The sequence below is a fragment of the Cryptomeria japonica genome, chromosome 1, assembly GCF_030272615.1.
Source record: "Cryptomeria japonica chromosome 1, Sugi_1.0, whole genome shotgun sequence".
Taxonomy (NCBI): Eukaryota; Viridiplantae; Streptophyta; class Pinopsida; order Cupressales; family Cupressaceae; genus Cryptomeria; species Cryptomeria japonica.
Window position 1 is genome coordinate 173,110,413 of NC_081405.1, and position 72,089 is coordinate 173,182,501.

At 37.1% G+C, this 72,089-nt stretch overlaps 1 protein-coding gene across 6 annotated transcripts; it reads right to left on the reverse strand.

Annotated features, from left to right (window-relative positions):
- Nucleotides 1-5,686: 5,686 nt before the first annotated feature.
- On the reverse strand, nucleotides 5,687-19,236 carry LOC131036081 (probable LRR receptor-like serine/threonine-protein kinase At1g67720). 6 transcript variants are annotated; one of them, XM_057967875.2, is made up of 15 exons: nucleotides 18,699-19,234; nucleotides 18,092-18,620; nucleotides 17,538-18,001; nucleotides 17,319-17,445; nucleotides 17,135-17,206; nucleotides 8,435-8,503; nucleotides 7,994-8,065; nucleotides 7,799-7,870; nucleotides 7,506-7,696; nucleotides 7,171-7,379; nucleotides 6,963-7,089; nucleotides 6,813-6,884; nucleotides 6,487-6,676; nucleotides 6,268-6,400; nucleotides 5,687-6,167 (listed from the first exon to the last, which is right to left on the reverse strand). In XM_057967875.2, exons 1-15 carry the CDS (start codon nucleotides 18,784-18,786, stop codon nucleotides 5,901-5,903), a joined length of 2,682 nt encoding a protein of 893 aa, XP_057823858.2. In that variant the 5' UTR covers nucleotides 18,787-19,234; the 3' UTR covers nucleotides 5,687-5,900. The 6 variants fall into 6 exon arrangements, with proteins under 6 accessions (XP_057823858.2, XP_057823859.2, XP_057823860.2 ...); XM_057967876.2 differs by having other exon boundaries at nucleotides 5,700-6,167; nucleotides 7,506-7,681; nucleotides 18,699-19,231; XM_057967877.2 differs by lacking the exon at nucleotides 7,994-8,065 and having other exon boundaries at nucleotides 5,700-6,167; nucleotides 18,699-19,236.
- Nucleotides 19,237-72,089: the final 52,853 nt, after the last annotated feature.

Genomic DNA, 72,089 nt, shown 5'->3' on the forward strand with positions numbered 1-72,089 from the left:
GTCCTCCCCTTCATCATCTCTGAGGAACAAAAAGGTTTTGTTCCTGGTAGGCAGATTTTGGACTCTATCATTCTTGTGCATGAGAATATTCACTCCCTCAATGCTACTAATAAAGAAGGATTTGTGATAAAGTTGGATTTGGCGAACGCTTATGATAGAGTGGATTGGCAAGCTCTTTTCAAAATTATGGAGGCTTTTGGATTTGATGAGAAGATAATCAAAATTATCAGAGAGGTGATCTCCACCCCTAGGTTTTCAATTCTCATAAATGGATCTCCTTCTAAATTCTTCAAATCGTCTAGGTGGCTGGGATGGATTCAACGGAAAAATTTAGGCCAATAAGTCTATGTAACTCCTTTTATAAGATCATATCTAAAGTTTTGACTTCCAGACTTTTGGCTGTCCTCCCCTTCATCATCTCTGAGGAACAAAAAGGTTTTGTTCCTGGCAGGCAGATTTTGGACTCTATCATTCTTGTGCATGAGAATATTCACTCCCTCAATGCTGCCAATAAAGAAGGATTTGTGATAAAGTTGGATCTGGCGAAAGCTTATGATAGAGTGGATTGGCAAGCTCTTTTCAGAATTATGGAGGCTTTTGGATTTGATGAGAAGATAATCAAAATTATCAAAGAGTTGATCTCCACCCCTAGGTTTTTAATTCTCATAAATGGATCTCCTTCTAAATTCTTCAAATTGTCCCTGATGATGTTGGCTCAGACAAGGAGATCCCATATATCCTATTCTTTTTACCATCTTGGCGGAGAGCATGAGCAGATTGATCCAAAAAATGAAAGTGAATAAAATTATCAAAGGTCTTCAACCTTCCTCTGCTATTGGTTTTTGTTCTCACCAACAGTTTGTTGATGATACTATATTAATGGGATACTCTTATGTTGGGGACGCTGTTGCCTTTAAAGGTGCTCTTAATTCTTATTCTTTGGCTACTAGCCAGCAAGTCAATTGGGACAAGTCGGCTATATACTTCATGAATACTCCTATCATAAGACAACAGAGAATTGCTAAAATTATTGGGCGCAAGGTGGAAATGCTCCCCTCCACTTATCTAGGTCTCCCATTGGGATTAGTTCCCCCAAACCCCTTTTAGAATATGTTAATTGACAAACTCAACAAAAAACTTGTTGGCTGGAAAGGATCCATTTTATATCAAGATGGAAAGTTGCAACTTCTTCAAACTACTCTCCAAAATCTCCCTGTATATGCTCTCGGTCTATTTGGCATCCCGACTAAATTTGTTGAAGCCTTAGAAAGGATTCAGAAGAGATTTCTTTGGTCAAGGGTTGAAGAAAAAAAGAGATTATCCTTGGTTGCTTGGGACAAAGTGTGTATGCCAAAGAGAAAAGGAGGTCTTGGTATTAAAGCTCTCAAAATTTTTAATAAAGCTCTCCTTGCTAAAAAAATATGGAGAGCTTATGACATTAAGAAAGATTGGAACCAGATTTGGTTTGACAAATATATTCAGGATCGGCCTCTCCAGGATCTCCTCAACTTTGAAGACATCCTTGTTGGGTCCTTCATTTGGAATCTCCTCAACTCTGAAGACATCCTTGTTGGGTCCTTCATTTGGAATAGTATTATCAAATCCATAAAAGTGGCCAAAGCTGGAGCTGGATGGGTTCTTGGAAAACGTGACAAAATTAGGTTCTGGGAGGATCCTTGGATGAAAAATGAACCTCTCTTTGATCAAGACTGCAATCAATTTATTGAGGAATGTAAAAGGAGGTTTGGGTCTATGGTGTGTGACTACTGGAAGGAGAACAGATGGGTTAGGCTTGATGTTATACATGCTGGGTTTTCCCTGCTCCAACAGGAGTTGCTATCCTTTTCTATTAACAAAGATTATGATGATGTTTTCCTTTGGAAGAGTAATCCAAGGGGTGACTTTATGGTTGCTTCTGCCTATAAAAACACTTTTACCTAGATTAGCAACCCTATATGGGGTAAAGTTTGGAATAGAATTCTTATTCCTAAAGTCAATATGTTCCTTTGGCTTGCTACTCACAATAGGATCCTTACTATTGATAACTTGGTCCGAAGAGGTTTTATGTTCCCTAACAGGTGTGAGCTATGCCAAAAAGAGGAAGAATCGGTTGATCATCGATTTATCCATTGCTCCTTCACTTGGGAAATCTGGAGTAAGTTTTGAGTGAATTGGAAAGTTGATTGGGTCATGCACAAGAGTCTCAAGGAAATTATTTGGCAATGGACCTTTCCCACCAAATTTCCTCTTATCAAGAACCTTTGGTCCCTGATCCTTCCCATGACTTGCTGGGGAATCTAGAAAGAGAGAAATAATAGAATATTAAGGGAAGCTAAGTGCACTTCTCAGGTGGTCTTTGAAAAAATTTGCAGGGCTATAAAAGAAAACATAAATATTCCTCATAGGAACAATAAACAATGGTTTTTTACTGATATGAATGAAATTTAAAAAGACATCCTTACTGAATGGAACTTAATCCACAAAGTTTGCAGATCTGACAATAAGACAAAGAGAGATAATATTGTTTGGTGATTTCCTGATCATGGATAGATAAAGGTGAATTTTGATGGGGCTGCTAAAGGTAGCCCTAGGAAGTTCGGTGGGGGGCGAGTCATTAGAAATGCTCAAGGTGTCTGTATTGCTGCTATTGCTTCTCCTTTTGGGGTCCAAAATAATTATGTGGCTGAAGCTTAGGCTATGCTGAAAAGCCTCTAGCTTGCTCAGGGATTCAAATTTTAAAAAAATTGGCTGGAAGGGGACTCCCTCAACATCATTCAGGCTCTTAAAGGTACTAGTTCTTCATCTTGGAATATTACTAATTTAATTGAAAGTGCTAAAAAGTTATTAAATGATTATGTTAGTATTCTCCTAACTCACACTCTAAGGGAAGGCAATAAGGTTGCGGACCTTTTAGCTAATGAAGGGGTCAATTTAGAGGTGGAGGTTAAATATATCGGAGAGGCCTATTGTAAAAGGGATGTTAGAGAGCAATTATTATTTGATCGCATCAATGGGTCAAGTTAAAATCATAATTACCTTTTGGGGTCCAGAAATCAAAGACAGTTTGGGGGAAAATGAACTGTCAGTTAATGATTGCTATTAGGCATCGGTTTCATGATCATATGTGTGATAGGGATTATAATAATAAGTGCTGGATTTGTGCAGCCATTATTATTATCTTTAAAACCACAGATGGGACTCTGTTCTGTTACTCTAGAATTTTTCTCAAGAACTTGTGGTTAAATCTAGGCCTGCAAATTGTGAGATACACCTTTGAGGACTTCGACTTGCTGTTCAATATGGGAGGTAACTTAAACCGGAATGAGCCCTCTGGTTGCGAAAATTGGAAGAGTGAGGGGAAAGTGTGGAGGAGGCTTCATAGATATGGATTCACCGACTATATGGAAAAGCTACATGGTAGTAGAAAATCAGTGTCTCAAGGCTTTACTAGGGGCTGGATCAACAACATAGTCAGTTTGTTTGGGGAGACCTGGAAGATTGATGAGGATCTGGTTGCGGAGGTCATGGGTCTTTAGAAGGAGGGCACAAAATTCTATAGAGACCGAAAGTTTGCTACTGAAGCGATTAAAAACTTCCCAAATTTTGAGGATGAGAAGGCGCGGCTTGCCAAGAAAGACAACGTCTCTTACTACCCACCCCAGCAAGTAAAGTCTTTTTTGGTAGAAAGTGTTAAGGGTTTTGATGGAATTCCTCACTATTGATGGTAGATTTACTAAAGTCTACAATTATCATTTTGCAATTCTAAATCATTTCCGCCATGGGGTTAAGATTTCTCTGCCCTTTTATTTAGATTCTTCTCTGAATGAGAGCTTGGCTGACCATGATAAAAAGCCCAATTCTTACCCCATAGCCCATCAGGGGCTTATTTTTCTCATTTACGAACACCTGAAGGAAAAAAGTAGGGCTAGCAAGGATGATTACCTGGTAACTAATGCACATGTTTCTGAGAGTTGTAATGATTCTGAGTCTGATGATGACCTGTCTAATGCCCCTACCCATAAAAAATGGAGAGTTGACATTGATAATGTGGACACGGAGGTGCATTATGATTTGGAGGAGGAAAAGGGGAAGGATATTGAAACAAAAATGGAGAGTGAGAAGGAAGAGAACGTTGGAGAAGAGGAGGAAAGGAAAAAAGATGCCAATTCTGAAAACCCCGATTCAAACCCTATGGGTTTAGATAGCAGGAATGTTGCCCCAAACTCAATGGAGGAAGACAACCCTAAATCCGTGAGCACTGAGCAGGGTAGGGATTCGACGAATACTATTTTGAATACTGTCCGAAATTGCACACTGGAGTCTTTCAATCTCCACAAGTGGATTATTGACAACATAACAAGCATTTAGAGAAAACAGAGGGACCTGGAAAATAAGATACACAATTTGATTAAGGAAACAAATTCGGGGAAAAAGAGTGGGGAGATGGAAACCAATGAAACTGAGGAGGAAATTGAGATGCAGGACTTGTCGGAAAAATATCTGCTAAAAGGGGATTTGAAACATCTGGAGGATGTTATTAGAATTGTAAAAGAAAATACTGAGGTGGATAATGATAACATCATCACTCGGGTTGCTCAAACTGAGAAGGCTTTGAAAAGATTCATGAACCACAGTCTTGAGGTCTTGAGAGTTTCTTCACAAAATATGAATGCCTTGGTGGATCACTTAGAGAGGAAAAATCAGGATAAGGACTTGGTAATCATTGAAGATATACCGACCTCCAGCTCCACTCATCAAATCTCCAGGTGAAGGACCAGGTAGACCACCACTGATATGGAGACAAAAGCGAAAGACACTCAGCTGAAATAGGAGAACAATGATCTGAGAGAAGCCGCTAAGGCCATGATGCTTTTGGTTCAGAATGCTGAGGAGTCTATAAAAGTTTTCATTTGAATTGTAATGCTGGGTTTTGGATACCAGTTTCTCGCTGGCTCTCTGTCCTTTTGTCCTAGCTACTAGTTTTTGTGCTGGTTTTTTGCAGCTGTTTTGTCTTGGTATTATCTTCTCTTGTTTCTTTATTGCTCATCTATTGTTATGTAATCGGGTTTCGGATCCCTTAAAACCCAATTTTCCTTAATCAAAAACATTATAAATATTCTTTTGTTTTCGCTAGTCACACATATTTTTCCAGCATATATATTTTCTCGCACTTTCACAAGAGGTATGAACTCTTTCCAAAGAATGATCCTTATTCAAAACAAATTCAACTTTATTTAATATCCTCTAAAATAAATCGAACCTCTTCATATGTATTGTTGCCTTAACCAAATGGGTTGACCTTGTAGAAGCTTGTTTATATTATTTGCATCGCTGCTTCTTATAGTGGCTATTAAAATAACCAATACCTTTTCATTAAGCGCTACCTCAAAAGAATTTGTTAATGCTTTTAATTTTAAATTCAAATCACCGCTTTTTCTTTGCCTTTAATCTAATATGAATAGTCCAAAATAGAGTATTACATCACCCTATAAAAGTTCATCACCCTACACCATTTAATCATCTAACATCTACGAGCCATCAATCGCTCATTGCTCAGAATAAATTCCTAATAGCATTGTGCCTCTTAAGCATCAGTCTTGCCTTTATTGTGACACCACATTGCCTTAAATAATTTGAGATTAAATATATTATATTCCTTACATTAACTAATATATATAATTTTGATCTTTAATATTTCAAATAAATTCCAAATAAATGAACATCCCATTAGGTTACAAATCAATATATTTACGTTACATATATACAGTTCGGGTTCCTACGCCCTCTAAGATTTTAAAAACCTGTAACTTCAAATTCGAAGAAATATACGGTTACAATTTTAACACCATAGTCAACTCAGGATACTTCTACACTATTACAGACTATCCCTTTTAAACCACTTACAGGGAACTGGAGAAACTGCTAGTGAGCGTGAGTGAGACTTGATCTGGAACATGACAATACTCTTCCTCAAATTTGACAGATTCTTTGATCTCCGCCACAACCTCACTAATGGTTGGTCTACCGGATGGTTCATTTGCAATGCATCTCCAGGCTAGATTTGTCAAATGAGCGATGGATTTCATATTGTAACGATTACCCAACCTTTTGTCAACCATTTCTTGAATGTTGGCGTCATCTTTATCTACTCCCGCATATGATGTAACCTGTTCAGTCAATCATAGAGCGACTACTTTAATTTTTTGCCATAAAAGTACGCCATTGGTACATTTTTCTTCTTTATGGGAAATTAGTGGGATCTCTTACCCATTCAGTCAATAATATTTTCTCGGCAGAAACTTTTGTGTCTATGGGTTTCCTGCCACATATAAGCTCAAACAAAACGACTCCAAAACTGTACACATCACTCTTGTCTGTCAACATGTGAGTTTTGTAATACCTGCCATTGTAAAAGCAATAAAGATTAGATTTTTCGAATAAATGGGTGAATGAGAATTAGGAAAACACCAAACATTTAATAATTACATTGGATCCAAATATCCAGGAGTTCCTTTTATAGTTGTATTTATCTGAGAAGTTTCATCATTCCCAGTCACTCTTGAAAGACCGAAGTCAGCCAGTTTGCCATTCAAATTACTGTCTAGAAGAATGTTGGAGGTCTTAACATCCCTGTGAATTATCTTTGGAGTACAACCTACGTGCAGATATTCCAGCCCTACAAATATTTTTTGTTTGAGAAAAAAAACCATTAATTCAAAATGGAAACTTTGCATGTAGCATTTTGAAAACAATGACTTAAATCAAGGAACTATTGAGTTGATGATGAAATAAGGAATTTCTTTTAAAAAAACCTTGTGCTGCATCCAAAGCTATTTGAAGCCTCGTTTTCCAATCTAACTGGGAGTATTTTGGTGGCTCTGCACCTGCAAACAGAAAGTACTACATGATTTGGCCATCTCTCACTTCCATTGTGGAAAGAAATATTTGAAGTTTAGAGTTACCGTAAAGGTTATCACTGAGGGAGCCTCCAGACATATACTCGTAGACAAGCATGAGGTCTCTGGATTCATTACAGTATCCAAGAAAGGACACCAGCTTCTTATGATTGATTCTTGACAGAAGATCAACCTGCAAATAAAGTTGAAACCACTGAGATTTCTCAGATGAGTGCAGAAGGAAAATGATCTTCTATAGGAATCTAAGCGTTACCTCATTTGAGAATTGTTCAATTCCATGTTTGTTGAAAACGGAGAGTACTTTTACAGCTATTTGCTTCCCTTCCTGCAATTCGCCCAAGAAAACAGTTCCAAACGACCCGTGTCCAATTTTATGGGTAAAATTTTGTGTCGCCGTCCTCATTTCCTCGAGAGTAAAGGCGCGACATTTTGATGAATTTGCTACATTAACCATCAGATAATCTACATTTTGTTTGTTTGTAAGAGACGAGAAAGGTAAAGCCTAATATATAATTTCGTTCTTACGTTAAATTTCATTCATGATTATGGTGTATTGTATTGTATAGTACTATTACATTTGAAACGTACCAAGAGGGCTTGGTTGAGTACATGGACTTCTCAATTTGAATCGATAAATGATGATTCCCACTAAAATGGCGGTTACAATTACGATGCCTGCTACTCCAAGCGCAATCGCTACCACGGAGCGGGGGTGATTACGGCACTTGCGCTTTGTCGGGCAAAGGTGTTTGTTGCCACTGAAACTGCGCCAAATAAATCTTTTTTAAATGGTTAAGCTTCTTGTTATCTTTTCAATTAATTTTCTTTTTAAAATAGAAATTTATAATGCACAGAAGTAAAATATAGTAGATGTGAAATACTTGAATATATATTTTGTTTTGTTGAGAAGTTGTTGTGGGATGACACCTTTGAAATTATTGTTGGATATATCTCTGCTGTCACAATTCCAAAGCAATACACGTTTTAATAGTTATAATCAATTTTTTTATAAGACTAATTAAGTGCAATAAAAAATAGATTTCACTTACAACTCTTTGAGACAAGATTTGACTTACAACTCTGTGAGACAAGGGAGTTTAGATAACCAATCCGGAATTTTACCAAATAAATCATTGTTTTGAAGATGTCTGCACATTCATCAAACATAGCAATTATAAAATTATTTTAACTTTTAAGTATGTTATATTATTTAATGTATTATATTTATAAACAAAGCCTTATATTTATAGTGACATTTTTAAGAAATATTAATTATGTTTAAAATTATGTTATCAAATTCATAACTTTTATTTGCTTGGAGTATAATGTAGTATCTGTGATTGTATGCATTATTCACACATAAGGTAGGTCTATTTTGAGCACAACTTTTATGCACATTGTAAAAAAGTTTTGTATGCATTACAATGTAAATCTTATAAATCTGGTAGATTGAATAATTATGAAGATAAAAGTGACATAATTTAAGTAACTATTAATTGAAATTTTGATGTACTCACAATTTCTCTAGCTTGGAAAGGCTAGTCAAATTGGGAAAAATTCCATTGAACTCGTTGTTGTTGAGTGACCTAATAAACAGTCATATGCAAATATAAAGTATATTAATGTCAGATATTGGTAATTTTCTAAGAAACATATGGTAAGCATGTTTATAATTTAGTCATGGTAGACATCACAACTAAAAGTGGGTATTTGTAACATGTATAATAGTAAGAAGTTGTCAATAAAAAAATTCTAAAAATTTAATTGTAGTTGAGCCATATCAATTCAATAATATTAAACCTATTGAAGTCACCAATCAAGATAAAAAATTTCAAAATCAAATAACCTTCCACACTGAATAGAGAACAAAAAAAAAACTCTATTATACCAAACAAGGATGTAAGATCCAATTTTCAAGCATCAATACATGCTCAAGATGCATAACATATAAGCGAACCCTTTTTAATAAAGGCAAGATGGTCTAGGAAAGCATAAAGTGTCATAATCATATGATATAAGATAAAAAGAGATCTTATATGTACCCTAAAAGTGGCCTATGTAATCTTAAGAACTAGATGTGAATAGGTCCTAGAAGGAAATGAATTAAGGAATAAACCTTTTCAAACCAACAAAACCAACTAATTTTGTTGCCTACATAATTCTAAAAAGTTGCAATAAAGGATTGGATAAAGATTGCAATAAAGTATGGATGAAGGCTACAATAAGGATGGGATAAACATACAAAACTTTGAGAAGAGGAAATTGAGATAACCGGTATAGAATTTCAGGATATAAATAATTGTTTTCAATATGACTACACATTCATAAAACTTAGTAATTATAAATTTGTTTCAACTTTTAAATATCTTATATTATTTAATACATTATAGCTATAAACAAAATCATGTGTTTATTGTGGAATTTATAAGAAATTTAAGATTTTATGAGAAAATTATCCTAATCAAATTCGTAAATTTTGTCCACTTCAAGAAATAGGGTACCTTGTAGCTTCTATAATTACATACATTATTCATGCACATGATAAGATCATATTTGTGTACATTACGAAATTCACTTTATAAATCTCATGAATGGGATTATTTTAAAGATAAAAGTTTTAAAATTGAGAGTTTTATTAATTTAAGGTTTGATATTCTCGTAATGTCTCTAATTTGGAGATATTTGTCAAATTTGACAACATTCCACTAAAGTTGTTGTTATTGAGTGATTTGATAAGATTGCATATACAAATATAAGTATATTAATGCTACACAGAAGCAATTTTTTATAAAGCATACGTTGAGGATGTTCATAAGGTTCAGGTAACGGGAAATATGAAAATTAAAAAAATATATTGGTAACAAATATAGTACATTGAATCAATAACAAAATTGATAACTTTCATTTTGGTCAAGCCACATCTATCTAATGATCTCAAACCAAATATTTTGTATTGCCTATATTAATATAATTAATTTAACCATCTAGAACTTCCTTGGAAAAATTAAATGGACATCTCATTTGTGGAATTTAAAAAGGAAAAGATGTTAATATGTATGTTTATCTTATCTAAGTCTAATTTCAATAGACTTCCATATAAACATATTATAAGAATATCCTTTTTTTTTTTAATTCATAAATGATAGAATATATTAGGGCACTCTCCCATGTACAATAGTATTAAAGTCCATACAATCTAGAGGTTAGAAATTCAACTTTCTAAAGAATCAAAAAAATTTAATCAATGTAAGTGTTAGTGTAAATAGAATCATTATTATACTAGTTTTCAAGTCACGTTTCTAGGATTGACTAGGTATTCACACTTAGCTAGAGTTTATTTAGGCTATTTTATGCTTTTGTCTCACTTCATATGGTTGAAACATGCATCCTCATCATTTGAGACACCTATTGCATGCATACATGCCACTTGCTTACACACTTGTCAAGTAAGCTCGCAAGTGTTGTACCTTCGGAAGGGTATTTAGTTTTTCACTCCCACATTCTTACCTAATCTACCTTGCCTATAAATGGAAGGCCTCTATGTATATCTTACACAATTTCTTCACATTATATTATATATAGCATATTTTGTTTAGTGTTTTACTAGTGGAAGGTAGTTTTTATACTTTTAGATTCTTGCCTTACTCTAACAATAAGAACTAATTTAAAAAATGCTTATAACAAATTTGTCAAAATCCTTGTAAGAACTATAATATTCTAATGCAAAATTCAAAAATAATTGATAATAGTTCAATAGAGAAATGAAATCATTATAGGAGAGAAGAGTCTCCATACTCCATAAAGAAGCATCACCAATTGTGTTTAAAGCTTACTCTTTTTTCCGCTACATTTTCTAGGTGATCTAATATAGGCCTCAATCTTCTTGGATTTGTTTTGCTATAAAAGAATTTTTTTCTAAACCAAATTATCTATATAACCCTTTAGAGGTGATTCAACTTTCAAGTTCTTAAAATCTCTAAAATTTTGATGTGCTATAAAATTGGTGTCCTTCAAACCATCTTCTTCATTTTTAATTGAAAGTGAGTCCTCAATCTTATATATGTTTCTACATTTCCCACTAAGGGGATATGATGCATAGTGTAATAATTTTAAAAAAACAAAATCTTGACATATGTATTTTGACACCTTTTTTAGAATCCATTTCTAAGATTTAAAAAATATAATAGCCTAATTGTAGCTTCATAATATATTCCATCACTTTATACTATATTTATTTACATTAAAAATTGTGGCATCATAAATTGTAATCCCTTACAACTTTACACTTCTTTATGTGCCCTTACCTTTGTGAGATTTCTCCCAGCTCTCTTCCAAGTGTAATTATGGCCTTTGTACTAGAAAAATGAAGTCACATGTTTGTATGGTGATTTGGACCTTTTTCATAGAACTGAGTGAACTTAATTCACACCTTATTCACCCTTCTTTGGGTAGACAAGGGCATTTGGGCATCCTTGTCCCTCAATTTTGGGCCCAAGTTTGAATGTGTTAGTAACTGATCTTGTTAGTTAATTCTAGATATTGATACTTCAATATGATCATTGGCCTATTAGCCTAATTTAAAAAAGACCTTATTAACCCTATATAAGAGCATCATTTCAATTTATTTTCATATCCATTCATCCATTTATCCACTAATATCCATCATACACACACATACATCCACAAGCATCCACATCTCACAAGTATCTATCAAGCAACATTTCATAAATATACATAAGTGATTTTAATATGCAAAATAAATTCAAAGTCTTGCCCATAAGCACATAATTATAGATAATAGAAGTAATTTTCATACACAAGAAAATATACCTTGGCGTATGCCTCAACATTGGTGCAGGAACACCTCCTATGACATGGAGGCACATGAAGCCATTTTGGTACAGAACATGGAATCAAGGGTCTAAAGGACCTAGAAATGATGTAATAAAGCCTATTAAGGCATTTTAATCTAGTAGGAAGAATGAAATAAGTTTTGAGTGCAAATGGACCTAATAGGGGTCAATAAGTTTAAATATGTAAAAATGGAAAAAAGGATGCCTAATGAGTTTAATTAGGTTGAGTTGAGTCATTTTGATGTAATAAGGCTCAAATAAAGCCTTTGGTGTTGATAAATTAGGTTTAAGAGTATTATTTCTAGTATTTGTCAAATTCAGATTTGAAACCCAACAGTTAGTTAGCCAAACAAGAAGTTTAGGTGTTTGTTAAGGATAAACGTAGTTATGGTCAGTTTGGGAAGGTTTGTATTAATTTATACCTCATGTTACATGACCGGGAAAAGCAAAGTTGAAGTTTGGGAAAAGAATCACAATTGCATTGTACGGATTGCTCTTATTGAATACAAAATCTGAAATTACTTGCTATATTTGGTTTGTTTTCTTTCATTTTTGGATTTTCAATGGATTATAGGTGATTCCTTTGGGTGTTAATGAGCATTTGAATCCATTTTGAAGGTTTAATATCTATTTTTGAATCATTTATTTTGACTGTTCCAAAGAACCCCATTGTAGGTGCACATTTTGTGTTAGTTTGGAGTCAAAATCAGAAGTTAGAGCTCATTCCTCTTTATGTCATTAACATTCCTTGACGAATGAGACCCTATCAATTTATTTTTAACTAACCCAATAAAAATACTACAAGGAAAAGAGATTGAATAGGTGAACACCAAGAAAAGTGATTGTTTGTGAGGAAAAAAGGCATGAAAATGGAGGCATGAGTATAGCAGCAGAAGAAGTAGCTTAACAAGGTGATTTTTTTATGCTGGAAGATGTTTGTGGGGGTTCAATAAAAGGTGAAATGACCATTTTTTGAGTTTGAAAGTGAATGGAGGAGTGGTTTTGAGAAATCCCTAGGTTAGAAGGCCTAAAAAGGAGGGTTTGATATCTAACCTATCAAAAGAGTGTTTCTTGCCTTGAAAGTTGGAAAATATACTGTTTTGGAAAAAAATTCAAGACTTTTTTTTGGTTTGGTGTTGTGGTTGTACCATTTGTTGGCACTTGCTTTGAAAAAGAGGGCTAATTGGGCCTAGTCAGTGTGTAGCAGGTTACTGTTCAGGGTATTTTATCAAAAGGAACCATAGTTGATTTTCATGTATGTCATACAAATTCCAAAAGGGTATCTGGAAGTCCAATTTATTTTTCAATTTTTTTGGGAAGAAGTTGAACTAAGTGGGAAAAACCGGTCTGGCAGGGCTACTATGATTAAGCCTAGGTTACACCCGGGTAAGAGGGTTTTGTGTAAACCAAGCAAATGGGTATGTGTTGATTATTAATACAATATGGTTGGGGCATGTGAAGATCATAGGTGGTATTAGATTGGTTTTTTGAGTTGGTAACACAGTTTGAGTTCATTGGTGAAGGGGGGAGACTTGAGAACCTTGTAGGTTCCAAAGGTCAATTTGACAAAACAACAAATATTTCCTAATGGGGTTCTTGTAGACCAGTATCCTCTACATCATAGTGGTATCAAAGCCACTAGTAGGTTCTTGAGTGAAGTAAGGATGAGGGAGAAGTTGTGCACTAAAGACACTTAGGGAGTGTTTTCAGTTGGTTATAAGGGTTGAAGAAAAGGTAAAGAGGAAGAAAGAGAGACAAGAAGGACATGGAAGAGGTAATACAAATAGAGGAAGGGGAAGCATGCCTAACAATGAAGGACAAGTACAAGACAACAATAATAAGGGTAAGGATTCATTTTATGATCTGAGAGGTGGATATAGAGGTGGAGGCAGATTTGGATTAGGTAGAGGGACATGAGTCTTCATGGGAAGGTGCTTCACATGCAATGAAGTTGGGCATACTTCCTTCAAGTGTCCAATGAATGGACAAGGTGGCAAGAAGACTAAGAAAAGAGTTCATTTATCCCAAGGGGAAGAACAACTAGCAGAAGAGAAAGTTGGTATTGCTGCTCTAGAACTTGAAGGTGACTTTCTGATGTTTGGAAATGGTCAAAAGTTGCAGCAGGTACAACCCCAGGTATCCATTTTTAGAACTCAATGCTTGAGCCATGGTAAAGTATGTAGGATGATCATTGATTCCAGTTATTTTGATAACTTGGTTTCTCAAGAGATGGTTGACAAGTTGAATTTAGTAAGAATACCACATAATAGACCCTACAAAGCCACTTGGGTAACAAATGAACAAAATCTAGTAGTCCAAGGGAAAGCATATGTAGAGTTTACCATTGGTGATTATCATGATAGGGTATTGTGTGACATTGTTCCTATGACATGTTGTCATGTACTCTTGGGAAGGCCTTGGCAATATCAGAGAAGGACATTGCATGATGGGTTCTTGAACACATATGTTGTTCACAAAGATGGTAAGAGATTTACATTAACTCCTTTAAAGAATAATCAGATCTTTGAATCCATTGTAATATGCTTTGGTAGGAAGGCGTATGTGAGTATGTAGGTTCCTAAGGTGAAGGGAACACAAGGTAGTGATCATGGGTGTGGAAAGAAGTCAGAAGGGAAGCAACATTTTGTTGATGACAGCAAAAGGAAGGTGCAGACTAGTGCAATGGTAGGGACTATTGAGTTCCCTCTAGGTGTGCAGACCAAGGACACTGATGGTCCTTCAAAGGTGAATGGATTTGGGGGTCTTTTGGACCTCACAAAGGCAAGTAAAATGGTGCAGCAGTAGTCCATACGTGACTGTCTAAACCAAAGATCTAATGATCTATTTTTATCTGATCATGAGTTTTCTGTAGGTAATAGGTGGAAGACCAACTCATTTCATGAGTTGTTATTGGTACAAAAGTTTGCAAGAGGCCAAAGTTTCAGGTGGCCTTCTAGAAGGATGCATGGAGTATAGACAAGACCCCTATTCTCTTGGGACAAGAGATTTTTCATAGGGGGGAAGTATGGTGCAGGAGCACCTCCTGTGACATGGAGGCACATGAAGCCATTTTGGTACAGAACATGGATTCAAAGGTCTAAAGGACCAAGAAATGATTTAATAAGTCCTATTAAGGCATTTGAATCTAGTAGGTAGAATGAAATGAGTTTTGAGTGCAAATGGACCTAATAGGGATCAATAAGTCTAAATATGTAAAAATGTCACAAAGGATGCCTAATGAGTTTAATTAGGTTGAGTTGAGTCATTTTGATGTAATAAGGCTCAAATAAAGCCTTTAGTGTTGATAAATTGGGTTTAAGAGTATTGTTTCTAGTATTTGTCAAATTCCAATTTGAAACCCAATGGTTAGTTAGCCAAACAAGAGGTTTAGGTGTTTGTTAAGGAGAAAGGTAGTTATGGTTAGTTTGGGAAGGTTTGTATTGATTTATACCTCTTGTTTGGCTAACTAACTGTTGGGTTTCAAATTTGAATTTGACAAATACTAGAAATAATATTCTTAAACTCAATTTATCAACACTATATGCTTTATAATGTTACATATCCTGGAAAAGAAAGGTTGAAGTTTGGGAAAGAATCACAATTGCATTGTATGGACTACTCTTATTGAATACAAAATCAGAAATTACTTGCTATATTTGGTTTGTTTTCTTTCATTTTCGGATTGTCAATGGATTGCAGGTGATTCCTTTGGGTGTTAACGATCATTTGAATCCATTTTGAAGGTTTAATATCTGTTTTTGAATCATTTATTTTGACTGTTCCAAAGAACCCTGTTGTAGGTGCACATTTTGTGTTAGTTTGGAGTCAAAATGAGAAGTTAGGGCTCATTGCTCTTTATGTCATTACTGTTCCTTGAGGAATGAGACCCTATCAATGTATTTTTAACTAACCCAATGACAAGAATGTAGGGAAAAGAGATTGAATAGGTCATCACCAAGAAAAGTGATTGTTTGTGAGGAAAAAAATGCATGAAAATGGAGGCATGAGTATAGCAGCAGAAGAAATAGCTTAACAAGGTGGTATTTTTATGCTAGAATATGTTTTTTGGGGTTGAATACAAGCTGAAATAACCCTTGTTTGAGTCTGGAAGTAATGGAGGACTGGTTTTGAGAAAGCCCTAGGTTAGAAGGCCTAAAAAAGAGGGTTTGATATCTAACGTATCAAGTGAGTGTCTCTTGCCTTGAAAGTTGCAAAATTTACTATTTTGGAACATTTGTCAAGAATTTTTTTTGGTTTGGTGTTGTGGTTGTACCATTTGTTGGTACTTTCTTTGAAAAAGAGGGCTAATTAGGCCTAGTCAGTGTGTAGCAAGGTACTGGTCAGGGTATTTTGTCCAAAGGAACTATAGTTGAGTTTCATATATTTCATACAACTTCCAAAAGGGTATCTAGAAGTACAATTTATTTTGCAATTTTTTGGGGAAGAAGTTGAACTAAGTGGGAAAAACCGGTTTGGCAGGGCTACTAGGATTAAGCCTAGGTTACACTCGGGTAAGAGGGTTTTGTGTAAACCAAGAAAATGGGTATGTGTTGATTGTTGAGACAATATGGCTGGGACATGTGAAGACCCTAGGTGGTATTAGATTGGTTGTTTGAGTTGGTAACATAGTTTGAGTTCATTGGTAAAGAGGGAAGACTTGAGAACCTTGTAGGTTTCAAAGGTCAATTTGACAAAACAACAAATATTGCCTAATGGAGTGCTTGTAGACTAGTATCCTCTGCATCAAACATAGAGTATGGTAGTAATATATAGGCCTATAATGTAGCTAATACTACCTTCATGTTTATTCCTACTGCCTCATATCAATTTTTGCGCTCAAATGTAGTTCAACAAGGATATTATCTAGTATACATATGAAATGCATCTCTGAAAAAGGGTAAGAAACTTTAATATACACGCTCATGCCATACAGTAGGAAGAAGATGATCTATCTTCTCAAAGCTCAACTACTTAGAATTATGAGGCATGCATTTCACTTGCAACAAAAGATGATTCCTTGAAGACTTTTTTTTGCAAGTAAATGGGAACCTACAACTAGCTCAAGGGAAAAATTATAGGTACAAGTCCTATTTCCCTTTTCCATGAACATACATTATTCCAAGAAAAGTGACACCTATATGTATAAAATTGGAACATAGATCTTGGTAAGGAAAAATAGAAATATTGTAAATTCCTCAAATATGAAAGAAAAATCCATAGACGAAAATAAATTATTAAGCTTAAGGAAGAGATACAATGCTATCTAAGCATCGTATTAACAATAGTATTTCATAATATTCTTTACCACGAGGCGTGAGCAGTAATTACTAGATTTCCTACTTAACTTGAAAACTTCAGACTTACATTGAAACGAGTTCGGTTAGCTGTCCTAAACTTGAAGGTATGGGTCCTTGCAGATTCCTTCCCGACAAATTTCTGTATGAATTATAATACAGCCTATTAGACAAATACCTAAAACCATATTCATAATTCCTTCGAATGAAAGATATAAATGGAAAACAAGAAAACATTGTAAACCCAAACTTACATTTGGGAAATCCTTACAGTGTTATTGATATTACTACAGATGATTCCTTCCCAGGGTAAACCAAAGCAAGGATCCGAAGTCCAGCTATTCAGGGAAAACGCTTTTCCTAGCTCTCTAAGAGCTTTAACTGCAGCTTCGCCGGTTAAGAATATCGAATAAGAGTTGTGTTCTAAATGTAAATTAAAATAAATAAATAAAAGAAAGAAATTGGAGTCTGACCGTCATCCGAAGAGGTTCGAGGATGGGTGTAAAAGAGAGCGTGGATCTCCAAGGCATTGATTATAGGACTCACACCGGGGATCTTAGACTGTAAATTTACTATTGCTTCTGTTGTTCCATCATATTGGAAGGGTAGCCCCAAGGCAGGGACATTTCCGGCCAGATCAATTTCTTTAGTTAGAATGACGTTATTTATCCCAACGGAGAACGATCTTTTCCCCGTCGAGTTAAGCTCTGCGAAATACAATACCGCTAGGGCATTTTTCGACCTGGATTGTCCGAGGGAGAAATACATGTTGTTAGAGCCGCTTGTGTTGCTGACGACGGCCGTTTGCATTACCTTAGATGGAGGAAAGTTTCTAGTGCCGCTTACTGAAATAGATTTGGGAACATTGATGCTCTTTGTTCCCGTAACTAAAGACTTGCAAGGCTCCCACATGCGGTCGAATTGGTCTTGAGGATACCTGAACAATTCAAAAAGTAAAAAGAAAATTATCAAGTCGTATGGAATTTCAAGCTGAACATTAACCCTAGCCAAATCTAGCAAGGTTTACCTGGTCACATCTTCAGCCCCCATATCACATCTTTTATCGGTATGCAACATAATTCCCGGTTTAGCCGTATCATACATGCCTGGCTTAAGACGTCTTAACTCGATAGCAGAAATAGATGGGTCAGCGCAGTCCGAGGTTCGGATCAAGCAAATATGTAACACACTATCTGCACTCAACAAAGTGTTCCCACTGCGGCATACCAGGCAATTGTCAAATACCACTGTTTCCATGTAGAGCAAATCTTGGGTCTCGACAGAGTAATTGAAATCTCGATATCCAGTGGAATTAGCACTGACAAACGATAGTCTCAAAATGTGGGGCACATTCGGGGCAAGCGGCAATACATAGCAAGCCTTATTAATAGGCTTGGGAAACACTCGGAGGCGTCTGAAATAAAACTTAACCATGTACGAGTAGTATGAATCTGCTTTCTCACCCACGTTGTGTATGAAGTCGTCATCGCTAACCCATGTAATATGGGTTTCCGGATCAATACGATTTCCTCCACCACAGTCTATACTCAAAAATCCTATCATAGCAAACACATATAAATCATTAAAGCCCGCAACAAAGAACCAAAATAACAACATTTGAAAGAATATTGTACCTGTTTGAGCATTAGCAAAAAGTGCGCATGACCACAAGAGGAAGAGGAAGACGACGCCAACGTATTTACCGCAACCAAAAACTTCCATAGTTTGCTTATTTTACTTGCAATACAGAATCATTCGTAGAAGCCAATAAAATATATACCACTCAAATTGCACATTTTTTTTTAAGCCGAAGGCGTCTCCTACTATGAAATGCACCGAGCTTATTTTGTCTATCAACGGTGGACATGCTAAGTGAAGGCCTCATTCATGCAGGCGTATTATGTTAAGGTAGGTGGGTAGATAGGCGGTGCTACTACTACTTTACGGAGACTGCTCCTGCTTTTTGAGTTGAATGTCTTGTCACATCACTGTCAGTGATGACAATGCAGCTACATGAAAATAATAAATCAAATATTGAATAACCCGAACAAATCCTCCCTCTGCTGTATCGTTTTTCCTTCAAGCAGTAAATGCAATCCGCACACGTATTAACACATGTGACAGACGGGGCTTCCAATGTGTTTTTGGAAGAGTCAAAATTAATTTAATAACATAAATTATAATTTTATCAGAAAAACGGCTGTGCATGTACCTGCTTAATTTAAATAATATAATATTGTATTCTTCCTACGAAAAGATCAAAGGAATACCCATATCATGCATGCCCTACAGAAGCTGAATGGGATGGGAAACCACTTAGATATGCTTGAATACTATTCAAGAGAAAGGCAGCCTGTATATAATGCACAACTTTCTACTATCCCAACACTTTGTATGTTAATTCCCATAATGAAACCTAGTATTCATTTGTGGCAATGGAATCCATATACACAGAGGCAAAGATTTCTAACCATATCAAAGATCAGTCCTTGCTGTTTAATTACCCGAAGGCGTCTCTTTATATGAGATGCACTATCTGATATTGAAAATCAATGGTTGACAACTGTTTAGAAGCCTGCAAGACCGTTGAAACGTCTCACACGCACCGCTTGTTTTCTTTATACTGTTCACTCATGATTGTCTCATGATTGTCACATGATTGTCACAGTAAAAAAATATTTGAACGGTTCATAACATTTTAAATGGACAGATATATTGACGCTTTTTACCCGTGGTTGCATTGAAATAAGCAAACCCTAAATAATAACGCGACCTTCATCCATCATCCTATTTCTATGGAGTCAAATTAGGTGTCCGTAATTAGAAACTTGTTTCAAAAAAGAACGAGATATTTTGCACTGGGTAATGCTGGCAAATGCAATCACTACATTTTTTATATTACAATTAGAATTATAATTAATGAGTGATATATTTTTTATTTGCGATAGGTATATAATTTAAGTTTATTAATTTTATTAATATTTTTAATTTTATATGTGATTTGATTTTTAAAATTTAAATTCAATGTTTAGTTTAATTATGTTAATAAATATTTATATAAAAAAATAGTAAAATTAAATATATTATTGTAACAGATTTATAATCATTCATATAAAATAATAATGCAAGATTTAAATTGTTTTTAAAATAAAATATATTTATTTTTTATTTTTTTACTTATTTTCAAAGATCTAATTGGTAAGATTTTAAGACATTTTTAAATAGAATTTATTTGTATATTTACGTGTTCTTTTAAAAAAATTAATTTGAGAAATTTTTTATACAAGTTTTTAATATGTTATATAAAATTATCAATTTTATATTTTCTTTGTTTAATATAAATTATTTTGACTGTTTGTTTAAGAATAATATAAAATAGATTTTATACAAATAATGTTTAAGTAATAAATTCTTATTTATTTAAAAAGAAAAGTGTTCAACTTATGATATTACCAAGAGAAGAAGAATTAGAAGATTTTAAAAATCACTAGTTAAAATCAAATGGATCCATATTTATATGGGTTTTTAAGTATACTAGAAGAAATCATATTTCAAAACATTAAGGTTTTAATATATTTTATTTTCAAATAATATGTTTAGAAATTAATTAGATAAGAAAATTTTGATAATTTGGTTAGATCATTTTTATATGATATGTTTTTTAAATATTATTATAATTTATAATTAATTATAAATTAAAATATATTTAATATAATTATATTTATTTTTTAATATAATATTTCATTTAATAGAAACTATATTATTATTTATTGTATTATAATATGGTTAATATACATTAAAAAATTATATAGTATAAATTAAATTGTACTATTATATATTATATTTTATGTAATATAAATTATTTAATTTAATTTTAAAATAATATTATAAATTTTTTATTTTGATTGATTCAATGTAATTCTTTTTTAGACTATTGGATTTCGTGTGATGATTTTCAAGTCAAGTTTTTTCATTAGTTACATTTAGACATAACAGGCCTTGTACTAACAATATTATAAAACTATATGTATTAATATATATTAAATTTATAAAAAAATTTATTATATATAAATATAATATAATATATAATAATTTTTAAATATAGTACAAATTAAATTAAATTTTCTCAAGGACCTCCTCTCTCTCTCTCTCTCTCTCTCTCTCTCTCTCTCACTCACTCACTCACTCACACACACACACACACACACACACACACACACACACACACACACACACACACATCCCTATCTCTATATTTATCTTTTTCCCACTTTAGCTCTCTCTATACCTCTCTATTACTAGTCTATGTCACCTTTGTTTATCTCTCCCTCTCCCTATCCCTCTCTATATATTGGGTTATCTCTTCCCCCTCTTCTTCTTTATGAAGTCCTCTCTACTTATCTCTCTGTCCATCTCCCCCTCTTATCTCTCCCTCCTCTACCCATCTCTCTCCCTTTCTTTACCACCTCTCTCTATCTTCTCCCTCTATCTCTTCCCATCTCTCCCTCCCTTTCTCACTCTCTATCCCCTCTATTGATCTCTTTATCTCCATCTTTCTCTCCCTTTTCTCTTCTCATATGCCTTTATCTATCTCTTTATCTTCCCACACATCTTTGTCTCTTCCTCTTCCTCTCTCCCTCTCTTTATCTCCCTCAATTTATCTCTCCATATCTATTCATCCACCTTTATTCTTTGTCTCTCTATCTCTTCACTCTCACTGCCTTCCTCAACATCTTCTTATGCCTTCTTATATCTTATCTCTCTCTATATCCCCCTTTTCTTCTCCCTCTATATCGTTGTCTTCCTCTTTATCTCTCCCTTTCTATCTCCCCATCTATTCCTATCTTTATCTCTCATGCTACCTCTCTCTATCTCTCTATCTATTTCTCTCTCACTTCCTATCTCCCTCTATCTTTATCTCAGCCATATCTTCATCTCTTCTCATGTATCTCACACGACTCTCTCTCTCTCTCTAGACCTCTATACCTATATCTCTTTGCCTCTCTATCTCTATCTATCCATATTCCTTCTTCCATTTATTACTCTCTCTCTCTCTCTCATAACATGAGCCTTTTAGCAATGGAGTCTAATTCTCTTCTTGATTAAGAGGTTTAGCAATTGAGTCTAATTCTCTTCTTGATTAAGAGGTTTTGTTTGAATAATGTTTGGATTCTTGTAAGTGGATGCATAGTCTACTTCAATCTATCTATTCTCTGTTAAACCCTTTGTTGCACAACCACCATCATTATCTAAATAGCCTACCAATTGAACTCATCTATCGCACAAATCTATGCAATTAATAGGCCAAAAAAAAAATCTAATTGACCTTCCAAATCAGTCAATACCAAATCATCTTTCATTAACAAATATGGGAGTACGATTACCTAGCTTTCACATGTTCCAAATCAAATCAACATCCTTTCACAAGTATTTATGTCTTGGCTTCAATTTTATTTGCTGTCAACGAGCATTAAAAATAGATTTATATTATCTCTGAAATAGTATATAATACTAATTCTTTTAGTGGATTGTATTGTAGATTAATATAACATGGCCTTTACCTCCGCGCTAGGAAATGTAAATAAGTGGAATATAGGTAAGGCATGAAGTCATACAAGACTATTCTCAGCAACAAAGCATTTCCAACTTTTTTGACAGCCAATCTATTGTTATTAATTCCCCAAACAGAATTTGAAAGCATTGGAAATAAATTCAAATAAATTCTTGATGTAAGGTACCAAATATCAATTGGCAGATGACTAAAAGAAATCTACATGATATACTTTTATTAGGGAATTATCAAGAAGAATCTCCTTGACTGCACTTTTTCAAGTGGCAAAATCATAAGAGATCAAGAGTGGTAAATGTTTAAGTGAGCAACAATTTAAAGAGTGGAAATAAGGACGATCACGGATCCTTAGCTAATCTAGATAAAATAAAACACAAATAAATGCATAAATAAGATATTTAAACAATTAAACTAATTAAAAACTCCCTTAGTTGCATCATGGCTTCCATTGTTCTTCTCCAAATTGCTGGTGTAGGTGGCTCTCAGGTATTGCACTGGGATTTCCTACATAAAGATGAAAATATTTTGAAGAGTGTGATCTGATTCTCTCATTCTAGATTCTAGGATAATTGATGTGAAATGGGGTTGAATTTATATATTTTCATGAGAGATGGGGAGGGATTTTGAACTCAAGTCTTGATTGGGAGTGAACTGATTTAGATTGATTAGTTAACAAAGTTGATTGATTTGTTAACTCGAATTGATTGACTAGTCAACTAAATAGATTGGATAGTGAACTGAATAGATTGAGTAGACAATTAGATTGATTGAATAGTGAACTGAATAGATTAGCCAATTGACTAAGTTGATTGATTAGATGACTGAATGGATTGGAGAGATAAGTGGATTGATTGATCAGTCAGAAAAGGTGATTTGAAGTAAAAAGGGGAGATTGAAGAGTTAACCAAGTTAACTAATTTGATCAGTCAGTTAAGATTTCAACATGTGCTGTGGGATTTTGAAGTTGAATTTGATTTTCATTTTCAATTTGAATTTGAATTTGGATTTTCGAATGCTGAAATGCACATGAAATTAACTAAAATTTATTGAGATTAGCATTTGGTGAAATGTTAATTTGAAGATTTGGAATTAGATGAAATTAAATTAAATTCACATTTGGGGGATTGTGAATTTGGGAGAAATGAAATTCGATGTAATTTTTTGAAATTAACATTTGGGGAATTGGAGGAATTAATTAATTAATTAAATAATTCAAATGAAATTATTTAATCATTAGAAATATAATTAATTAAATAATAAAGATTATTTAATTAAGGAAATTAATTGCAATTAATTAAATAATGAATATTTAATTAATATTTGAAAAGGGGGATTAATTGATTAATTAATTAAGAAGTGGAAATTGAATAATTAGAAATGTTGAATGTAATGATTGAGTCAATTCAAAAGAATAATTAGCTTAATTAAATAATTAAAGAATTACTTAATTAATTTAGATGAATAATTAGTGTGATTGATGAGACATTTTTAGGTGTCTACAATCTCCTCTTAAGTTGTCTCTAAGAGTTTTATCTCATTGTGTTAATCGGCCTCGTGCTTAGGCTTTTGCTATTTTATCGGTTGGTATATTTTTTCCTTAGTCTTCACATGCATGTCTTTATTTACCTAAGTCATGTGTTAGTGCTCGTAAGTACCCACATATGTCCTAGTAAATTCATATTTAATACACGTGCCTGAAGTCACTCTTAAGTGATGGTCCCACCTGGGAGTCATTGGGATGTTGTTGAAGTCTATATCACATTCAACCGATCCACCAAGCTGACGTGGAAGTCCGTGATATAGTCTATCTAGCACCCAAACTATACCATTGACACACCATTGATCGTGCTTAATAATTAATTGATAAACAAAAACTTGTTATATTTGAATTTTTAGTTAATTAAAAATCACGGTCAATACTGCATAGGCAATTCGTAATAGAAGCAGCTCTTCGATGATGCCCTTCTTGAAGCTTCAATAACGCAATGGTGTCCATGTGTCCATCCATATGTCCACATGTCAGTGTAATTTTGTCCTTGGAAAAGTTAAAATTCATCTTGCCTACTCACTGATGCACATGTGTATGGACACATCAGAGTGAATGACCATCGACATATTTTTTTTCAATCAATCAATCATTGTAGACAATTTTTCCATTACTTTAGCATTCCTATAGTCTCTTATTTTTTAAACGTTTAAATAATTTTAATAAAATTGATGTCATCAACAATAATTGAAGGGTTGAATTATTGAAGTAAAAAAAAAAGCATTCACAATCTCTATAATTTTTCACTTGTTTTTTATGGAAAAGATATATACATTACTAATTATTTAAAAGTATTACAAAATTTGTAAGGATTATGGAAAGACCTCATGAATCCAAACTAGCATGTCAAAAATAGTGATTTAGTATAATCAATGTAAACCCATATACATTCTTCATATTATAAAACAAAAGCAAAACTAAAAAAGTCTCTTACAAAATATGTGCAAAATATAGCCTTGAAGCTTATACATTGTTCAGATTATAAAACAAAAATTCAAATATTAAATTTTTTGGAGCAATGATATGCAAGAAGAAGAAACGAAGGGGCAAAGAAATCCTTGGTCCTCGAATGGATTGGTCTTGTAATGTCTGCCCCTACCACACCTGGAGTCTTGGTTCATCATTACAATTGAAAGTCCAAAATTCATCTTCAATAACCAGTCCATGATGCTTTCGTTCATAGTTTGTGCCAAACCCTTCCTCATTGATGTACTTCTTGAACCAATCCCTGCTTGAACTTCAAACCTAAAAGTTTTTGCACAAATCTCATATGCTTGAGAATTTATTTTGTTCTTTCTATAAACACATCCACCAATAGCCCAGAAAGAATAGGCATCCTGTGAACTTGCTGATTCCCACGATGAGTTGCATAATAGTCCTGTGGGAGTGGAATGGTGAAACAATCATCAATATTATCAACGAGTATTTCAATTTCTCCCCAAAAAGCATCATCAAAGAGCTTTTGACACAAGTGCATGGCCGTTACCTTTTCTTCTCTCTCCTTGATAATCAAAGCTAGGAATACTACAGGGATGTCTGTATTCACTTTGTATCTTTGAGAAGCCGTGATGAAATTCCCCCTCAAGATTTTCTTAACTGCATGAATGATGAGGGGGCTAGAATAATTCAAAACTCCTAAGAGGCCCCTATCTAAAATTTCCCCAATAAAAGTCATTTGTTGTCTGGTAGAAATTAATTGGATAAGAGAATCCATAGATGCAAAGATAAAAAAAAACAGCAAGGCAAATGGTGGGCAAATCACGGGCAAATGAAGGAACTGAAATGTCAGTCATTGAAATGGAATACAAAAAGCCACCAAAAAGAGAAGCTATGAAACAAACAAAAACCTAAATATATCTAGAAAACTAAATAATCAAGAGAGAGAGATCATAAATGTGGAATAAATGTGATATGAGTAAAGGCCCTGGAAATCCAAAAATATATCCATCGCAAAATCTTCTTAGTTGCGTCATACATCATTTGTCCATCGACATATGTGAGGGAAAGGTAAGAATGTAAGGAGTTAACAAAATATTAAATCACTATTAAATGAGGAAATATGAATTTTGAGGAGATACTTGAGTCGTCATATTTTCGGTTTAAGCCCAAAGACCTCCCTATAAACCTTAAAGTTACCCATGCAATCCTTGTCTCTTTTTGTTATAATCTTGTGGTGACTTAATATAGCCAGTTTTCAGTCTCGTAAGTTATAACTTAAGCCTTTTGCATCATTTTTGTGATTGGCTCCTTCTTGCTAGCCACTCAGTTGCACATGCTTTAAGTCACTCCTAAGTCATGGTCCCACTAGGAGATCATTAATCCTAGCGAATTGACAATACCAACGTGGACAAATCGGTGAGATCGTGCACTTAGGAGAGGCTTTGATTCTATCTTGTCGAATCGCTTATTCACATGTGGATGGACACGCAAAAAGAGAAATCTTGTTGGTGAGATTCTGCATCCTGGTGACATTTAAACATCATCTTTCCGACTCATCAATGCATACATGGATGTACACATCAGAAGAAATGACCATCAGAAAAATCTTCTTACACATCCCAATGAATCAATGATGCAGGAGGTTGCTAAACCATGACAAATATGTGGTGTCCACGTTATCAGATAGTGTAATCAACAGAACGATAATGGGAGGGAGATGATGACACATATGGGAAAGTTCAACATGGAACGAATTGGTTTTTGGTACAATCAAAACTCATCGGTGATGGCTTTAAAATATTTCAACTTCCCAATGATGTTAAGTGTTGTAAATGTGTTGCAAAGCCAACCATCGGTTAAAAAAATATGTGAAATTTTTTCAAATTGTTAGCGACCGTCGATCAAATCAAATCAACGTTGAAGTTTTAAAGTTGCCCAACTGCTCATTGCAAGGAATGAAAGCACCAATTCGAGAGAGTTTTCTCAATTTTGAGAAAAAACTTGATTGAAGGTAAAAGAAAACGCAAGCTCGACTCTAGAAATTGTGTTACTGAGAAGCTAAAGAAGAATTGCAGACAAGGGAATTTGTATAGTGAGTTGCCTTCTTTCCCATTTTCTTGTATTACTCTATAATTTGTGAAAGTTTAGAGGCTGAAAAAATTAGAAACCATAGCCATTGCAAGAAGAAAAATAGAAAACAATCTTTAAGGTTCCTCTGTAAAATTAAGAAACCAGAAAACATGTCAACCTCATCCAAAGCCTCTATTTTGTTTCACATCACTTCTTGTTTTAAATTCCTTTCAAATTTTTCCTACACAATTAGAGTCATTGAAATTTATACTATCTAATGTTAGTCTACAAATTTTAATTATAATTTGAGATATACTTGTGGGTTTTATAAAATTACACTCCAGATCTATCTACATGTTAGAAGGAAGAGTTGATACGAAGGCACAAGTAAAACACTGAACGGAGTCCGTCAGTAATTATGGGGCGCACTTTCCAGTAAAAAAATAATTATGGGGCGCACTTTCCAGGTCAAGTCTCAGCAAACTTTCTCATATTTTCCTCAACTTTCTTTTGTTTCCGTGTGGCAAACGAAATTGACAAAAGTTAAAATGGATAATGATGCACTGCCAATAAAGTTAAAATGGATATTATTGTAGCGTTCAGGAAACGTTGGTCCCATTTATCACGGCATTTTTTGGTCCTTTAATTGGTATATTTAGGAAGTCGGATAAAAGAAGACCCGTTTTTCAAGTCATACAAGGGAGAGACATTTTTATGACCAAACAAAGACATCCCAGACCGTCTGCACTGGTTTCGGTACTCAATTGTATGTTGGGTCATATACATTTATAACAGTACTGTTGGGACACTGAAACACCTGTTTCTACATTGAAGGGTTCTGCCAAAAATCTTGTACGCTAACTCCAAAAGTATAATAGTACTGCTGGCTAGTTGAAACTTTTCTTTCTACAATGAAGAATCTGTTCGCAGGTCACTTTATTGACAAAGTGCATCATTATAACTTTCGTCAATTTCGTTTTCCACAAAATATAAATGTCTATACACAGATTAATGGCTAATCATTGAGAGTGGAATAATGTGGTTTTATGCGGAAAAGTGCTAAAAATAGATTTAAAAAATTATTTTGTTGTTTCTGGTTTTGATTGTGTATCTTAGCCCATCCATGACTGGAACAATAAGTTAGTCATCAATCTTTCTAATACTGCCTTAAATCCTCCAGATTTCAAGTTTTTGAAGACAGGGTTGGGGTTTGCTTTGTCTCCTTGTGTCATTCCCCATGTTGATTTTCTCATTGAAATTGAGAACCTCATTCGTTCCCTTCCTATCAATATTGTTGAAGAGGTAAGGCAAGACTATGCAGTAGCTCTAAGGCATGCTAAACCTCTGAAGAGTAACATTCCTAAAATTGAACGTCTTGCCTTTAATGAGCTCATGAACAATAATGACATGATCATTACCAAAGTTGACAAAGTTAATGTCATTGTCATCATGAACAAGCAAGACTACATTGCAACAATGTTGAAACTTCTCTCAGACGCGAGTAGGTACAAAATCTTGCCCAACAACTGTTGTGCTAAAGTCTTAAGAAAAGTCCACTTGGCAATCTCTAGCTCTTCTTTCAATGTTGACACGAAGAAGCATCTTTTGCCCTCCAAAGAAGTAACCCCCTGCATATACGGTGTCCCTAAAATTTACAAAACCAACATTCCTCTCAAACCCATATAGTTGACACAATTGGTTGTCCCACCTACAATTTGGTCTCCTTCCTTGCCAAACTAATTGTCCCTTTAATTGGGAAATCTGACTCTTTTATCAAGGACTCTTACCATTTCATCCAATTTGTCAAAGACAAAAAATTGGATAGCAATGACCTCTAGATAAGTTTTGATGTCGCTTCCCTTTTCACCAAGGTCCCTATCCCTGATTCAGTCAAGATTGTTAGACACAAATCCAATGATGAGATTTCGAACCTGGTAGAGTTATGCGCAAGATCTACTTTTTTCTCCTTTCAAGGCACTATCTATGAACAAGTTGATGTTGTGGCTATGGGCTCCTCCCTTTCTCCCATCATTGCAAATTTGTACATGGATAACTTTGAAGAGATTGCTCTACACTCCTTCCTGTGCAAGCCTAAATGATGGAAACATTAGGTATGATAACAATATCTATTGGCTCCATGGTCCATGCAAGTTGGAATAATTCCATGCTCATCTCAATAGCATAGCTCCTTGTATTTCTTTCACTAGGGAGCTTGAATTTGAAAACCAACTTCCCAAACTTGACATTTTGCTCATCAAAATACTTGATGGCTCCCTAGGTCATTGTGTGTATCACAAATCCACCCACATTGACCTTTACCTCCACTCCTCATCTCACCAAAACCTTAGTAAAAATATCGGCATCCTTAAAACTCTTACCATGAGAGCCTTTTGGATTTGTAACAAAGACAACCTAAACCATGAACTCGATCATCTTCGCAAGGTCTTTGTTTTCAATGGGTACTTTAACAAACAAATCTCTAAGGCCCTCAACCAAACAAAGCATCATTTCTTTTCCAAAGAAAACCCTTCCCATCCGCCTACTGACCCTATTGTCGCCATTCCCTTTATTCATGGTATTTTGCATAATTTTTTTTTAAGCTCCTTCATAAGAAAGGGTTGCATTGTTCTTTCAGACCCTTGTCCACTTTGAAGCTTCAATTCCCCTCCCTCAAATATCTTAAAGATGTATTACTTGACTCAGGTCTCTACAAAGTTGTTTTCTCTTGTGGTCAACCTTACATAAGTGAGATGGAGGTCTTTGAACACTAGAATCAAAGAGAAAAGTGCTAACATAAAGCATGACCATGTCTCGAAATTGGCCCTTGCCAAGCATTCTTCATCAACCAAGCACCACATTTTTTTAGAGAGAACACAAATCTCATCCAATGGAGATAACTATTTCAAGCATAAGCTTAAAAAGGCCATTGAAATCAACAACCACCTAAGCAACCACAGGGGCTTCACTTAATGAACCTAGGTTATATCACGTGCATTCATGGCATACTAAAGAATCTCTCTATTTTCAAAAAACGTTGCCCTTAACTCCTTTATTGTCAACCCCTCCCAATACATAGCCTAAATTAAAAAACTCCCTTATTTTCACTAGATATTTTATGTATCAATTTTTTCTTTAACATTTTCCATGCCCCTTTATATTTCTATCTTATGTTATGATAAAGAATTGGTTCAAATAACCTTAGGCAGGTTTTAATTTTAATTTTCAGTTGATCGGCTCAACTAGTAAGATCTTTGTTTCATGCTTGAAATCATGTAAATTATGCTAATTAGGAAATAAGGATGATCACAGATCCTTAACTAATCTAGATAAAGTCAAACACAAATCAATGAAATAAATACATAAATAAGAGATTTAAACAATTAAACTAATTAAAAACTCCCTTAGTTGCATCATGGCTTCCATTGTTCTTCTCCAAATTGCTGGTGTAGGTGGCTCTTAGGTATTGCACTGGGATTTCCTACATAAAGATGAAATTATTTTGAAGAGTGTGATCTGATTCTTTGATTCAAGATTCTAAGATAATTGATGTGAAATGGGGTTGAATTTATATATTTTCATGAGAGATGGGGAGGGATTTTGAACTCAAGTCCTGATTGGGAGCGAACTGATTTAGATTGATTAGTTAACAAAGTTGATTGATTTGTTAACTCGGATTGATTGACTATCAACTAAATAGATTGGATAGTGAACTAAATAGATTGAGTAGACAATTAGATTGATTGAATAGTGAACTGAATAGATTAGCTAGTTGACTGAGTTGATTGATTAGATGACTGAATGGATTGGAGAGATGAATGGATTGATTGATCAGTCAGAAAAGGTGATTTGGAGTAAAAAGGGGAGATTGAAGAGTTAACCGAGTTAACTAATTTGACCAATCAATTAAGATTTCAACATGTGTTGTGGGATTTTGAAGTTGAATTTGATTTTCATTTTCAATTTGAATTTGAATTTGGATTTTTGAATGCTGAAATGCACATGAAATTAGCTGAAATTTATTGAAATTAGCATTTGGTGAAATGTTAATTTGAAGATTTGGAATTAGATGAAATTAAATTAAATTCACATTTGGGGGATTGTGAATTTGGGAGAAATGAAATTGGATGTAACTATTTGAAATTAACATTTGGGGAATTGGAGGAATAAATTAATTAATTAAATAATTCAAATGAAATTATTTAATCATTAGAAATAGAATTAATTAAATAATAAATATTGTTTAATTAAGGAAATTAATTGCAATTTTTTTTTTGAATAAAAGGGGTAAAAACTTTATTGAAACACAGACACAAAAATTACAAGGAGGGCCAAAGCCCCGAGGCCCCAAAAAAGAGCCTTAGGCTCAGACCAAGATCAACCAACATCATTACTATCCATGTCCTCAGCAAAAATCTTCTGCAAGACCTCACAGTAATCCGGGGAAAGATGCTCCCAACCTTCAATTTTCTAATCACTGTCATGTTCCAAAGCCCACTTAGCCAACCAATCAGCTGCTCTATTCCATTCATGAGGAATGTGGATGAAAGACACCTGCTCCATTAAAGAACTAATTTGAAGAATCTGATGAACAATCCCTGCCAGCTGCCAATGAATCCCACTCACCTTCTTTTCAGTCAACAAATTAACAATAATTTGTGAATCCGATTCACAGGTAACCTTCCTTCTACCCAACTCCCAAGTCCGCTCCAGGGCATAGAGAATAGAAAGTCCCTCCATAAAATTATTAGATTGCCTCCCTTTATGCACCAAAAAGAAGAAAACCACCTCCCCCAAACAATTTCTACCAACACCGCCAACCCCTGCAGGGCCTGGGTTACCCCTGGAGGAGCCATTAGTGTTAATCTTGATAAACTCATCCTGGGGGGGTCTCCACCTTCCCACCCTTTGGACCTTCTTCATAGCACTCCTACCTCTTCTGACACAAGAGGAGGCGAGAGACAACTCCTGCCAATCAAACCTACTCACGATATCCACCTCATCTCTATCCAAAGGAAAATTCACCTCACATTTAGCTTCCACCGTCTCCCAAATCATAACCATGATTCTATTCCACACTTGTTGCACTAACAGTCGGGTCTCACAAAAGATCCTTTTGTTCCTCTCAAGCCAGATCTGCCAGAGAATGAAAATGGGCCCAATATACCAGACCGTCTGGAGGAAGGGGGACAAGATAGGAGGTATGCCCAAACTGCTCCAAAACTCCACCAAAGAATCTGTGTGAACACAAGGACACTTCCACACCCCCCACCACTAATGCCAAATAAGCACAGAGAAGGGGCATCTGAAGAACAGATGCGAGAAGTCTTCCTCCCCATTACCACACAAAGTACAAATCGAAGGCCCCAAGAATCCCCGCTTGCAAATATTATCCCAAGTTAGGCATCTATTCAAGGCCAGAGTCCAAGTGAAGCAATTGCACTTTGGCCAAGAAGAATTATTCCAAACCTGTTTCCACTAGTGCACCTCTCTTCCCTCCCATCTTCGGTTCAACAGTTCCCTATATCCACTAGCTATAGTAAAGACGCCCTTAGGATTTGGGGACCAAGCAAGTCCATCCCTACCCTTGATGCCACTACAGTGTCTACTCACAGAATCCTATGTAACTCAACATAGTCCTCCTCTATCCTAGCAACTAGCCACTCATGAGGATCCTTCCACCGCTCCATATCCAGCCACCCAAACCTGTAAACAGTCTTGAAGTCACTCACCCTTGACCACCCTACCTCCAAAAACCTTTGGCTAAGGTTCCCAAGATTAGGAAACTGATCAAGGATGGGGCGGTACCCATCCCAAGAGTCATTCCAGAAAAGGACCTCTTCCCCCCTCCTACAGATCCAAAAGAGTCCTTCCTTGATGAGAGAGGCCCCCTTCTTGAGAGTAATCCAAATCATGGAGCCTTTAACCTCAAGTGGATATCTTGGAACCTCCTGTACAGGGATCCTCTGCATATATTTGTAGGCCAAAATCTTAGCCCAACCACAATCTTGCTCGACACACCACCTCCAGTAGAATTTAGCCACCAGAGCCTCCCCGAATAAAATAGCCTACCTTAAACCAAGCCCCCCTGATTGCTTTGGGCTACACACCAAGTCCCAATTGACAAGACTCCATTTGGAAGAGGATAGATTGTCTGCCCATAAGAATTGCCTTTCCAAAGAGTCCAAGCCCTTCAAGAACCACTTAAGAGCCACTTGAAGCATACATCGATAGATCGGAAGAGCCTAAACCACCGACTGAATCAGTTGAAACCTCCTAGCAAATGACAACCATCTATGAGTCCAATGTTCAACCTTCGAGCGAAATTTATCAAGGAGGATTACCAGGAGAAATAGGAATACACAAATAAGTCAAGGGCAAAGAGCCAACTTGGAATCTCAAGATAAGAACAATCCTCCTTTGAATAGTTCCAGGGGTATTGAAGAAAATGATAAAAGATTTATCTTCATTGATCAACTGGCCCGAGGCCACGAGATAAACATCCAAAACCTTACGCAGATTCATAGCTTCTCTGATCCGAGCAAGTCCCATAAAGGTCGTGTCATCAACAAATTGTAAATGGGACTGTGGCTGCAAGTCATTACCCCAGCTCCAACCCTGAATACTGCCCAGACCCACATTATGCTTGATCAGCCTCCCCAGTCCCTCAGCCATGAGAATGAATAAGTAAGGGGAGAGGGGGTCCCCCTGACGGAGGCCCCTAGACACACCAAACAACTCAGTATGATCCCCATTGATTAGCACTGAGAAAGAGGTGGATGTAACTCCACTCATAACCCATTGAATCCATTCCTCGACAAAGCCAAAAGCCGTAAGGATCTTCTGGAGGAATGACCAACGAACTCTATTGTACACCTTAGCCATGTCCAACTTGATAAACATAGATTTTTCCTTGGAGGTTTCCATAGAATGAATGGTCTCTATAGCAATGACCACACCATCCAGAATTTGATGCCCTTCCACAAACTCGCTTTGATCCTCAGAGATAACACCCCCCAGACACTTCTTCAGCCTCTCTGCAATCAGCTTAGAGATGATCTTATAAATCACATTGCAGAGAGATATAGGGTGGAACTGGCCTAACCTGTCACCCCCCTCACACTTAGGGATAAGTGTAATGAAAGTTGCATTCAAGGCGTGAAGCATTTGTTTATTCCTCTAGGACTCTTGGACTACTTCCAGTAAGTCCAGTTTGATGATATCTTGGAACTCTTTAAAGAATTCAACCAAGAACCCATCTGGTCCAGGGGATTTTCTTTTCCTCATGTGAAAAACAATCCTCTCAAGTTCTTCCAACAAAATAGGGGCCATAAGCTGCTCATTCATCTCCATAGTAACAAGAGGAGGAATGGAAGAAAGAACCTGGTTCTCCTCCACCAATTCCTCCTGAGAATCCTCACTGAAGAGGGATCAGAAATATTTTAAAGCCTCCCTAGATATCTCCTACAAGGATAATAACACCTCACCTCTATCATTGACCAGAGAAGGAATGGATTTTCCATGACGTCTTACTTTCACAGAGTTGAAAAAGAAAGTCGTGTTCTTATTGCTCGCTTAAAGCCAATCAATATGGGCTCTGTGTTTCCTATAAATTTCTTCCCTGAGCTCCCATTCCTCTAAAGCCTTGACAACCCTCTCCTCCTCCCTAAGCAAAGCTTCAAACCAGCCATGCTCTCTAATTACATTGGTGATGCCATTTAACATTGTTTGGGTAGCTTTCTTAGGGTGAAAAATATTCTTGAAACCCTATCGATTCCACTATTTAAGCTGAAACTTAACAAATTGTAGTTGCTTGGCAAAAGTGTACATAGCAGTGCCAAAGGCCAGCCTTCCCTTCCCCCACCACTACTCAACAAGAGCTAGCAAAGCAGTATCCTAAAGCCACATAAGTTGGAATTTGAATGAAGGAGAGCAAGCAACCCGGGTAGAAGAAGAAACCAGCTTGATAGGCTAGTGGTCTGATCCTCTCTAGTCAAGAATCTCAGAACTTGTGGACCACCCCCCACCAACCCAAAAACTAGAAACCAGAAATCGGTCCAGCCTCTCTATAATCCAACACTCCCCCACTCTCCTATTGTTCCAAGTGAATAAACCATTACTAGGCTTAATGAGATGTAGCGATGAAATACTATCCCGAAAAAGGAAAGAAGAGGGCTCCAGCCGCATGAGTCCTCTTCCCCCCTTCTACAGATCCAAAAGAGTCCTTCCTTGATGAGAGAGTCCCCCTTCTTGAGAGTAAACCAAATCATGGAGCCTTCAGCCTCAAGTGGATATCTTGGAACATCCTATACAGGGATCCTCTGCATATATTTGTAGGCCAAAATCTTAGCCTAGCCACTATCCTACTCGACACACCACCTCCAGTATAATTTAGCCGCCAAAGCCTCCCCGAATAAAATAGCCTTCCTTAAACCAAGCCCCACCCTGATTTCTTCAGGCTACACACCAAATCCCAATTGATAAGAATCCATTTGGAAGAGGATAGATTAGTTGCCCATAAGAATTGCCTTGCCAAAGAGTCCAAGCCCTTCAAGAACCACTTAGGAGCCACTTGAAGCATAAATCGATAGATCCAAAGAGCCTGAACCACCAACTGAATTAGTTGAACCCTCCGAGCAAATGACAACCATCTATGAGTCCAATGTTCAGCCTTCGAGCAAAATTTATCGAGGAGGGTTACCAAGAGAAATAGGAATACCTAAATAAGTCAAGGGCAAAGAGCCAACTTGGAATCTCAAGATAAGAGCAATCCTCCTTTGAATAGTTCCAGGGTTGTTGAAGAAAATGATAAAATATTTATCTTCATTGATCAACTAGCCCAAGGCCGCAAGATAAACATCCAAAACCTTACGCAGATTCATAGCTTCTTTGATCCGAGCAAGTCCCATCAAGGCTATGTCATCAACAAACTGCAAATGAGACTGCGGCTCCAAGTCATTACCCTAGCTCCAACCCTGAATACTGCCCAGACCCACATTATGCTTGATCAGCCTCCCCAGTCCCTCGGCCATGAGAATGAATAAGGGGAGAGGGGGACCCCCTGACGAAGGCCCCTAGACACACCAAACAACTCAGTATGATCCCCATTGATTAGCACTGAGAAAGAGGTGGATGTAACTCCACTCATAACCCATGGAATCCATTCCTCGACAAAGCCAAAAGCCTTAAGGATCTTTTGGAGGAATGACCAATGAGCTCTATCATACACCTTAGCCATGTCCAACTTGATAAACATAGATTTTTCCTAGGAGGTTGCCATAGAATGCATGGTCTCCATAGCAATGACCACACCATATAGAATTTGATGCCCTTCCACAAACCCACTTCGTTCCTCAGAGATAATACCCCCCAGACACTTCTTCAGCCTCTCTGCAATCAGCTTAGAGATGATTTTATAAATCACATTGTAGAGAGATATAGGGCAGAACTGGCCTAACCTGTTAGCCCCCTGACACTTAGGGATAAGCACAATGAAAGTTGCATTCAAGGCCCAAAGCATCTGTTTATTCCTCTTGGACTCTTGGACTACTTCTAGTAAGTCCAGTTTGATGATATCCCAGAACTCTTGAAAGAATTCAACCAGAAACCTATCCGGTCCAGGGGATTTTCTTTTCCTCATGTGAAAAACAATCCTCTCGAGTTCATCCAGCAAAATAGGGCCTGTAAGCTGCTCATTCATCTCCCTAGTAACCAAAGGAGGAATGCAAGCAAGAACCTAGTTCTCCTTGACCAATTCTCCCTGAGAATCTTCATTGAAGAGGGATTGAAAATACTGTAAAGCCTCCCTAGATATCTCCTGCAAGGATAATAACACCTCATCTCTATCATTGACCAGAGAAGGAATGGAGTTTCCATGACGTCTTGCTTTCACAGAGTTGAAAAAGAAATTCGTGTTCTTATCGCCCGCTTGAAGCCAATCAATATGGGCTCTCTATTTCCAATAAATTTCTTCCCTAAGCTCCCATTCCTCTAAAGTCTTGACAACCCTCTCCTCCTTCCTAAGCAAAGTTTTAGACAAACCATGCTCTCTGATTTCACTGGTGATGCCATTTAACACTGTTTGGGCATCTTTCTTAGGGTGAAAAATGTTCTTGAAACCCTATCAATTCCATTGTTTAATTTGAAACTTAACAAACTACGGTTTCTTGGCAAAAGTGTACATAGCAGTGCCAAAGGCCCGCCTCTGCTTCCTCCACCACTGCTCAACAAGAGCTGGCAAAGCAAGATCCTAAAGCCACATAAGTTGGAATTTGAATGAAGGAGAGCGAGCAACTCGGGCAAAAGAAGAAACCAGCTTGATAGGCCAGTGGTCCGACCCTCTCTAGTCAAGAATCTTAGAACTTGTGGACCACCCCCCACCAACCCAAAAAATGGAAACCAGAAATCGGTCTAGCCTCTATGCAATCCAACACTCCCCCACTGTTCTATTGTTCCAGGTGATCAAACCATTATCAGGCTTAATGTCAACAAGATGCAACAATGAAATACTATCCTGAAAAAGGAAAGAAGAGGGCTCCAACTACATGAGTCCTCTTTCCCCCTCCTACAGATCCAAAAGAGTCCTTCCTTGATGAGAGAGGCCCCCTTCTTGAGAGTAAACCAAATCGTTGAGCCTTTACCCTCAAGTGGATATCTTGGAACCTCCTGTATAGGAATCCTCTACATATATTTGTAGGCCAAAAGCTTAGCCCAACCACAATCCTGCTCGACACACCACCTCCAGTATAATTTAGCTGCCAGAGCCTCCCCGAATAAAATAGCCTACTTTAAACCAAGCCCCCCCCAATTGCTTTGGGCTACACACCAAGTCCCAATTGACAAGACTCCATTTGGAAGAGGATAGATTGCGTGCGCATAAGAATTTCCTTGCCAAAGATTCTGAGCCCTTCAAGAAACACTTAGGAGCCACTTGAAGCATACATTGATAGATCGAAAGAGCCTGAACCACCAACTGAATCAGTTGAACCCTCCCAGCAAATGACAACCATCTATGAGTCGAATATTCAATCTTTGAGCAAAATTTATCGAGGAGGGTTACCAGGAGAAATAGGAATACCCAAATAAGTCAAGGGAAAAGAGCCAACTTGGAATCTCAAGATAAGAGCAATCCTCCTTTGAATAGTTTCATTGGTGTTGAAGAAAATAATAAAAGATTTATCTTCATTGATCAACTAGCCCGAGGCCACCAAATAAACATGCAAAACCTTATGCAGATTTGTAGCTTCTCTGATCCGAGCAAGTCCCATCAAGGCCGTGTCATCAACAAACTGCAAATAAGATTGCGGCTGCAAGTCATTACCCCAGCTCCAACCCTGAATACTGCCCAAACCCACATTATGCTTGATTAGCCACCCCAGTCCCTCATCCATGAGAATGAATAAGTAAGGGGAGAGGGGGTCCCCCTGACGGAGGCCCCTAGACACACCAAATAGCTTAGTATGATCCCCATTGATTAGCACTAAGAAAGAGGTGGACGTAACTCCACTCATAACCCATTGAATCCATTCCTCGGCAAAGCCAAAAGCCCTAAGGATCTTCTGGAGGAATGACCAATGAACTCTATCATACACCTTAGCCATGTCCAACTTGATAAACATAGCTTTTTCCTTGGAGGTTGCCATAGAATGAATGGTCTCCGTAGCAATGACCACACCATCTAGAATTTATCGCCCTTCCACAAACCCGCTCTGTTCCTCAGAGATAACACCCCCCAGACACTTGTTCAACCTCTCTGCAATCAGCTTAGAGATGATCTTATAAATCACATTGCAGAGAGATATAGGGCGGAACTGGCCTAACCTGTCCTGCCCCCACACACTTAGGGATAAGCACAATGAAAGTCGCATTCAAGGCTTGAAGCATCTGTTTATTCCTCTGGGACTCTTGGACTACTTCTAGTAAGTCCAGTTTGATGATATCCCAAAACTCTTGAAAGAATTCAATGGGGAACCCATCCGGTCCAGGGGCTTTTATTTTCCTCATGTGAAAAACAATCCTCTCGAGTTCTTCCAGCAAAATAGGGCCCATAAGCTGCTCATTCATCTCCCCAATAATAAGAGGAGGAATGCAAGCAAGAACCTGGTTCTCCTCCACCAATTCCCCCTGAGAATCCTCACTGAAGAGGGATCAGAAATACTATAAAGCCTCCCTAGATATCTCCTACAAGGATAATAACACCTCACCTCTATCATTGACTAGAGAAGGAATGGAGTTTCCATGACGTCTTGCTTTCATAGAGTTGAAAAAGAAAGTCGTGTTCTTATCGCCCACTTGAAGCCAATCAATGTTTCCAGTAAATTTCTTCCCTGAGCTCTCATTCCTCTAAATCCTTGACAACCCTCTCCTCCTCCCTAACCAAAGCTTTAGACAAACCATGCTCTCTGATTTCACTGGTGATGCCATTTAACACTGTTTGGGCACCTTTCTTAGGGTGAAAAATGTTCCCAAAACCCTGTTGATTCCATTGTTTAAGTTGAAACTTAACAAACTACAATTGCTTGGCAAAAGTGTACATAGTAGTGCCAAAGGCCAGCCTCCCCTTTCTCCACCACTGCTCAACAAGACCCAGCAAAGTAGGATCCTGAAGCCACATAAGTTGGAATTTGAATGAAGGAGAGTGAGCAACTCGGGCAAAAGAAGAAACTAGCTTGATAGGCCAGTGGTCTGACCTTCTCTAGTCAAGAATCTCAGAACTTGTAGACCACCCCCCACCAACCCAAAAAATGGAAACTAGAAATTGGTCCAGCCTCTCTGCAATCCAACACTCCCCCACTCTCCTATTGTTCCAAGTGAACAAACCATTACCAAGATTAATGTCAACAAGATGGAACGATGAAATACTATCCCGAAAAAGGAAAGAAGAGGGCTCCAACTGCATGAGTCCTCTTCCCCCCTCATATAGATCCAAAAGAGTCCTTCCTTTATGAGAGAGGCCCCCTTCTTGAGAGTAAACCAAATTGTGGAGCCTTTACCCTGAAGTGGATATCTTGGAACCTCCTGTACACAGATCCTCTGCATATATTTGAAGGCCAAAATCTTAGCCCAACCACGATGCTGCTCGACACACCACTTCTAGTATAATTTAGCCACCAGAGCCTCGAATAAAATAGCCTGCCTTAAACCAAGCCCCCCCTGATTGCTATAGGCTACACACCAAGTCCCAATTGACAAGACTCCATTTGGAAGAGGATAGATTGCATGCCCATAAGAATTGCCTTGCCAAAGAGTCCAAGCCCTTCAAGAACCACTTAGGAGCCAATTGAAGCATACATTGATAGATTGGAAGAGCTTGAACCACCGACTGAATCCCCTCCCAGCAAATGACAACCATCTATGAGTCCAATGTTCAACCTTCGAGCGAAATTTATCGAGGAGTGTTACGAGGAGAAATAGGAATACTTAAATAAGTCAAGGGCAAAGAGCCAACTTGCAATCTCAAGATAAGAGCAATCCTCTTTTGAATAGTTCCAGTGGTGTGAAGAAAATAATAAAAGATTTATCTTCATTGATCAACTGGCCCGAGGCCGTGAGATAAACATCCAAAAGCATATGCAAATTCGTAGCTTCTTTGATCCGAGCAAGTCCCATCAAGGCCATGTCATCGACAAAGTGCAAATGAGACTGCGACTGCAAGTCATTACCCTAGCTCCAACCCTGAATATTGCCCAGACCCACATTATGCTTGATCAGCCTCCCCAGTCCCTTAGCCATGAGAATGAATAAGTAAGAGGAGAGGGGGTCCCCCTGACGGAGGCCCCTAGACACACCAAACAAGTTAGTATGATCCCCATTGATTAACATTGAGAAAGAGATGGACGTAACTCCACTCATAACCCATTGAATCCATTCCTTGGCAAAGCCAAAAGCCCTAAGGATATTCTGGAGGAATGACCAACAAACTCTATCGTACACCTTAGCCATGTCCAACTTGATAAACATAACTTTTTCCTTGGAGGTTGCATTAGAATGAATGGTCTTTGTAGCAATGACCACACCATCCAGAATTTGACGCACTTCCACAGACCTGCAATACCCCTCAGACATAACACCCCTCAGACACTTCTTTAGCCTCTCTGCAATCAGCTTAGAGATGATCTTATAAATCACATTGCAGAGAGATATAGGGCGGAACTGGCCTAACCTATCCTTCCCCCACACACTTAGGGATAAGCAACATGAAAGTCGCATTCAAGGCCCGAAGCATTTGTTTATTCCTCTGGGACTCTTGGACTACTTCCAGTAAGTCCAGTTTGATGATATCCCATTACTCTTGAAAGAATTCAACCAGGAACCCATCTGGTCTAGGGGATTTTATTTTCCTCATGTAAAAAACAATCCTCTCGACTTCTTCCAGAAAAATAGGGCCCATAAGCTATCCATTCATCTCCTCAATAACAAGAGGAAGAATGCAAGAAAGAACCTGGTTCTCCTCCACCAATTCCCCCTAAGAATCCTCACTGAAGAGGGATCAGAAATACTGTAAAGCCTCCCTAGATATCTCCTACAAGGATAATAACACCTCAGCTCTATCATTGACCAGAGAAGGAATGGATTTTCCATGACGTCTTGCTTTTATAGAGTTGAAAAAGAAAGTGGTGTTCTTATCGCCCGCTTGAAGCCAATCAATATGGGCTCTTTTTTTCTAGTAAATTTCTTCCCTATGCTCCCATTCCTCTAAAGCCTTGACAACCCTCTCTTCCTCCCCAAGAAAAGCTTCAGACAAGCCATGCTCTCTGATTTCACTGGTGATGCCATTTAACACTTTTTGGGTAGCATTCTTAGGGTGAAAAATGTTCCCGAAACCCTATCGATTCCACTGTTTAAGCTGAAACTTAACAAAAAGTAGTTGCTTGGAAAAAATGTACATAACAGTGCCAAAGGCCGGCCTCCCCTTCCTCCACCATTGCTCAACAAGAGCCAACAAATTAGGATCCCAAAGCCACATAAGTTGGAATTTGAATGAAGGAGAGTGAGTAACTCGGGCAGAAGAAGAAACCAACTTGATGGGCCAGTGGTCTGACCCTCTCCAGTCAAGAATCTTAGAACTTGTAGACCACCCCCCACCAACCTAAAAACTGGAAACCAGAAATCAGTCCAGCCTCTCTGCAATCCCCCAGTCTCCTATTGTTCCAAGTGAACAAACCATTACCAGGCTTAATGTCAACAAGATGCAGGGATGAAATACTTTCCCAAAAAAGGAAAGAAGAGGGCTCCAACCACATGAGTCTGCTTCACCCCTCCTATAGATCAAAAAGAGTCCTTCCTTGATGAGAGAGGCCCCTTTCTTGAGAGTAAACCAAATCGTGGAGCCTTTACAGTCCAATAGATCTCTTGGAATCTCCTGTACAGGGATCCTCTGCATATATTTATAGGCCAAAATCTTAGCCCAGCCACGATCCTGCTCGACACACCACCTCTAGTACAATTTAGCCACCAGAGCCTTCCCAAATAAAATAGCCTGCCTTAAGCCAAGCCCCCTCGATTGCTTCAGGCTACACACCAAGTCCCAATTGATAGGACTCCAATTGGAAGAGGATAGATTGCTTGCCCATAAGAATTGCCTTGCCAAAGAGTCCAAGCCCTTCAAGAACCACCTAGGAGCCACTTGAAGCATACATCAATAGATCAAAAGAGCCTGAACCACTAACTAAATTAGTTGAACCTCCTAGCAAATGACAACCATCTATGAGTCCAATGTTCAACCTTCGAGCAAAATTTATCATGGAGGGTTACCAGGAGAAATAGGAATACCCAAATAAGTTAAGGGCAAAGAGCCAACTTGGAATCTCAAGATAAGAACAATCCTCTTTTGAATAGTTCTAGGGGTGTTGAAGAAAATGATAAAAGATTTATCTTCATTGATCAACTGGCCCGAGGCCGCGAGATAAACATGCAAAACCTTACGCAGATTTGTAGCTTCTCTGATCTGAGCAAGTCCCATCAAGGCCATGTCATCAACAAACTGCAACTGAGACTGCAGCTGCAAGTCATTATCCCATTTCCAACCCTGAATACTACCCAGACCCACATTATGCTTGATCAACCTCCCCAGTGCCTCATCCATGAGAATGAATAAGTAGGGGGAGAGGGGGTCCCCCTGATGGAGGCCCCTAGACACACCAAACAACTCAGTATGATCCCTATTGATTAGCACTGAGAAAGAGGTGGACGTAACTCCACTCATAACCCATTGATTTCATTCCTGAGCAAAGCCAAAAGCCCTAAGGATCTTCTGGAGGAATGGCCAATGAACTCTATCGTACACCTTAGCCATTTCCAACTTTATAAACATAGCTTTTTCCTTGGAGGTTGCCATAGAATGTATGGTCTCCGTAGTAATGACCACACCATCTAGAATTTGACGCCCTTCCACAAACCCGCTCTGTTCCTTAGAGATAACACCCCCCAGACACTTCTTTAGCCTCTCTTCAATTAGCTTAGAGATGATCTTATAAATCACATTGTAGAGAGATATAGGTAGGAACTGGCCTAACCTGTCGGTCCCCTGACACTTAGGGATAAGCGCAATGAAAGTCACATTCAAGTCTCGAAGCATCTGTTTATTCCTCTAGGACTTTTGGACTACTTCGAGTAAGTTGAGTTTAATGATATCCCAAAACTCTTGAAAGAATTCAATCGGGAACTCATCTGGTCCAGGGGCTTTTCTTTTCCTCATGTGAAAAACAATCCACTCAAGATCTTCCAGCAAAATAGGGCCCATAAGCTGCTCATTCATCTCCCCAATAACAAGAGGAGGAATGCAAGCAAGACCCTGGTTCTCCTCCACTAATTCCCCCTAAGAATCCTCATAGAAGAGGGACTAGAAATATTGTAAAGCCTCCCTAGATATCTCCTGTAAGGATAATAACACCTCACCTCTATCATTGACCAGAGAAGGAATGGAGTTTCCATGACGTCTTGCTTTCACAGAGTTGAAAAAGAAAGTTGTGTTCTTATCGCCCCCTTCAAGCCAATCACTATGGGCTCTCCATTTCCAGTAAATTTATTCCTTGAGCTCCCATTCCTCTAAAGCCTTGACAACCCTTTCCTCCTCCCTAAGAAAAGCTTTAGACAAACCATGCTCTCTGATTTCACTGGTGATGCCTTTTAACACTGTTTGGGTAGCTTTCTTAGGGTGAACAATGGTCCTGAAACCCTGCCGATTCTATTGTTTAAGCTAAAACTTAACAAACTGCAGTTGTTTTGCAAAAGTGTACATAGCAATGCCAAAGGTCAGCCTCCCCTTCCTCCAACACTGCTCAACAAGAGCCTGAAAAGTAGGATCCCAAAGCCACATAAGTTGGAATTTGAATGAAGGAGAGCGATAAACCCAGACAGAAGAAGAAACCAACTTGATAGGCCAGTGGTTTGACCCTCTCTAGTCGAGAATCTTAGAATTTGTGGACCACCCCCCACCAACCCAAAAATTGGAAACCAAAAATCAGTCCAGCCTCTCTGCAATCTAGCACTCCCCCACTCTCCTATTGTTCCAAGTGAACAAACCATTACGAGGCTTAAGGTCAACAAGATGCAGTGATGAAAGACTATCCCAAAAAAGGAAATAAGAGGGCTCCAACTGCATGACACCCCCTTCTTCTCACTCAACTCAAGGATAGCATTGAAATCTCATGTCATAATCCAATGATGGAAAGGGACCTGCCTTCGCATACAAGAAATATGAGACTATAGGTTATGTTTGCCCTAAAGATAGGTTCAGGCATATATATTAGTAAACAAAATAAAATCTTCGGTCTCAAGACTGGAGGCAACACCAAATAGAGAAGATCTAGAAGCCACCCAACAGATAGGGCGAATCTTTGAAGGGTTCCAAAGATAGGCTACCCCTCTAGAGGAACCAACTACCCCAATACACTGACATTCACCTCGCCCCCAGAGCTTCAGCACCATACCCATCATACTCTCCACCAAGAGTTTAGTTTCTTGCAAGAATAGGACATCAGGTGAATGATTCCTAATCAAATCCTGAACAACTTTTTGTTTAGGGCTGCTATTCAAGCCCCTTACATTCCATGAGAGCAGAATCATTTAGGAGGATTGAAAAAGTGAGAATCCAAAGTCTTTACTGACCCTGACTCAACCAAATTTTCTCCCATCAATTTGATTTTATCCAAATCCTTCTTTCTGCCAACCTTTGAGTTCTTCTTCGTAGCACTTTTCTTTATATCTTTCTAGTGTAGACCTAGGTGAATGGAAGACTTGTTACTTTTAGCCCCAGCTAGTTCCAATTTCAGGGCTATCGGAGAGTGCTTCTCCCCAACCAGGAATGATTCCCAACTAGACTCCTACTGTCTGATTCATCTCCATTTTCTTGCTTCCAATCACTTGCAGGGCCTGGGTAAAATCCTCAATACCTCTTTCCAGACCCCCCATGAAGCACCTTGGTCCAAAGGAGTTAACCCCAGATTCACTTCCTGATGGCTAAGGTCATCCAAGGCCTCAAATCTATTAAATGTATCCTCCTCCTGTCTCTCCTATAAGGACCTCTTTTGTCCTTAGTTCTGTTCCTTGTCTTAACTAAGACAAAACCATCAGTAGCCTCTACCTCGGCTGACATAGTAGCTTTTCCTTTATTAGCCCTATCTTGACTCTGGGCCGACTGTTGAGGTTGGCATACCACTAGTTTATATCTAGGGCACTTACACTGTAAATGACCATACTCATGACATAGACGATAGCGAAAAGGTAAAGTCTCGTAATCTAGTTGCTGAACCCATGAATAAGAGCCTGCACACATATCTATAGAATATGGCAAAGGTTTACTAAGATCAATTTCAGCACAGATATGCACAAAGGTCATTACATTTCTCCCTAGGGTTTGCATTGAAGATCCCACTGGCTTCCCAAGCAGTGCAGCCAGCAACCGTAGCACATCCTCTTGACAGCATTCCATAGGAAAACGTGGCAAACAAACCCACACTGGAACCCTGTTTGGAAGGTCTTATGAAGGGTTAAACCCCACATGCCAAGGTTTGATGAACAGTCCCACCTGGTTGTAAAAATATGGGCCTCCTTCAAAGACCCTATTGCGATCCTCCATGAAGTTGAAGGTAACCATGAAATAGTTGTTTGTCAACATCAAAATCTCCATTTCCCCTTCCGAAGCCCAAGTCCTCTACGCCCAGTTTTCCAAAAACTGCAAAGAAACCCTCATTCCCAAAAACTTGCAATAAAGTGAGTGTTTTGAAAAGTACTCAACGTCTTCAGCTATCAACTTAGGAGGAATAACTAGCTTCAGTCTCTCACTGCATCTCTCCAAACAACCATTAATCTTCATAATGCGAGAACTACTAGCAGTCCTCGATCTTGATTCATATGAGAAAAGGTTATTGTTAAAAGTCTTCATACTCTGGAATGGGGGTTTTGAGCCCACCATAGTGTGAAAATCCATGGCGGGAGGTACTTGCGATTCCTCACCAACAATACTCATCATCAGAGCTCTGAAAATTTATACAAGATAAGAAATAAAAAAATCCCACACCCCAAAGGGCCACTCGAGAAGGCATGAAACCCGCGAACCCCCCCCCCCCCCCCAAGCACCATCGAGAGAGGGAGCCGACTGAAACCCCTGTCCCCCTGAAAGCCCATAGCCCGCAACAACCCCTAAGCCCAATCGCTCGTAGCCAATGCACAACCCACAGCCTCCCATTTCACCCTCCACTCCCTCTGTCGAACCCTACCCAACCCCGCGTGTAACTTCATACCCACATCGCACCTGCACTTCCCTCCCCCTGATGACCCACCTGCGGCTCCACCTCCCACAAGCTAGGGCATCGAAGCCCTAGCTCGGTCGCTTGTGTGAGCCCGCACGCACGCCATCTCAAAATTAATTGCAATTAATTAAATAATGAATATTTAATTAATATTTGAAAATGGGGATTAATTGATTAATTAACTATGAAGTGGAAATTGAATAATTAGAAATGTTGAATGTGAGGATTGAGTTAATTCAGAAGAATAATTATCTTAATTAAATAGTTAAAGAATTACTTAATTAATTTAGATGAATAATTAGTGTGCGATCAAGATGAGACATTTTTAGGTGTCTACAATCTCCTCTTAACTTGTCTCTAAGGGTTTTATCTCATTGTGTTAATCAGCCTCATGCTTAGGCTTTTGCTATTTTATCGGTTGGTATATTTTTTTCTTACTCTTCACATGCATGTCTTTATTTACCTAAGTCATGTGTTAGTGCTTGTAAGTACCCACATATGTCCTAGGAAATTCATATTTAATGCATGTGCTTGAAGTCACTCTTAAGTGATGGTCCCACCTAGGAGTCATTGGGATGTCATTGAAGTCTATATCGCATTCAACTGAGGGACCAAGCTGATGTGGAATTTCGCGATATAGTCTATCTAGCACCCAAACTATACCATTGACACACCATTGATCGTGCTTAATAATTAATTGAAAAACAAAGACTTGTTATATTTGAATTTTTAGTTAATTAAAAATCATGGTCAATACCGCATAGGCAATTCATAATAGAAGTAGCTTTTTGATGATGCCCTTCTTGAAGCTTCAACAACCTAATGGTGTCCATGTGTCCATCCATATGTGCACATGTCAGTGAAATTTTGTCCTTGGAAAAGTTAAAAATTCATCTTGCCTACTCACCGATGCACATGTGTATAGACACATCATAGTGAATGACCATTGACCAATTTTTTTTTCAATCAATCAATCATTGTAGACAATTTTTCCATTACTTTAGCATTCCTATAGTCTCTTATTTTTTAAACATTTAAATAATTTTAATAAAATTGATGTCATCAACAATAATTGAAGGGTTGAATTGTCGAAGTAAAAAAAAAAAAGCATTCACAATCTCTATAATTTTTCTCTTGTTTTTTATTGAAAAGATATATATATTACTAATTATTTAAAAGTATTACTAAATTTGTAAGGATTCTAGAAAGACTTCATGAATCCAAACTAGCATATCAAAAATAGTGATTTAGTAGAATCACTATAAACCCATATACATTCTTCATATTATAAAACAAAAGGAAAACTAGAAAAGTCTCTTACAAAATATGTGCAAAATATAGCCTTGAGGCTTATACATTGTTTAGATTATAAAATAAAAATTCAAATATTAAAATTTTTGGAGCAACGATATGCAAGAAGAAGAAGTGAAGGGGCAAAGAAATCCTTAGACCTAGAATGGATTGGTCCTATAATGTTTGCCCTTGCCACACTTGGAGTCTTGAATATGGTTCATCATTAAAATTGGAAGTCCAAAATTCATCTTCAATAACCAGTCCATGATGCTTTGATTCATAGTTTGTGCCAAACCCTTCCTCATTGATGTACTCCCTGAACCAATCCCTACCTTTGTTGAACTTCAGACCTAAAAGTTTCTGCACAAATCTCATATGCTTGAGAATTTATTTTGTTCTTGCTACAAACACATCCACCAATAGCCCAGAAAGAATAGGCATCCTGCGAATTTGTTGATTCCCATGACAAGTTGCATAATAGTCCTGTGGGAGTGGAATGGTGAAACAGTCATCAATATTATCAACGACTATTTCAATTTCTCCCTAAAAAGCATCGTCGAAGAGCTTCTGACACAAGTGCATGGCCGTTACCTTTGCTTCTCTCTCCTTGATAATCAAAGCTAGGAATACTACAGGGATGTCTATATTCACTTTATATCTATGAGAAGTCATGATGAAATTCCCCCTCAGGATTTTCTTGACTGCATGAATGATGAGGGGGCTAGAATAATTCAAAACTCTTAAGAGGTGCCTATCTAAACTTTCCCCAATAAAAGTCATTTGTTGTTTGGTAGAAATTAATCGGATAAGAGAATCCATAGATGCAAAGATAAAAAAAAAACAAGGCAAATGGTGGGCAAATCACGAGCAAATGAAGGAACTGAAACGTCAGTCATTGAAATGGAATACAAAAAGACAACAAAAAGAGAAGCTGTGAAACAAAAAAAAACCTAAATATATCTAGAAAATTAAATAATCGAGAGAGAGAGATCATAAATGTGGAATAAATGTAAAATGAGTAAAGGCCATGGAAATCCAAAAATATATCCATCGCAAAATCTCCTTAGTCACGTCGTACATCATTTGTCCATTGACATATGTGAGGGAAAGGTAAGAATGGAAGGAGTTCAACAAAATATTAAATCACTATTAAATGAGGAAATACGAATTTTGAGGAGAGACTTGAGTCATCATATTTTCGGTTTAAGCCCAAAGACCTTCCTATAAACCCTAAAGTTACGCATGCAATCCTTGCCTCTTTTTGTTATAATCTTGCAGTGACTTACTTTAGCCAGTTTTCGGTCTCATAAGTCATAACTTAAGCCTTTTGCATCATTTTTGTGATTGGCCCCTTCTTGCTAGCCACCCAATTGCACATGCTTGAAGTCACTCCTAAGTCATGGTCCCACTAGGAGATCATCAATCCTAGTGAATTGACAATACCAATGTGGACAAATTGGTGAGATCGTGCACTTAGGAGAGGCTTTGATTCTATCTTGTCGACTTGCCTATTCACATGTGGATGGACACGCAAAAAGAGAAATCTTGTTGGTGAGATTTTGCATCCTGGTGACATTTAAACATCATCTTTCTGACTCATCAATGCATACATGGATGTACACATTAGAAGAAATGACCATCAGAAAAATCTTCTTAGACATCCCAATGAATCAACAATGTAGGAGGTTGCTAAACCATGAAAAATATGTGGTGTCCACACTATCATATAGTGTAATCAACAGAATGGTAATGGGAGAGAGATGATGAAACATATGGGAAAGTTCAAAATGGAACGAATTGGTTTTCGGTACAATCAAAACTCATCGGTGATGGCTTTAAAATGTTTCAACTTCCCAACGATGTTAAGTGTTGTACACGTGTTGCAAAACCAACCATCAGTTAAAAAATTTGTGAAATTTTTTCAAATTGTCAGTGACTATCGATCAAATCAAATCAACGACAAGTTTTTAAAGTTGCCCAACTGCTCATTGCAAGGAATGAAAGCACCAATTTGAGAGAGTTTTCTCAATTTTGAGAGAAAACTTGATTGAAGGCAAAAGAAAACGCAAGCTCGAGCTCTAGAAATTGTGTTATGAAGAATCTAAAGAAGAATTGTAGACAAGGGAATTTGAATAGTAAGTTGCCTTCTTTCCCATTTTCTTATATTACTCTATAATTTGTGAAAGTTTAGAAGCTAAAAAAATTAGAAACCATAGCCATAGCGAGAAGAAAAATAGAAAACAATCTTTAGGGTTCCTCTATAAAATTAAGAAACCATAAAACATGTCAACCTCATCCAAAGCCTCTAGAGCAGAGGGCCCTAAACCCAAAAGACAAAAGAAGGAGATGAACCTCTATGATGACCTAATTTGTCAATTACTAGGGTCTTCTCAAAGACCAATAACTATAGCGCATGCAAATAGATTGTTGGCATTTTGAGTTTGTTTAGCATTTTGCATAAAGATTGCATTAATGATATGTTGTCATTCATGTCAATTGAACCGGTAAATGGTATTCATGTTATTATTGATATTGTTGTTTTTTATATTGGCTTGTAACCAGTAAATAAGATAGTAGTAGAAGATGTTGTAACTGGTGTATGTAAAGTTTGTGAGTTGAACCGGTGTAAAGGGTTAAACCTTTCTATGTAATGTAACCGGTAAACCCTATCAGCTGTTAAACCCTAACTGATAAATTTTGTTGGTTTATTATTTGATGAGCGGTAATGGTGGAGACATGTGTGATCACTATATGAGGATAAATTCAAATTGGTTTGGCGTGTTTGCATATTGTCTAGGGAAGGAGCAAAGTGGATTGCATTTAATGCACAACGTGTGATGAGTTACAAAGTCCTATGGAGCAGTGATCATGGAGTAGTTGGAATTGCCTTGAAGAATGTGAAGAGGTTGTCATGATTTCTAATGGTCAAGATTGAACCAACTTGTTTGTAATCTCAATGATGAGAATTAGGTTTTTGTTGTGTTACTGACCTAATTGATTTGTATTTAAGGTCGATGAAGTTGTTTGTAAAGATTGTTGGCAAGGTTGATAGACAACCTATTAAGTGTGTGGTTGCCCAACCAGTGAATGGATCTACAGTTTGAGTGAAGGAAGATTGAAGCTTAGAAGGATTTGATGAAGCAAAGATAGTGCTACTCAGACAAATCAAGAGAACTTGTTGTTTTCTAACAATTATAGTAGAAGTAAAATCTCTTAATTGGGTAAGCTCTAACAAGCTTGGTTACTCATTAAATCCTCTAACAAGGTGGTCCATTAGCTTGGATTCTTAAATCCTCTAGTGAGGTTACTCCTAACAGGGTATTGTGCTTCTAACAAGGCAGATTTTTAAATCCCTTAACCAAGTGATTCCTAACCGGAATTAGTTCTTAACAGGACTTATTGTAAAGCTCTAACAGGCTTTGGCTCCTCACAAGGTGAACTTCAAAAGAGTTCAGATAGCTATGCTTGTGAGTCCCATCTCATTGTGGTTTTTACCTATTTGGGTTTTCCACGTATAAACATTTGTGTCAAGTGGTGAATGCTTTTGTGGCTATGATCTTATTTGTTGAGTTGATTAACTTCTGAGAAGGCATGTTAAGTATAAGCATCGAGAGATGAATATGTTGAGTTAAGATTAAGCATTGTTGATGTTTACAAGTTTGGAGGTGTTTACTGTTAAAGTTGTCATATTAGACTGGTTAATGTCAAGTATTCCTATGAATATTGATCTTGACTGAGATATGTTTACTTTTTTGGCTGAGTTTGAGTTTGGGAACTTTGTATCAGTTTTTCAATATACTAATTCACCCCCCCCTCTTAGTATTCTACTGGATACTTATTCTTTCATCATACCATCATAGATTTCATGACTTGGAGGAATTGTAAAGAATCTTATATGTCATTTAGAGGCCATAACATTTTCAAATATTTTTACATGAAATCAAATAGAGAAGTTCTTGAATGTAATCCCTAGAGGCTAGGGTTGGCTCAATTGGTAGTCCCAAATGTCTTTGTAAATTGTGACTTGATTAGAGTAATTGCAAAGTAATACAATCCCAATACAAGGTGCATTCAATCAATTTACGAGAACTTGATTGAAATTAGTAAAGCCATTATTTGTCAAGTGTTTGACATGGAGGATATAGTAGGTAATGACATGGTTATCAACTTGGGTAGCTTGAAAGCAGAATAATAGAGTGTCAAGGGTATTTATAGGAGAAAGTAGCTACCACTTCACACTACGGCCTTATAGTGTTGAGTTGTTTCACAAGTATTTTTAGATCACTTATTATGTTGTGTGTCAAGTTCTTGTTTTTTAGGGATAGTTACACATGCCTGAGGTACTTACAGTCTTGATTTGTGATGTCCAAAGCAATGTTGAAAATAGACCTTTTGACTATCCTTGCTTTGTAGAAGGGATTCACAATGCCCTAATCCGTAGCCAAAGGGATACTGTTGGACATTGTTGCTGCTAGGATATGTTGTTGTCATTGATGTTGTTGGCATTGTGTTGTCATTGATGTCAACAGGTATAGGATGGCAACCGGTATGGGAGATATATGTGTAGTATTGTTATTGATGCATACTGGAAGTGATGTCATTGATGTCTCTAATGTCATCTAGCTTAGAAGGTCACCAATAAGGAAGAGAGTGTCATTCAGTATAATGATCATTGGAGTCACTGGTACACAAGTTAGTATTGACTTGTGTTGAAGACATCGACAAGAGACTCGTATGGTATAAGACCAGTAAGTGACATGTTGGTAGTGCATTGTTGCCAACCGACAAGAGAGAAAGATGTTGGGTTGTTCATTGTGATGAAGAGGCAGAATGTTATAAAAATCACATCAACACTAGAGGTGAAGTAACTGCAAGGCATCGATATGTTGTTGGATGTCAATCTGTAGGACTCCCACCAGTAAGTGGTAATACTGAGCTTATCTCCTATTATGCATAAAATGCTTCATAGTTCTCCAAGATAAGATAGAAGAGTTAAGGCAAGCATTTGAAGACTCACACCGGAACAACCAGTGAAACACTAGGTTGCATTAGGTGCATGAGATCGGAGATATGCACCGAATCAGTCGGGTAGACATGTTGAGTTTTTGGTACAGAGAAGGAAGGATATGTTTGTCACTTTGACAAACCAGTTGATAGAAGAACCGATCGAATGATGAAGAAGACAAAGCTGATATAGTTGCAGACACACAAAGCAACCAGATTGAAGATGGAGAAAGGTGTTGCCACAAATACAGACATATGGATTTTATTGAAAATTGATGACATGATATCATCAAGGTGGGTGTCAATAAGTATGTCCACCGATATTGCTGACAAGGTGCAGAAGCAAAATGCTCCCATCTATTGAAAATGTGCATAAGATAGGTTAGAAAGTGTGCTGATCAGTTTAGGTGCTCCACCAAAAGAGAAGGAGAGTGAAAGGTTGAAGGAAAACCAGTTAGGGTATAACTGATAGGGTCTGTGAACCGGTAGATGAACCCGCTTGTGTGGTTGGTCGTTGATCTTGTCTAGACCGACATAGAAGACTTAGAAAAGGTGGATGCCGACAAAGGGGCCACATGGAGGTGAAGTGGCATGCATGCACATGTTGGTGTGATGTGTTGGTGAGGTTGTTAGTGACTGGTCCAACATTTAATGATGACTACAAATCTCGAGGAATGAAGATAGAGGATTGTTGCTCGAGATCAAGGAAACAATAGAGATCCAGTACAGGCTGATCTTATAGATTGAAGTGGGTATAGGAAACCACATCAAGCACATGATTAATCAGACAAAAGGTCAAAAATCATGCTATAGATGGCTAAAGATAGAAGGCGTGAATCGCAAGGAAAATAGTATGGTGATTCTCATTGATGGAGTGTTGGTCTTTGATCAAGGACATGAGATCTGACCAGATATGATGTGCCACGATGATAAAAAATTAGACTAGATGCAGATTCAATGCATGGTGGAAACCCTAGCATGCCAATATTCAAGCTCACGTTTAGGCGAGAAAATATGGCTATAAGAGTACGAGATAAAGATGTAGTTAGTGCTGCTACATGAGAGAGTAAAGCTAGTGAAGAAATCCAATTTGTCAAGTGCTCAATGTCAATCTAAGAAGAGACTAAGTGTGTGAGAGAGAACCAGTTTGAAGAGTTCAACCGACAAGAGTGAGGAAATCGATAGACTACCATTGAGTTTGATAGAGGAGTACACCGGTGGTGTCTGAACCGATAGAGAAGAGCCACAGAAGATTGTAGAGAAGATTCAATAAGATAAGAACCAACAGTAATTAGATAGTATACAACTGACTGAGTGAAGAAGATCGGTGGTGGCTAGCAGCAACGTGACAAAGAGGAAGGAGAACCGACAAAGAGAAGAACCAATAGAGAAGAAGAAGAGGATGAACTGGTAAGGTTGCAGCAGAGAGTGAGTTGCAGCAAGAGATAAGGTTGCAGTAGAGAAAAGGTGAGCAGAGGACCAACATAGATCTATGTAGAGGTGAACTGGTGGAAAGACATACATGAGAGTTACAAAGTTAGTTGGAACAGGGATAATACTTTTGTTCAAAATATGATTTTGTAATATTGAGTTGTAGCTTGGTGCAGGGGTTGATGCTCCTTGGGTTGGTGCCCTAAAATCAGGGGTTGGATCTCCTTGGGTTGGTGACCTAAAGTAGGAGTGGTACTCCTTGGGTTGGTCCCCAAAATTTTGTAATCAAATGTTTCATTGTGAGGTTGGATTAGAGCAGTAGTCTCTAGCAACATTTCTCACTAAGGTTTGTCCCATCTTGGGTTTTCCTCGTACAACTGGTGTTATGTGATGTCCCTTTTATGTGTGGTTACATTTGTGTCATCCTCCCATCTATTTTATGTTAGATCAGTTAACCGGTGTACACACAAAGATAGAAAAGGGTTAAGTTTGGAAACCACTGATTCAGCCCTCCCTCTCAGTGGCATCTTGTGTTCAACAATTGGAATCAGAGCCTAGGTTACCAGTTGATAAGATTTCCCTAGCTTGGGTAGATTCTGGTATCTGAACACATTGGTTTGTTTAGTGTCAACCCCTACTCCAGTGTTTAATGGTTCAAAATTTTTTGTTTGGAGTTGTAGGATGGAAGTCTACCTATCCTCTCTTGGGTTTGATGTATGGATGTTAGTAGTAAAGGGATGCCCTAGTAAAGTCAGTCCTCCCATTGATTCAGATGTAGAAGGAAGAAACTAGTGTAATGATGTAGCAATGAAGGCTATATTTTGTGGACTTATAGATGATATTTCCTCACAGGTGGACAGATGCAAATCGACAAAGATCTTATGGGATAGATTAAAGAAGCTCTATGGAAATGAGCCTACCACTGTAGAACCGGTTTGTGAAGACAAGATTTGAAATACAACTCATGTATCTGCAGATGATGAAGGCAGATCTATTAGCAGTCATAGTAATGATGAAGAAGGAACCCACCTCTTCATGGCTCAAGAATTAGAAGATGAGAGGCACGCATCTGAGAATGATCATGCAGGTCATTCCTACCAGCAAGATGTGTTTGGTAGTGATAATGAAGGTGAAGAAGAAGATGAAGCTAAAGTTGATCTTCAAGGAGAACTTGTAAGTGCACTCGAAGAACTTAGTAGAGTGAGGAATGAATACAAGTTATTGAAGAATGCTGTAGTTGTGGAACAAAACCGGTTAATCAAATGCCTTGAAGAATCTGAGAAATGTATGTCAGAGTTGAAGACTCAACAAGAAGACACCAAGGAATGCAGGTGTAAATATCTAGCATCTGAACTAGAGGCAAAAGATAAAGAATATCAGCAACTAGTAGGAGAAATGGAGAATCTTTGAAATGATCTTGAGAAATGTTGGATGAGCTCAAGGTGAGAATCCAGTTGAATGGCAACAATGATGCCTTGGACAAAATGTTGAAGAAGCAAAAAAATTCCAAGGATACCAAAGGATTAGGAAGTGGTGCTAGTGAATGCTTCACCATCAAGAATGTCCCCCACAATGACATTTTGTTTGTCTCTTCAAATAGAGATACCAAGGGACAAACCTTCAATGTCTGAAATACTCCTCGAAAGAAGGTTGATCTAACCACAACCAATGAGGACATGAAGCTATGGAAGAAGACCGATGCTGTAGGAAGGAGGAACAATACAGATCCCAAAGGAAAAGGAAATATGGGAGAAGGAAGCATAGAAGATATCCTACTAGTAGAAGACAAGGAAATACTACTGCCCATAAGACAAAGCAAGTGTGGGAACATAAGAGATTAGATGGAAGAGCTTCAGAGCATGAATAGCCCAAGATCCATCCCTAGATAAGAAAAAATGGAAATACTAAAGTGGTAAGATCTCCACATGCATGGAAAAACAAATTTGCAAGTCATATGCCATTCTTTACCAGTTACTTCTTCTCTTGCAAAGATTATGGTCATAGGGTAGATGAATGCATAAAGAGGTCTATAAACAAGAATGTTGTCTATCCAAGAAGTAATACATATGGCCATAGTATGTCAAGATGTAGAAACATGGATAGATCTGCTCCTATGTATAATAAGAAGATTTTATTTGGTGCCTCAAGAAATGCAAATTATATATGTCATAATTGCAATGGTTTTGGCCATAGAAGTCATGAATGCAGGAAGAAGAATTCTCAGTCCTATGGTAGTCAATGGAACAATCATCCTCAGTATGGAATCATTTTCCTTGGTTACACACCTACATATCAAAAATGGATCACTACTGCATGTGTCAATAGATGGCTAATTAACAATTGGGATCAGATGCAAATTGACATAAGAAGATAGGAGTTAGAAGAAGATACTTCAGTAGAGATGATGGACCGATATAGGAAACCGGTATGTGCAGTATGTTATTGGTATGGATATTGATAGGTATTGCAGGCTATGTAAGTCAATGAGGTCCAGGATCATTCCAATAACTTTGGTATCATGGATTGAGGTGTTTATGTCTCAGATAGTACTAAAAAAGTCCCGAATGACATATGTTGGCTTAGTAGTTGATCTTGTATGCATGCATCCTTTGTGGGCTCACCAATTTGACTTATGGCATGATAGTGATATTGTATGGCATTGTGTACATTTAGGATCATGTCATATGCTATGGTGGAAATTATAGAGCTGATAGATCATCAATTGATCACATATGCACAACTCAACTGGTATATGGGGCATTTTGACAATGGTTTTGAACCTCACAAGTAATGAAGACCTAAGATGTATGACTCAGGGGGAGTTGACAACCATGTTTTTTTAACTTGTATCATATTTGCTAGATAGAGAGGGTGTGCAGGTGTCTATGGATGTACCGGTATGATTGTGTTTATGGAAGTGTCCATGGTTTTGAAATATTTCAATGCCTATCCAATTGAAGTCACAACTGGACCATCAGGAGTGTTGCCTACAAAGAGGGAGAGTTGCCTCCACATGAGAACATATATTTGGTATCAGAAAAAATACCATTGGTATCTGTGTTAGCTTCAACACTTGGTATCAACAATTTGGGGTCAGAATGGTTTCTGCATATCAATGGGAGATAATGTAGTCTGACCAGCAGGTAAGTTTTACTCACTGACACATGTTCCTTCAATTGGTTTCAAACTTGTATATGCAATTGGCATCCAGTTTGTATATACATTTGGTTGTTGAGAAATTGGTGTCCGTTGGTGGTTGAGGCCTCCATCTTAGGTGTTGTAAATTGAGAGGATGCAATGTATGACGGTAAAAGGAGGAGAAGCATCTGGTAAACAAAAAATGGGAGAGAGAAAAATTTGTCAGTGCCTGGTAGACACAAGGAGAAGAGAAATCTTGTTAGTGCCCTTTGCCACTATTGTCAAAGGGGAGAAAGAATTTGTAGTATGTTGCATACTACATGTGTGAGAATTCATGGATCACACAAAGGGGGAGAGAGATTTTGTAGAATGTCAGATACTGCATGTGTTGACATCAATGCCAAAGGGGGATATTGTTAGCATTGTGTTGTCATTGATGTCAACTGGTATAGGATGGCAACTGATATGGGAGATATATGTGCAATACTGTTATTGATGCATACCGAAAGTGATGTTGTTGATGTCTCTAATATCACTAGCTTAGTAGGTCACTGGTAAGGAAGAGAGTGTCATTCAGTATAATTATCAATGGAGTCACCGATACACAAGTTAGTATTGACTTGTGTTGAAGATATGAGTAGGAGATCGGTATGGTATAAGACCAGTAAGTGACATGTTGGTAGTGCATTGTTGCCAACTGACAAGAGAGCAAGATGTTGGGCTATTGATTGAGATGAAGAGGTGAAATGTTATAAAAATAACATCAACACTAGAGGTGAAGTAAGTGTAGGGCACCAGTATGTTGTTGGATGTCAATCTATAGGACTCCCACTAGTAAGTGGTAATACTGATCTTATCTCCTATTATGCATAGAATGCATCATAGTTTTTCGAGATAAGATAGAAGAGTTAAGGTAGGTATTTGAAGAATCACACTGGATATATGATCAAAGATTTGAAGGTTGCCTTAGGTGCATGAGATCAAAGATATGCACCAGATCAGTTGGGTAGACATGATGAGTTACTGGTACAGAGAAGGAAGGATATGTTTGTCACTTTGACAAATTAGTTGATAGCATATTTTGTTGAATGATGAAGAAGGCAAAGCTGATGTAATTGCAAACATGTAGAGCAACTAGAATGAAGATGGACAAATGTGTTTCCATAGATGCATACAGATGGAGTTTGTTGAATATTGATGACATGATATCATCAAGGTGGGTGCCGGTAAGTATGTCCACTAGTAATGATGACAAGGTATAGAAGTGAAAGGCTCCCATTTGTTGAAGATGTGCATAAGGTAGGTTAGCAAGTGTGATGACCGGTTTAGGTGATCCACCGAAATAGAAGCAGAGTGCAAGGTTGAAGGCAAACTGATTAGGGTATAAGCGACAGGGTCCATGAATCGGTAGATGAACCCGGTTGTATGGCTGGTTAGTGATCTTATTTGGACTAACATAGAAGAGTTAGCAAAGGTGGATGCCGACAAAGGGGCCATGTGTAGGTGAAGTGGCATGCATGCACAAGTTGGTGTGATGTGTTGGTGAGGTCATTATTGAATGGTCCAACATTTAATGATGACTACAAAGATCGAGAAATAAAAATAGAAGATTGCAGCTCGAGATCAAGGAAACAACAAAGATCCAGTATAAACTAATCTTATAGATTGAAGTGGGTAAAGGAAACTGCATCATGCATGTGATTAATCTAACAAAAGGCCGAAAATCATGCTATAGACAACTAAAGATAGAAGACATGAAGAACAAGGAAAAAAGTATGGCGATGCTCATTGATGGAGTGTTGGTTATCGATCAAGGACATGAGATCTAATTAGATAGGATGTGTCATGATGATCAGAAATCATATTGGATGCACATTTAGTGCATGGTGAAAACCCTAGCATGCCAATATTCAAACTTATGTTTAGGCGAGAAAATCTGGCTATAAGAGTATGAGCCAAAGATGTAGTTGGTGTTGCTATATGAGAGAGTAAGGCTAGTGAAGAAAGCCAATTATTCAAGTGCTCAATGTCAATTTGAGAAGAGACTGAGTGTGTGAGAGAGAACCGATTTGAAGAGTTCAATCAGTAAGAGTGAGGAAACGGGTAGACTGCCATTGAGTCTGATAGAGGAGTACACCGGTGGTGTCTGAACTGATAGAGAAGAGCCACATAAGATTGTAGTGAAGATCTAGTAAACTAAGAACCAGCCATAATCAGATAGTATACAACTAATTGAGTGAATGACCGGTGGTGGCTAGTAGTAGTGTGACAGAGAGAAAGGAAAACCAACAGAGAGCGGAACCAGTAGAGAAGAAGAAGAAGAAGAAGAAGAAGAAGAAGAAGAAGAAGAAAAAGAAGAAGAAGAAGAAGAAGAAGAGGGTAAACTGGTAAGGTTGCAGTAGAGAGTGAGTTGCAGCAGGGGATAAGGTTGCAACAAATCTAAAAGGTGAGCAGAGAACCGGTAGAGATCTGTGTAGAGGTGAACCTGTGGAAAGACATACATGAGAGTTACAAAGTTCCTTTTTAATAGGGATATTACTTTTGTTCAAAATATGATTTTTTAATCACTGAGTTGTAGCTCAGTGCAGGGGTTGATGCTCCTTGGGTTGGTGCCCTAAAATCAAGGGTTAGTGCTCCTTGGGTTGGTTCCCTAAAGTAGGAGTGGTACTCCTTGGGTTGGTGCCCAAAATTTTGTAACCGAAGGTTTCATTGTGAGGCTGAATTGGAGCAGTAGTCTCCAACAACATTTCTCACTTAGGTTTTTCCCATCTTGGGTTTTACTCATACATATGATGTTATGCAATTTCCCTTTTATGTGTGGTTGCATTTGTGTCATCCTTCCATCTAACCAATATGTCAATTTTATGTTAGATCAGTTAATCGGTGTACACACATAGGATAGAAAAGGGTTGAGTTTGGAAACCACTGATTTACCCCCCCTCTTAGTAGCATCTTTTGTTCAACAGATGTCAACATATTCCTAATCCAGTAATTGTAGATGAGTTCATTGGTATTCTTTAGTATCATTATACTCTTATGTTCTGGTGATGGTGAGTTGGGAATCTTAATTGATCATATCAGATGATCCAGTTTTGCAGTTTGTTTATCTGATCAATGCTTTGCATAGTTCCGTATTTTCCTCGGTATGTTCTGGTGTGATCACATCTTGATCTAATATTTTGGGATATTGTGTGGGATAGTCTTATGTATCTTCATTTCAGATGGTTCATGATTTGGTGCTCTGCAAGTTATCTTTCTTTGTCACAATTTTTGTTGTTTGAGTGTTCTTGAGTTTCAGGCATTGATAGATGAAGATTTGATAAGTGGTGTTGGTACAACTACTACTGATGATTCTAATGTTCTTTTTGGTGTTTTATAATTATGTCCTATTTGTTCTGGCAATCTACATTGATCGTTGTGCAATTTTTTGGTGATTTTGTTGAACCAATGATGTTCTTTGTGTTATGCAGTTTTCTTGGTGGTGTAGTTTGTTGCGGTTGATCTTCGCATGATTTCCGGTGGTGTTGTGTGTTTGAGAATTTGAATTAGGTCCATGTTATATCATGCAAATCATTATATTGGTTCGGTGGTCTATCTTTGTATCATGTGATTTAATTTTTTAATTGTGAGTTGAAGGTTTAGCCGACCTTGTTGTCAAGGCTGATGAATTGTATAAATAGGTGATATTGTCATGTAATTTAGGTGTCAGGGCTGTTTTTGCATTATCAGAGAGTGGTGTATTTGTGAGCAAGGATTCATCTTTTGGTGTAGTGCATTGAGGAGAGATTGGTGTTGCAGAGAAGACAATTGTACTTAACCAGAACTGTCATCAAGCATTTGGAGATGCTATTATTGCAGTTCATTCCTGCTAGATTTTAGTTTCAATCTTGTTGTAAGTAAATGAGACTTCCTTGAGGGTTGTAGCCTTCTAGGTCATGATCTTTTGAGTAGTGATCTCTAGGCAGTGTTCTTGAATGCATGTGCATTTCCAATTGTAATATTTTCACACACTACTGCAAAGTATCATCTTATTGTGGGTAGGTTCCCACTATGGTTTTTCCCTTAACCGGGTTTTCCATGTCAAAATCTTGGTTTTGTGTGTTGTGTTGTCAATTTTATTATCTTTTTTATTGTTGTATTTTATCAAACTATTTTTGTGGTTAATTTTGTTGATCCGGTGAAAACTGATTCACCCCCCCTCTTAATTTTCCTCCATTGTTGCTACTAACAATTGGTATTAGAGCTAGATCCTTCGAAAGAAGCTTAACCGCTTGAGGAGATTCGAGATGTAAATTGGAAGCAGAAGTGTTATCTTTAAGAAGGAGAGTCTGTGATTGGATGGTAGTAACTCTGCTATATGGAAAAACTGGATGGAAGTGCACTTGAGATGTCTTGCAAAAGATTACTAGAAGATTACAAAGAATGCCTATTCTGCTCCTCTAAATGGACCAATTACTATTGATGAGATCAAGGAAGTTGAACATAACATTAGAGAAAATGAAGCATTGTTGAGTGCCTTGATTAATTCTGAAATGACAAATGTAATGGGACTTCAGACCACACATGAGATCTGGGAGAAGCTTGAGACCCTGTATGAAGGAGATAAACAAGTCAAAGTTTCTAAGTTGCAGAGCTTGAAAGGGAAATATGAGATGCTAAAGATGGGAGAAGATGAGAACATAAATACCTTTATGGCTAAGGTGAATGATCTTGTCCTAGGTATTACATGTGTCAGTGGAACCCTTGAAGAAGATGAAATTGTTGCTAAGGTGTTGAGATCCTTTCCTCCTGCTTATAAACATAAGGTAGATGCTATTCATGAGATCTGGAGTGTGACTACAATGATAAGAGATATGTTGGCTAGAAAAAATTACTGCATTTGAGCTAATTGAATTTGGTGAATCACATGGAAAGTCTGAGACAACACTTAGAGAATTTGTATTTGGTAAACATAAGTATGAACCTAAAGAATGCAAAATAGCCAGATATGAAAGAGAAAGGAGAGAGATGGAAGAGAAAGAAAGAGAATTGGATGAGCTTGAAGCATTGATTACTTGGAGATTGCCTATGTGAGTAGGTAAGTATGATGAAAAATTGCCTTTGGAATGTTTCTCTTGCAATAAGGTAGGACATTTTGCTTCTAGGTGCCTTGAGAGAATGGCTAAATATGACATAAATGATAAATTTGATAAGCATGACATAAATGATAAATATGAGAAGTATGAGAAGTATGATAAGCCTTACAAGTCTAATCAGAAGTATAAGAATTAGAAGAACTATTATTATACTACTGATGAAGGTGTTATAGATGAAGAATCAGAAGGAGATGAAGTTGTATTTCTTGCCATTAAGGAAGATGGATTGGTACCTATGGATCCCACAAGCTACACTATTGAGGAGAGAGATTTAGCTACTAAAGTTGAGGAAAGAGATGAATGGGTAAGAGACAGTGGTTGTTCACATCATATGATCAGTGATAAAAGAAAATTTATGAGTGTGGAAAAGTATGATGGTGGAATAGTGAGATTTGGAAATGACAAAGCCTATGTGATCTGTGCTAGAGGTTCTATATCCTTTGATGGTAAGCATAATACTTATGATGTTCTATATGTTGAAGGTTTGAAGCATAATATTTTGAGTTTTGGATAGATGGTTTACAAAGGTTATGATTTACAATTCAAGAATGGTAAATGCAAGATCCTAAATGTCTCTAGTATAGAGATTGCATCTGAGACTAAGACTGAAGGTAATATTTTTCATTTGAATGATGGTGATAAAAGTTGTTTGATTTCTCATATTGATGAAAGTTGGTTGTGGCATAGGAGAATGTGTCAAGCTAACTTTGATTCAATTATTAAGATCAGTTCTATTCAAGTTGTTAGAGATCTACCTAAAATTATTAAGCTTGCTAATCAGGTGTGTAAAGAATGTCAATTGGGTAAGAAAACAATAATTTCTTTCAAGAGAAAAAATTATACATCTGACGGATTGCTAGATCTTGTACAATTGACTTGTGTGGACCTACAAATGTTAGAAGTGTGTAGGGAGATAGATATTTTATGTTGCTAAATGATAATTATTCTAGGATGATGTAGGTTATCTTTTTGAAGTAAAAATCAGAAGCATTAGACAAGTTCAAGATATTCAAAGCAAGGTTGAGACTGAGTTAGGATTGAAGGTGAAATGTTTGAGATCTGACAGAGGTGGAGAATTCTGATCTAGTGAGTTTGATTCATTTTGTGAGATGCATGGGATTAGAAGACAATTATATGCTCCTAGAACCCCTCAGTAGAATGGAGTTGTTGAAAGGAAGAATAGGACTATTTTGGATGCTACAAGGACTATGATGATTGAAGGGAATGTTTCAAGGATCTATTGGTGAGAAGCTATTAGCGCTACTGTTTACACATTCAACCGAGTTCATATGAAATGTGATACAGGTAAGACTCCTTATGAGTTATGGTTTGGTCATGTTCCTAGTATAATATATTTCCAAGTATTTGGTAGCAAATGTTATATAAAGAGAGATGACAACATAGGAAAGTTTGATGAAATCAGTGATGAAAGAATTTTCTTGGGATATTCAACAAAGAGAAAATCCTACCAGTGCTACAATAAGAGACTGAGAAGGATAGTGGAAAGTGCAAATGTGAAGGTGGATACCTTGGGAAAGAGATCAGAGCATATGGATATGATGATGGTCAGCATATTGTTATGAATCCTACTCAGACTAAAGAACCGAAGCAGAATGGTCCAGTAGAAATAGTTAATCTAGATGTTGTTGTTGTCAATGGAGAGGTGTAGGAACCTAAAAAATCAAAACAATCAGAAGACTCTAAGGCATGTAAGACTGAAACATTCAAAAAATTAGATTATTAGAGATAAAAATAAAGGTGTGATGACTAGAAGAAGATTAGTTGCAGAAGAGGTATATTTGATTTCTAAAGTTGAACCTAAAGATGTTGTTGAAGTTTCCAAAGATTAAAATTGGATGAGAGGTATGGAAGAAGAATTAGATCAGATTGAAAATAATAACACATGGGAGCTTGTGCCTAGACCTAAAGATAAGAATGTGATTGGTACTAAATGGGTATTCAGGAATAAATTGAATGAAGGCAGTGAAGTTGTCAGAAAAAAAAAGCAAGATTGGTATGTAAAGGTTATTCACAGAATGAAGGAATTGATTATGAGGAGACTTTTGCTCCGGTGGCAAGACTTGAAGCTATTAGACTATTGCTTGCATATGCTGCCTATAAATATTTCAAGGTATATTAGATGGATGTCAAATCTAATTTTATGAATGGTGATCTTGAGGAAGAAGTCTACATTGAGCAACCTGATGGATTTTCATTATCAGATGATGGAGACATGGTATGTAAACTGAAGAAAGCTCTTTATGGATTGAAACAGGCCCCTAGATCCTGGTATGCTAGATTGGATAAGTACTTGTTGAAATTGGGATTTAATAAAGGGACTACTAATAGTAATTTGTACTTTAAGATTGAGAATGATAACATCTTAATTGTTGAAGTCTTTATTGATGATATTATCTTTGGAGGTGATGATGATTTGAGCATGAAGTTAGCCGATGATATGCAGAAGGAATTTGAGATGTCTATGATAGGTGAGATGAAATTCTTCTTAGGATTGCAGATTTCACAAACTCAAAAAGGAATCTTTATATCTCATACTAAATATGTGAAGAAATTGTTGAAGAAGTTTGGGTTAGATGACTCCAAACTAGTTGGAACTCCTATAGTGTCTGGCTACAAATTATCTAAGAATGATGAATCTTCGAAAGCTAATCAGAGCTTGTATAGGTCTATGGTTGGTGGACTGCTATATCTTACTCATACTAGACCAGAAATTACACATGTTGTGTGTAAGGCTGCTAGATATCAAGCTGATCCAAAAGAGAGTCATGTCACTATTGTTAAGAGAATATTCAGATACTTGAAGGGAACTGTGGATTATGGTTTGTGGTATCCGATGAATGATGATTTAATGTTATGTGCTTACACTAATGTTGATTGGGATGGTGATATTGATGACTGAAAGAGTACATTTGGTGGTTCTTCCTTTTTGGGTAATAAACTAGTTTCATGGGCTAGTAAGAAACAAGATTCAGTGTCCTTATCTACTACTGAAGCTGAGTACATTCCTATTGTAGGTAGCTTCACTTAGGTGGTTTGGATGAAGCAAATGTTGAAGGATATCAGAGTTATCTATGATGAGCCTACTGCCATATACTCTGATAATTCTAGTGCTATCAACATGTCAAAGAATCTGGTGTAACATTTAAAGACTCAACATGTGTCAATCAAATATCATTACTTGAGGGAGAAAGTTAGTGAAGAGAAAGTGAAGATGGAATATGTGTCTACAAAGGAACAAATTGTTGATATTTTCGCTAACCCTTTGCCTACAGATACATTTGTCTATTTGAGAGACAAGTTAGGGGTATCCCCCCCTCTTGATGGTAACTAGATGCATTGAGTTGCATCAATTCGATGAAGTTCATCATCTCATCTCCTTATCTAGATTGATGAGTTGGTGTTTCTCCTTTGGGGGAGTTGTTTGGTTATGTGTTTAAGGGGGAGAGTTTGGTTTTCAGATCTTTGGCATTGTTTTCAAAGGGGGAGAGAAGCATGTGAATTTCTTTTTTTATCTTCTTGATCTTAGGGGGAGTTTGCTGGAGATGTTTCTTTCTTTGCATTGATTGTTTTTCAGCATGTGAAAAATTGTTTTATCTGCTTCATCTTAGGGGGAGTTTGCAAGAGATGTTTTTGATGGTATGATGAAAGATTAAGTATCCGATAGATTACTGAGAGGGGGGGGGGCGAATCAGTATATAGAAAAATTGATACAAAATTTCTCAAACTCAATCTCAACCACACAAAGTAAACTGATCAATGAAATACCACTGTCAAGATCAATACTCATAATAATCCTGGTTGACTGTTACAACAACATTAAACTTGTAAGTATCCAAATGATTTATCATATGTCAACATACTTCATTTCTCAATGCTTCTGGTTATCATGCCTTATCTGAATAGTTAATCAAATCAACCATAAGATCATAACTACAAAAAACATTCACCACATAACACAGGTATTTATACGTGGAAAACCCAAATAGGTAAAAACCATGGTGAGATGGGGCTCACAAGATAATATTTGAAGTCTTCTAAAGTTTGCCCTATTAGGAGCCAAGCCTGTTAAAGGTTTTACAAAAGTCCTGTTAAGAATTGATCCTGTTAGGAATCACCCAGTTAAGGGATTGACTACAAATGCCTTGTTAGAAGCAAATATCCTGTAAGGAGTAACCTCAGTAGAGGATTTGAAAATCCAATCTAATGGATCACCTTGTTAGAGGATTTAATAAGTAACCAAGCTTGTTAGAGCTTACATGGTTAGGGGATTTCAATTTCGTTGCAATTGTTAGAAAACAATAGGAGTTTTCTTGATCTGTCTGAATAACACTACACTTGCTTGATCAGATCCATTTATGCTTCTATCTACCTTTACTCAAACTACAGACTCATTATCTAGTTTGGCAACCACACACTCAACTGATTTATGTCAACTCTTGCCAACACTAAACAAAATAACTTCATCGACCTTAAATACAAATTAATCAAGTCAATAACACAACAAAAATCTAATTCTCCTATCGAGATTACAAACAAGTCGGTACAAGTATGATCGTTGGATTTCATAGAAATCTCTACACATCAATCAAGGAAACCTCAATCTCTCCTTGAGTACCGCTTCATCGAGCTCAATAACTCATCACACGCTTTGCATAAGATACAATACACTTTTCTTATTCCCTAGACAAACAAACAAACATGCCAAAACATTTGAACTTGTCTTCATACACTGACCTTATGTGTAACCATCATTACTACTCAACATCAGATCATAAACCAACATAACCAATTCAACAACCTTAATTGGTTAGGGTTTAACAAAAACAACTTGGTAGGGCTTATTGGTTACATTACATAGATAGGGTTTAACCTTTTACACCGGTTACTAGTTTAACTCACAAACTTACATACCGGTTTACAATATCCTTCATAAAGCTCTTCCTACCAGTTACAAGATAATATCAACAATAAAAACAATATCAACAATATCATTACCAGTTAATTGACATCAATGACAACATAACATATCATTAATGCAATCTTCAAGAAAATTCCAACAATCTCCCCCTTTGGCATTGATGACAATACAAATATCAACACCATTGCTTGCTGCTATGATTGTGAATAGGAATCCTGGTTTACAATGCCAAATATTCACATTCTCTCTCTGTCTTCAGCTTTTCACTAGTTTTCTTTCTCGTAATGACATAATTGTTCTCCCCCTTTGACAAAAATGCCAAATTTTCACTATGTATCAACAACATACTACAACTTGATGCTCCCCTTGTGGAATACATGCATGTCGACACCAATCCTTATAAAATTCTGCAAGTGATTTAGGGACTGATGCAATCAACATCATGCTCAACTAACCTCATGAAGAGGGACAACTCCTAACTGACTTCTAAGATATTCAAAAGTAGTCTTAGGAAGAGGTTTGGTAAAAATATCTGCAAGCTGCTCCTTGGTAGAAACATTCTCTAAGATAACATCTTTACTCTGAACTTTTTCCCTCAAGAAATGATACTTCAATTCTATGTGCTTGGTTCGTGTGTGCAAAACAAGATTCTTCGAAATATTTATGGCACTTGTATTATCACATAAAATCTTTATAGGTTCTAAAATCTTGATCTTAAAACCTTCCAAAATGTGCCTCATCGAAAAAGCCTATGTGCAATTCATATAAGCTACATCATACTCATCTTCAATAGTAGATTGTGAAGTACAACTCTCCTTTTTACTACTCCATGAAACAAGCCTTCCTCTAAGAAAAAATGCTCCATCGGTTGTGCTTTTCTAGTCATCAACATTTCCTGCCCAATCAGCATCTTTGTACACCTTCAAATCAAAGTTTCCTCCATATGGATACCATAATCCATAGTCAATAATACCTTTCAGGTATCTAAAGATTCTCTTGGTTGCTATCAGGTGTGTCTCCTTAGGATTCTTTTGGAATCTAGCAACTATGCCAACCACATGAGCTATCTTTGCTCTATTGTGAGCAACATAGTGCAATTTGCTAATCATTGACCTGTATTCCTTCTGATCAACAAACTTAGATTCATCTTCCTTAGACAAATTACAACCTGTAACCATTGGTGTCCCAATCGGTTTACAGTCACTCATGCCAAATGTCTTCAAAACCTCTTTCACATACTTAGACTGTGTAATGAAAATACCATTCTTCATTTGTTGTATCTCCAAGCCTATGAAATGTTTTATTTCCCCTACTAATGGCATTTCAAACTCATTTTACATTTTATTTGCAAAACTGTTGCTCATGACATCATTACCTCCAAATATAATATCATCAACAAATACTTCACTAACTAGTATTTCATGTCCTTTAGACTTGAGATATATGTTACTATCATCACTGGTTCTTAGAAAGTCTATCTTCATCAGATGTGTATGAAGTCTGTAGAGCCCCTCCCCAATCAAGCTCTGGTTAACTTAGTTGACCATGGTTGACCTTACTAATAAATGCTATAATTTAATAGGATGGGCTATGTTAGACGGATAGATTGGTGAGAAAAGTAATTGAACCAGGTTACGAAATCATTTCACCTTGAGGTGTACATTTTGATGTGTTATGGATTCTTTATTTTTATGCATTATGGATTTAGAACTTATATGATTCCATGATTTGGATAACATTGATATATATGGATGCTTCACTTCTATGCATTATAGATATAGAACTCTATATGATTCAAGAATAGGATAAATTTGAGATGATGTATGTCATTATTGGATTTGCAGGACTTTACTATGATGATAGAAATAGGATGCATGTCTTATGTATGGATCAAAATTATGAGGACTATGATAATTGCTTATGTAGATTTATTTGGATATAAGATATATCGATTGGTTTAAATGTGAATTGTATGTAGAGTGTTTGATGTGTATTCTTATCCATGTGTTTAAATATGATAAGAGGTTATTTGGAAGTATTAATGTGTAATTGAGATGCGCAGGAAAATATCCATGTGATGATGGAAATATTATGGAGAACCAAACCTAGACCTATGTACATTCATAAAGCCAAGGGTTGTCTATTTGGAGAGACAACACCCCATATGTATCGTATTTTATTTGTAATAGTAAATGATGCATGTGTGTTAAATTTTATTATTGATTTATTTAAATCCAACAAGAGACAATCTCCATGTGTAATGTATTTTATTGTGTCACTTGACACATGTGTTGATTTATGTCTTGAATATTGACTTGTCTCTTGAAGGGAGTTGTTCAACTATAGCTTTTTTCAAAACATTTGAATGTGGTTCTAAAATTTCCTTGGGTAGAGAGTCTTTGGAGTGGTCAACTCATGTTTGACTCGATAGTTAACTTCAGATGGGTTTATAAGGGGTCAAATGGACTCCTAGGGGTAGTTTAAAGGTGTTTCCTAAAGTCCATAAGGTATACCTATGGGTTAGGAGTATTTTTAGGCATGTGTCTACTCCCATGTGACTATTTCATCATCCCAAAAACTGGGTTTTCTAAGATGTACGAAAATTCAAAATTAGAAGGTGCCATCTAGGTTAGATAACCTTCCCTTTTTGATGAGAGATCCTTTTTGATCTTTTTCTTATTTTTTACTTTTTTAGTTTTAGAAACCTGTGAGAACTCCCACTGAGGTCTTCTTAGGCAAGAATGAGAGATTTTGTGGGTAATCACCCACTCTCCATTTTTGGAGACTATGCAATTTTGAAAGAATACAATTTTGGGATAGAATTTTGGCTAAGTGTAGAAGGAAGATGTGTGGATTTGGGCTGCTCATCCTCAAACTAGTTCTAGCAAACCTTTGGGCAGATTGAAGGTTAGATTATCCTCTCCTTTTTGGTTTCTTTCTACGTTGCATGTTTATGTTGGAAAAATGGCTTGTATGTAAAAGTTGTTTCTTGTATGTTTCTTTGTGAAAATTATTATGTGATCTATTTGTTACTTCTGTTATGCATTTTCTTGTGATTTGGGAGTAACCAGGACCTCCTACTCTTGGGAGAGTAGGATGGTCTTGTGGGTGGTAGAATTTTGACAGCCCTCGAGTGAGAGGCTCTCATTATGAGAGTGAACTCAAGGGGTGTATATGTGACCCTTGCTGCATGGCCTGGTTTATGCATTTGGGGGTCATAAGGGGAGAAAGTATGACATGAAATGCCTTTGGGGGGCATAAGAATGTGGGGTTAATGAACTTATGATATATTTTTGTTTGCCATGAGGTGGCTTTGTGATCTACTATTCTTGCAGTCTCCTCAGGGTATTTGGTCCACTACCACCCGTGTAAAAACATCACATTTTGTGATGAAGTGTAGCCTTGGTTGGGAATGTGTTTACTGTATGTTTTTCCCTTGCTTGTTGTGTCTGCATATGTGTAACTTGTCTAGGGCTTGGTTCTCCAAGCTCGGGGGTGGCTTCTAGTAAGCCTAGGCTGGGAGGTGAGCTCTCCATGGTCAAAACCTTATAATCTATTTGCAGGTTGCTTGGATAGAAAAGAAAAAAAAAGACAAGCTTGAAAGTTGTTGGTTTTTACTTGATTTGTAGAAAAAGATGAGGGAATGGGATATCCTAATTTAGTTACAGCAATGTAAAGGAAAAGATATATGTTGTATTTACCTTAAAAAGAAAATGTATCTATTTTATTTAAAGTCCTCATTTAATAGAAATGAGAGACTAGTTGGGTATATCACCCATTTGTATTGTTGGCTATATTGTATTTTAAACACGCTTTGAAGAAATGCATTGTTTTTATTAAGTATTATTTTGGATTAAGTTCCCTATAGTTACTGAAATAATATTGTAGAATGCATGTTAGTTTTGGAAATCAAGGTTCATTTTATCTTTTTATGCATATTGAAAAAAAAATGGGAAATGAGTAAAGTAGAAAGCTTGCATGTTAGTAAAAGAAAATTTTGCAATTAGTTCTAATTATTTATTTCCAAATACATATCACGGTTTAATAAATTTAACATGCATATCTCTAAGTTTTATTTCAATGTTTTCTAATCTATTATAGTTGTTGCTTAAATTTATTTAATTCTGTCATTTTACTTAAATGTAGAAAATAAATCTAAAGTTGATTAGTCTATCTCTAATTTTAGCTACATGGTATTTTAAAAAAAAGAAAA

Bases quoted from the DNA above. Each gene is read 5' to 3' on its own strand.
- LOC131036081 (XM_057967875.2), bottom strand. From the start codon at position 18,786: ATGGAAGTTTTTGGTTGCGGTAAATACGTTGGCGTCGTCTTCCTCTTC. The intron at 18,621-18,698 runs GTACAATATTCT...TTGCTATGATAG, and splicing joins TTTTGCTAATGCTCAAACAG to GATTTTTGAGTATAGACTGT. The intron at 8,504-17,134 runs GTAAGTCTGAAG...ACTGTTTATTAG, and splicing joins CTAACCGAACTCGTTTCAAT to GTCACTCAACAACAACGAGT.